The sequence below is a fragment of the Benincasa hispida genome, chromosome 8, assembly GCF_009727055.1.
Source record: "Benincasa hispida cultivar B227 chromosome 8, ASM972705v1, whole genome shotgun sequence".
NCBI classification, from domain to species: Eukaryota; Viridiplantae; Streptophyta; class Magnoliopsida; order Cucurbitales; family Cucurbitaceae; genus Benincasa; species Benincasa hispida.
In genome coordinates this window covers 39,579,134-39,651,222 of record NC_052356.1, presented here as the reverse complement: position 1 = coordinate 39,651,222, position 72,089 = coordinate 39,579,134, and the positions used below count along the sequence as shown (strand labels likewise).

General features: G+C 35.3%; 4 protein-coding genes and 1 non-coding gene across 8 annotated transcripts; 3 read left to right on the top strand and 2 right to left on the bottom strand.

Annotated features, from left to right (window-relative positions):
• Positions 1-28,117: 28,117 nt before the first annotated feature.
• LOC120083333 (protection of telomeres protein 1b) lies at positions 28,118-35,051 on the top strand. 2 transcript variants are annotated; one of them, XM_039039049.1, is made up of 10 exons: positions 28,118-28,385; positions 29,457-29,593; positions 30,184-30,373; positions 30,674-30,738; positions 30,987-31,075; positions 32,336-32,611; positions 32,716-32,792; positions 32,935-32,993; positions 33,559-33,711; positions 34,523-35,051. In XM_039039049.1, the coding sequence occupies exons 1-10, from the start codon at positions 28,262-28,264 to the stop codon at positions 34,733-34,735; spliced, it is 1,383 nt and encodes a 460-aa protein (XP_038894977.1). In that variant the 5' UTR covers positions 28,118-28,261; the 3' UTR covers positions 34,736-35,051. The 2 variants fall into 2 exon arrangements, with proteins under 2 accessions (XP_038894977.1, XP_038894978.1); XM_039039050.1 differs by lacking the exon at positions 28,118-28,385 and having other exon boundaries at positions 29,472-29,593; positions 30,144-30,373.
• On the top strand, positions 28,570-28,666 carry LOC120084308. The gene has a single exon (XR_005483671.1). It is a non-coding gene; the product is annotated as a small nucleolar RNA snoR113 (small nucleolar RNA).
• Positions 35,052-35,847: 796 nt separating the features above from the next.
• LOC120083346 (ERAD-associated E3 ubiquitin-protein ligase component HRD3A) lies at positions 35,848-40,150 on the bottom strand. Of its 2 annotated transcripts, none has more exons than XM_039039069.1 (6): positions 39,506-40,150; positions 38,803-39,291; positions 37,850-38,065; positions 37,021-37,344; positions 36,682-36,924; positions 35,848-36,334 (listed from the first exon to the last, which is right to left on the bottom strand). In XM_039039069.1, exons 1-6 carry the CDS (start codon positions 40,040-40,042, stop codon positions 36,101-36,103), a joined length of 2,043 nt encoding a protein of 680 aa, XP_038894997.1. In that variant the 5' UTR covers positions 40,043-40,150; the 3' UTR covers positions 35,848-36,100. The 2 variants fall into 2 exon arrangements, with proteins under 2 accessions (XP_038894997.1, XP_038894998.1); XM_039039070.1 differs by having other exon boundaries at positions 36,227-36,368.
• Positions 40,151-45,904: 5,754 nt separating this feature from the next.
• Positions 45,905-46,453, bottom strand: LOC120084046. The gene has a single exon (XM_039039946.1). The coding sequence runs from the start codon at positions 46,451-46,453 to the stop codon at positions 45,905-45,907; it is 549 nt and encodes a 182-aa protein (XP_038895874.1).
• A 3,763-nt stretch (positions 46,454-50,216) lies between these two features.
• Positions 50,217-53,549, top strand: LOC120083868 (vacuolar protein sorting-associated protein 26C). Of its 2 annotated transcripts, none has more exons than XM_039039769.1 (11): positions 50,217-50,373; positions 50,453-50,545; positions 50,715-50,779; positions 51,129-51,183; positions 51,489-51,575; positions 51,737-51,821; positions 51,902-51,997; positions 52,192-52,376; positions 52,470-52,558; positions 53,014-53,113; positions 53,190-53,549. In XM_039039769.1, exons 1-11 carry the CDS (start codon positions 50,323-50,325, stop codon positions 53,241-53,243), a joined length of 960 nt encoding a protein of 319 aa, XP_038895697.1. In that variant the 5' UTR covers positions 50,217-50,322; the 3' UTR covers positions 53,244-53,549. The 2 variants fall into 2 exon arrangements, with proteins under 2 accessions (XP_038895697.1, XP_038895698.1); XM_039039770.1 differs by having other exon boundaries at positions 50,326-50,373; positions 50,635-50,779.
• Positions 53,550-72,089: the final 18,540 nt, after the last annotated feature.

Below are 72,089 nucleotides of genomic sequence, written 5' to 3'. Positions count from 1 at the left end.
TACATCAAGTAATCGAGTACCATCGAGTATGACGTCGAGTAACATCGAGAATCGAGTATTACACAAAATACCATCGAGTATGCCATCAAGCATCGAGTATATGGTAGTGGCTGAAAATCCAATCTCTGTAGCTTAACCTTCTTCACTCATTTCTTCAATTACATCCTAATTTCAACTCTAATAACTTCAATCGAATTACAGACACTTAATCATACATTAAGGTCCATCAATCAAGAGCCAATTACAAGAAGTACAACATAATTGAAGAGATTACAATGCCAAAACTCATAAAAACCATATCAGTTCACAATTTTCATACAACTTATGAAAGACACCCACCAAACTCAAATTAATGAAAATTGAGTGCTTAAATCATGCTCTGATACTAATTGATAGAGTAAATTAACATGCAGCGGGAAAAAACAGAATCAATAAGCACTCTAGTTACATTTAATTTCAGTTTAAATCATGCTTTTGAAATATAACTTCACAAGAGGGTTTGTTGAACACAATACCTATGATGAACCCTCTTTAATTCCAGCTGAATTCCACAAATTTTTTATGCTTCAATCTTGCTATAAACCACCACAGAGGTTTTCTCTACTAATCTCTTGTAACGATTGTGTGGTGGAAACACTGAATTGAGTTGGTTTTGACAAGATTGAAGAGCGTTTAGATGAAGAACAAATTCTGCAAAATTTCTGGAGTTATTGAACTTGCATCAAAACTGAAATTGAAGCTCAAATCTTCAATTTATGCATGAATATCATGAAAGAGGTCAGCATGCCTGATGTCATTTTAATTTCCATTGAAATTGAAATGGCATGAGGTGTTAATCTAAGTGGGAAAATCCAATTCAAATTCTATCTAATTTATAAATTTTGATTAATTCAATTTAATTAAAATTTGATTTTCTAAAAATAAAATCTTAATTTAATTTTATAAATTTGAATTTCGATAAATTCAAATTTAATTAACCAAAATTTCTAATTTTGAACAATTTCAAAACTTGAATTTAAAAATGGATAATTAATTAAACTTATTTAATCAATTAAATTTAATATTAAATATTAAATATTATATTACACATCTTCTAATATTTAAATCAATACTTAAATCTTTTGAATCCTCCAATTTCATTTAATTTCGAGAAAATTAAACTTTTCAATTGTATCGAATACAATTAATAGAAACCTTAATCGAATTTGAACATTTCAAATTCTAAACCCTAATTTCAAATCTTATCAAATTTACTCAATTTACTAATCCAATTTACGAGCTAGTAGAGGGACCTCATGGACATACAAATCACGAGCTCCAACGATTTGCAATTAATTGGTCAAACTCTTTAAACTGAAGTAATCACTATTCGTTAACTACCAAGACATATCACTGTAGCTTGATAGTTGCACTCTTCTCACTATAGATATATTTTTTTCCATTTTAACCATAATCGGTAAGTCAATCCTACACAGGTCGTTCGTATTTATAGCTAGGTCAAAATAACCGTTTTACCCCTGGAAATACATCTTGCTCCTTAAACTCCCATTGATCCTCCATTGAACAATTTATTTATAGTCCAACTTATAAATCATAACCCTCTCAATCATGAGAGGGCAAGGCCCCGTTGTTCAAGATTAGGCATCAGCTCTTAAGAGAACAACCTATCTGCTAAACTTAAGTCGGGTAGGAGTGAATTCCATCTTTCAAAACTATGTCCCCAACTATCTATCTGATTTTATCCCCAAAATGGGAGGCTTATTGAACAGTGTTGTTGGACTACTCTCAACTATGCAGATCAAAGGATAGTCTCAAATAAACAGGAATTCATAGTTAGCTCAGGATTAAGATCAAGTTACCCTAGGTCATTGAATTCGAAATAGTCAGTTTTAATAGTAAACAGCTGTTATAAAGAAAAGTGACTATTTCGATGTCTGTTCTTATGCAAACTCATTTGCCCCCACTCACATGTCTCTTCGTGAATGATTTTTCAGATCACATCATTTGTATCAGTATACAAAGTGGGCAGCATCCAATAGTGTCACTATGATGAGGTACCCAATCTCATTCATATACTTATAGACCATTTTGGCTATATACTAAAACTTGATACTCTTTTATGTTGCCACATAAAGTTAAAGTATTCATATTATAGCCATGGATTTGTTTATTGAATTTTCATAAAAGAATGTAACATCAACAACAATTTATTGAATAAAATACCCAATAATACTTTTATTGATAAATAAAATATGTTAACAATATTTATGAATTGCGAGTTTATGACATTCCCAACACCTTGTGTTTACAAGAGAATCATCAACAGTTCAGTAACTTTTTTTGTACTATGTATAGACGATATCCTATTCATTGGGAATGATGTAGGTCTACTGACTGAAACTAAAAGTTGGCTAGCAACCCAATTCCAAAAAGTTGGGAGAGGCATAGTTTGTTATAGGCATTCAAATCTTTAGAGATCGAAAGAACAAAATGTTCACCCTGTCTCAAGCATCGTACATTAACAAAATGCTTGCCAAACTTTCGCTGCAAAACTCCAAGAGAGGCTTGCTTCCTTTCAGGCATGGAGTTATTTTGTCTAAGAAACAGTGTCCTAAGACACCTCAAGAGGTTAAAGAAATGAGAAGAATCCTTTATGCATCGGTTGTTGGTAGCCTGATATATGTGATGTTATGTACTAAACCTAACATCTGCTCTGCAGTTGGGATAGTCAATAGATATCAGTCTAATCCAATATTTGATCACTAGACCGTTGTCAAGAACATCCTTAAATATCTTTGAAGAATGAGGGACTATATGCTCGTGTATGGTTTTAAGGATTGGTCCTTACAGGATATGTAGACTGATAAGGATCTTAGGAAATTCACATCAGGATCAGTGTTCACGCTTAACGGAGGGGCAGTAGTCTGAAGAAGCATCAAGCAAGGGTGCATTGTTGACTCCACTATGGAGGCTGAGTATGTAACAGCTTGTAAAGTTGCTAAGGAAGCTGTGTGGCTCAGGAAGTTCCTGATTGATCTGGAAATAGTTCCAGACATGTCTAAGCCCATCACCCTTTATTGTGTTAATAGTGGTGTTGTGGCTAATTTCCGAGAGCCTAAGAGTCACAAATGTGGGAAGCACATAGAGCGGAAGTATCATTTCATTCGAAAGATTGTGCATCGAAGGGACATGATAGATACGGAGATAGCTTCGACGCACAACGATGCTAATCCATTTACAAAGGCCCTCATGGCTAAGGTGTTTGAGGGTCACCTATAGAGTATGGGTCTACGAGACATGCCACATCTAGTTTAAGGCAAGTGGGAGATTTTGTACTGGGTGCATTTTATGCCCTAGTTTCTTATTTTGTGTACTTTTGTATTAGTATGATTTTTATAATGTATACCCCACTAGCTTTAGGACAAGTGGGGGATTGTTGAGGTTGATGTCTTAAATCTCATGAGTTCTGTAATTTGTAATTATAAAGTACAAACAATTTATTTATTTAATAAAATCTGAGGTATTTTATTTGACATTTAGTAGCATTAACTGGAAAAACCAATCAAGGTTATCTTTTGTAGCTTAAACATATATGTAGAGACATACAGATGGATCATGTTTAAGTAATAACCTAAAAGGTCTGTAGTAGATGGAAAAGGCTAGGTACCTTATCCTGGTGTCACTACGAATACGACCCGCTTTGTAAATGTTACAATTGTTGTAAAGTTCAACAAATGATATGATCCTGATCATTCATGTAGATACATATGAGCGGGAGTGTTCTATATAAACGAGTTTATATAAGACCGAACCACGAAATGAATAGTCTCATTATATGATGCCATTAATAATAGATATTTACATTTCACCAGGATGTCCATAAGTGACATGACCTGAATCCTAAGTGAGTTGTGAACTCCTGCCTAAAGGTGGTCATTTGATTTGCGTGAGAGTGGCCAGATTGCCAACTCAATATGCCTACCATTTCGAGGATTCGTCTAATTGGGGAGCTGGGAACACAACTACACAAGACGAAATTTACTCTTTCCCTAATCTCAGTAAGTAGATAACTTGATCTTTTAAGGGTTGATTTCGGGACTTGAACAATGTGACGTTATACATGTTATTGGGGTATAGAGTATGCCCTAGTTTATTATATTTTGTACTATTTTGTATTGTACATTAGTCTCCCGAAGCTTTAGGACAAATGGGAGATTGTTGGGAATGGTGTCCTAAATCTCCTGGTAGTCTCGTAGTTTGTAAACATATTGTTATTAATAAAATAAGTGTTATTTTATAAGCATTTACTCAATCCAATAAACTAAAATTCGAGATTATTTTATGTAACTTAAGCATGTATGTGGAGACATACATGTGGATCATGCCTTAAGTTGAAGGAACTCTAAATAGAGAACCAGTGAGTGGAAGCGGATCGTTCCAATTCCCATTGTGAAAAAACATGAACATTTACAATCTAATAGAACAGATTATGAATAATGAGTAAATTACAGCATGCTTATTTAAAGAACAAACAAGGGATCAAGTATAATACCTTTGAAGAACTCTTTCTTCACGTATCCTTCGATCGTTCAGCAACCATCCAACAACACAAACTTGAACGCAACGATCAGAACTCGATCTCAACGAACGACTGGATGAAATTTAAAAACACCACCACAAGAATTACCTTGGTATTCTCAGTGTGAGAATCCAGGAGTTGTGGGCTCTGTATGACTTTGGATAGAGGAATGGAGGAAGTGAACGATCGAGTAGATAATCGAGTATGTGACAGAAGAAGGAAGTTTATAGAATAGACTTGATACTCGATCGTGTAGAAGAAGAAGCCTATCATATAGACTTGCTACTCGATCATGTAGCAATGAGTAACTATCGCATAGTATACTCGATACTTGATCGTTTAGGTTGTGAGATACTATTGTTTGGTAAAACTCATTTACTCGATAGTTTGTCTTTTGTGAGACAATACAACAATGAATCATTTGATTTGGAAAACCATTTTCTTTTTTATCTCACAGTTACCATAAACCGCAAATAACCTCCCACTCAAGTCGGTTATTAAGAAAAAGAATAATTAATTATCACATAATTAATATATTATAAATAAATATAATAACTAACTTATTATATTATATTTATAACCTATAGTTTTAATATACATCATATGCAACATATAAACTATAACTCTTTTTCTATTTTATGGTATTTAATATAAATCATATTTATATTAATTCATCCAATCAAATAATATATCAAATATATCATATCAATTATATCATATATAATTGAATCAATTTAATTATTTCATATATAATCAAATTTTCTTTTGTTAATTTGAACACTTCAAACTAATCTAAAATCTGATTCTCAACTTGAACCCATTGAGTTACCAAGGGGGCCTTATGGACCTGTAGCATGAAGCTCCAATGTTACGTGAATAACTGACTAAACCCTTTAATCATGATATCCATCATCCGTTAATTGTAGATCATATTAAAAACACTAAACAGAAATATTAACGAGTTGCTGAAAAGAAAAAGACATTGACCTACGCTAGGTTTTAAGTAAATGCTCGTTGTAAAACAAAACAACATCCAATAAGATTTTAGCAAAACTAATATGAACCCTATGTGACATCTAGTTTCGCAATGACGCTTCAAAGGTTTAGGACAAAAACCACTGAAGGGAGGTCAATTATCCCTCCTCTGAATTGAGAAGTTCTCAACCAGTCATTAACTAGAACAACTCTTGCTCCTATAACTACTAGCCATCATTTATTTGGCCAAGAGATCATTAACTTACTTAACAATCTCCCGTAAGTGTAACCCACTATTTTAGGCCCTAGATATCTGCCCCAAAAGCCAATCCGAAGGAAAAAAACCCGATTGGGGAAAAACCTAAAGCGACCCTATCCATTTCTGGAGTTCACTTTGATCTTGACCAACTGCACAAAACCCATTCGAAGAGGGATGCTCCCAGGGCGCCATGAGGGAGTACAAAATGATCTCACCATGTGAACCAATGACAGAGACCATAGGATATGTTGACACACACCCTTCACCCACTTACTTTAAACACTCTCTCTATCCACCTTGATATTGACTCATGCAAACATCATCCGAAGGGGGATGCTCCCAGGGCATTATGAGGCCAAGCATGAATCTCACGGTGTGAACATATAAGAAGAACGTGAGTAGAATCATAGACATATCAGATACATCTTTTCCTCACACTGAGTATTTTATAACCTAGGGTTTAGTTTACTTAGAAAAAAGACAGCTAAGGATTTTAACTAAGTGACTTTTAGGTTTCCCCAAGAGTAACTTTTACCTTGGATAGTTAAACAACTTTTGAGCATCATCCATTAAACTCTTTAACGGAGTCTTTGACCAAAATATCGCATGCTTGTTGAAAATCTATCTAATTCACCTTTCCAGGTAGGTTCCCAGGTAAGAGTGTTATGTTTTCGTCAACTTAAGAACCCCAGCCTAGCCAGAACTCGCCTTAGACAAAAGGTCCCTTATAGATAGATTTAAAACAAATTTAATCTTTTATGCCAACCACTTTAATCCTATTAAACCGATTTTAAAAGATTAATCTAGGTGACTAAACTCTTTAGAACCACTTGAACTTAGGTCTATCTCAATCCAATTTTTAAACCCTTTTTAAAAAACTTGAGTTCACCCTAAGTTCGCATGCCACTATTTCTTATTGATTTTAGGTTTAATTGCCTTTATAACACTTATAAATGGAAACCAACACCACAATGCTAAGCTAACACATGCAAGGCATTCATAACGATTATAAACAGCCTAAGTGTCATGCTCAATGCATTGTCCATTCATTGCTACTTCTTTTATATAACACTTATACAAAATAGCAATGAAACAAGCAAAACATGCTTTTATTCACTCTTAGACTATAACACTTATAATAAAAGGATAATGCATGATAATGCTCACTGCATGTAGAATATAACTCTTATATTTCATGATGCATGCGCATGCTTTCAAGTAATTTCTTCATTCTAGATTATAACATTTATAATGCATGATGCATGAATAATTGCACAACCTAAGGTGGGTTTTAAACTACATGTCAAACACTTTGGCATATAAGCACCATATATATAATAAATAAATGTTGATGAACCGGATAAAATTTCCTTAAAAACACAAAATTAAAGCTAACTATTACAAAAACAAGGAGTCTCCGATTCAAACAAGCGAATCGATTCTTGAACCGCTCGGATGAAGCATCGTGTCTCCAACCATCATGTACTAAACTCCCCGCGATCGTCTACACGATAAAACAAACGCTTCGTTCTATCACTTACCAACGCTCCCAGAGCTAAACGATCGTTTAGCAAATACTATATGATCGTGTACCTTTTACTAAGCGATGAAGCCTGAGGTACGCGATTGCTTAGTGCGCTCTGCATAATGCACGCCTTCCGTGATCGTCTAAATAACTACGATACGAAAAAGCACCATAGCCAAAACGATCGCTTAGCTAACGCCTACGTATCGCATATGCGCGATCATGTAGGTAGTAACTAAGCGATGAGGCTTGTTAACTACACAATCGTCTAACGTGTGCCTTTTACTAAACGATGAGCATTACATGCTCCCACTATGATCGTCTACCTCCAGCGCCTATTCGATCGGAGAACCAATGCTACATGATAGAGAAAATGATTTACCCCATCGCTTAACATTGGTTAAACGATCGTTTAGTAAATACTACACGATCGCTTAGTTAAATCCCCACAATCGTTTACCTTAGGCTACACGATACAATCAACGTTTGGTCTTTTACTTCATTAAGAACCGCATCTTCATGCTTCGAAACTTCATTAGGAATGACTCGACTAACTCAAACTCTTTAAATTACAGACTTGATTGCAAGTTAATTACGCCCAAAAACACAGGGGCCTTTACAAATTAACACTTTGTAATTGAAGAAAGATTTAACTAAAGGAAACTAAACCCGAAACATGCATCAACTTCATCCATAAATGCACTTAACAATTAAATACAAATGCAAAAACCCACTGAGACTGTAAAATGAAGTTCAAAATAGACTTGTAATTTGGAATATCAGAACAACCTAGCTCTGATACCAATTGAAGGAAATTGAACATGAGGATTTCCATGAGCAACGGAAAGATCATTCCAAATTACAATTATATATGAACTTTACAAATTACATTCATAAACACAGACAAACGGTTATGTATTCATTACAAAAATTACAGCATGATAATACAAATTATCAAGAAGAAACTGGTACACACATTTGTAGACTCATTGCCAAGGTCCTTGATCACGAACGCTGGAACACAGCAACCTCGAACGCTTGTCCAACACGACTGCTACATTGCACGAATACCGTGCACTCGAACTCAGCAATTGCCTCAGTCACGAACACCTCAACAGCATAAACAACTTCCACAAAACCTCGACGACATCGAGTTGAGTATGACACAACCAAGAAGGCTACCTTGGTATTCTCGGTGTGAAAATCCAGAGGGTAGGCTCTCTATGGACTTGGTTTAAGCAGAAGATGGAGGAAATAACAATCGTGTAAACGATTGAGCAAGTGGGAGATGACTAAACCTATCGTATAGGTCGATGCCCAATCGTTTAACAAAAGCTAAGTGATCATCTAGCAAAAACTAAGCGATCATTTAGCTTATCGCTTAGCTGTGTGTCTGCCGCTTACAAACACTACACGATCGTTTAGCTCGCTCCAAGTTGTCGCTTAGTAAATCCTATTTACTTGACAACTTCCGTGAGATTCTTTTCCGAAAGAGAAAATCTGAAATTCAATTTTTTTCAACATTTCAACATCACTAAAATTAGGAAAACAATTTTCCTTTTATCTCACTGTTACCATGAAACCATCAATAACCTCCTACTCAATTGGTTATTAGAGAAAAAGATTTAATTATCCAATAATCAATATTATTATAAATATAATGATAACCAACTTATCATAATATATTTATAAGCTATAGTTTTAATATTGCATCTCACGAAACATATAAACCATAGCTCTTTTTCTATTCTATGGTACTTAATATAAATCTCATTTACATTAATCTTCCACTAGATGTATCTCATACATCATACCAATCATATCATACAATTTGAACATTTCAAATCAACACCAAGAACTGATCCTCAACTAAATCCATTGAGCTACCAAGGGACCTTATGAACCTGTAGCTCGAAGCTCCAACGGTACGTGAATAACTGACTAAATTCTTTAGTCACAGGATCCACCATCCATTAACTGTCAGGCACTCCATTAAAGATCGACAGTTGAATTCTCCTTACCACAGATATATTATGTGTCCATCTTAACCAATCAGTAATGTGACAACCCTTCACAGATCGCTCGTAAGTATAGCTCGGCCAATAACCATTATGCCCCTGTAGTTACATCTAACTCCTTAAGTACCACTGATCCCTCTAATGAACATAAGTAATAGTCCTACTATGACTGATCACCCATACTAATCAAAGGACCACCATCAAAGGTAGGAGTTCCCAACACACCCAGGATTGAGATGTGTAACCTATAGTCGTTTAGGTGAGATGTAAGTCTCTAGTATCAACGGTGTTATATACAGAGTTTAGTCATCTCGTGGTCCAATCTTATACAAACTCTTTATATAGGACACCCCCGCTCACGCTATCCATATGAATGGTCAGGATCTACCATTTGTAGTAGTTTACAACACTTGCAAACCTTTACAAAGTGGATTGTATTCGTAGTGTCACCAAGATCAAGTATCCAACCTTAATCCTTATACTACATACCTATTTAGGTTATCACTTAAGGCATGATCCACTTGTATACCACATATACATGCTTAAGTTCACATAAGATAACAATGGAGCTTTGTTTATTCGATATGAGTAAATGCCAGAATGATAAAGGGCAAATGTCATTTGAAGATCTCCCATTGTTTATTCCACTAAGCACGTCTCAATGACAAGTAAATCATATTTACTTTGTCGTTCTACTTTCGTATCCTCATCTATGAAGTTCAAAAATATTTTATTTGAAGATGAGTTGGGAGATAAAGGGCATTCCTCTATTAAAACAATCTTCAAATCATCATCTGCTAGTATATTTGATTTCCTTGTTGAATTATCATTAATTAAACTGGAAGCGTATAATTTTGAAGAATTTGACATGCTAAAATTTTAAATAAATTCTAATTAGTAAATTGATTTTAAATCCTATTTAATTTTGGCAAAAGTAATAATGTACCTAAATTTCATTATTTATTTGCAACGATACTATAGTGAGTCAGAATAAGTGCTATCGAGGGGCAGTCAAACACTCCTTCACTAAAGCAAGACATTCTTGACTATATACTATATTCAGAATAACTCTTATTCCTATAGTTATTTAGTTACCGTTTTCGGTCAAGAACTTACTAACACTTAGTAATTCTGTAAGTGTAACTCTCCATTTTTAGACTTTAGAGGTCGGCCCCAACAATGCTATCGAATTGGAGAGTTGAGGTTAGAAATGGACCTAAGAAATCGTATCCATCTATGGAGTTTGAATTATTCTGAATCCCATGTTACAACCCTCCAAGGGGATAGCGTGGTTAACAACTAGCTAATGCTGCCTAAAACGACAGCAGGCGCAATATAGGAATCTCACGGTCCAAACTAATGGAAGAGACTGCAGGACAAGTTGGCACATATCCTTCACTCACTTACTATGAACTACTTCCCCCATTAACCGTGCTATTGACTCATGCTAACACTTCCCAATGGAGGTCACTCCCAAGGTGATATGGAACCAAGCATGAATCTCACGGTGTGAACTCTTAGAGACGTAAGAGCTAAGATCAATATATCGTATATATTTAATCGTACCATGAACTACTTCCCCGATTCACCTTGTTATTGATCTATGCAAACACTTTCCGAATGGAGGTCACTCCTAGGGACGTGAGAGCTAAGAACAACATATCGTATATGTCATTAATCTCCCACTAAAGTGTTCTAACGCATATCATTTATGTTATTCATTTCCCACTAAAGTGTTCTACTTGTTTGGGTATACTTTTACTTAGGTTTATTCTGACTAAATAAACAACCTAAGTCTATGTGGTTTATCCAAGTATAATGTTTATAATTGAATTTAACCTATGATGTTTAGGTAATAAACCAATTTTAAAACCTTACACCGCTCACGCATGCTCATAAAACCGGTTAACAACGCTCAATTATTTGGCCATAATCCCCAGGTAGAAGGTGTTCCTGATCATCAACTTAAGAACCCCCAGCCTTAGATAAGATTATATACCGGTTGAGCTTGTAACCATAGTTTTATAAGATAATGACCTATTTTAACTATTAAAACAAGTGTTTAACCTACATGAGCATGCAACTTATATTTGTTATAGATTTTAATGTTTAATCCAATTTTATAATAACTTATAAAAAAAATAGGCATTCTTTGCATCCATAACATACATCAAAGGCATTCATATTTTAATATAATACCTATATTAAACTATAGAAACCCTAAACATGCATACTATATATTATAACATCTTATAATATATTTTCAATGCATGTAACATGCTTCCTATGGTGGGATTTTAGATCTATATATTATGTACATACATGTTTCAATTTAAATATATCATACATCACATGCATAAATATTTAAACAACACTAGTATGGTTTCAACTTTGGCATCCTAAGCAAGCATTAATAACTAAATCATTACAAAACTACTCAGAAACAACTCCAAAATGGTTATGGACTGCCCGATCCAAACCGAACCATACCTAAACCGGCTCTCCAAGGCTCCAGATGGGGCTAAACCGGACCAGAAACTAAGCTCATCAACCAAGAACCAATTACAAATTAAATTTCATAATCAAAGAGAAATCTATTATCAAAGTTCAATTTCAACCATATCAGTCAGCCAAACATGCATCCATAGAAATTCACCCACCAAACTCAAATTAACGTTAATTGAGTTCTTAAATCATGCTTTGATACCAATTGTTGGAAAGTATAAACACACAGCGGAAGCAATCATAATCAATAAGCACTCTACTTTTCTCCAACTTGAATTTGAGTGGTGGAACTCTTGATTGAGCTTAATTAAGAGAGGGAGGAGAGGGTTTTTTAGAGAGAGGAACAAAGTTTCTGCAAAATTTCATAAATTCAGCTGCCTTTTCCCTCTCCCTCCAAAATTGGAAGCTTTTTATGTATCATATACATGGAAGCACTATATGTGGTAGCCATACGACACTTCAAATGGCACTCACATAAAAAGCTAGGTGTTGATTTTGTGCTTAATCCACCAAGCAACCAAAAGGCTTGAAATTTTCCACTATCTCAATTTCATTTTCAACTTTTATTGATTAAATTTCAGAATTTAATCAAATACAAATTCAATTTCTCAAATTAAATTTGATAATAAAAAATTAATTTAATTTTTAAACAATTAATTAAACATATTTAATTAATTAATTAAAAAATAATTTAATATCAAATATTAAATTAATCAAACATCTAATTCGTACATGAATCCTATTCATGTAATTAATAATTAAATCAACATTTAAATATTTTAAACTCTCCAATTTTGTTTAATTTCAATAAATTAAACGTTAATTATATCGAATATAATTATTCAAACCCTAATTTGAAATTGAACAATTCAAATTCAAATCCTAATTTAAAATTTGAACATTTCAAATTGAATTCCCAAAATGAATTTGAACGTTTCAAATTCACTCAATATACTAATCCAAGATTTACAAGCTAGTAGAGGGACCTTATGGACCTACAGATCATGAGCTCACACGATTTGAGATTAATCGGCTAAATTATTTAAATTGAATTAATCAATATTCGTTAACTACCGAGACACACCACTATAGCTCAGTAGTTGCACTTTTCTCAATGCAAATATATTTTTATCCACTTGATTTAACCATAATCAGTAAGTCGACCCTTCACATGTTGTTCGTAATAATGGTTGGGTCAAATATTGTTTTACCCCCAAAATTACATCTTGTTTCTTAAGTTCCACGATCCTTTAATGAACAATTGGTTTGTGATCCAATCACTAAACCGAGTCTCTCTCAGGGCAATGAGAGGGTGAGACCCCTTGTTCCAAGACCTGGATTCAGTAATTAGAGAAACAACCTTTCTACTATCCCTAAAATCGGGTAGGTGAAAATTTCGTCTTGCACCCTATTGTACCCAGGTATCTACCTAGTCTTACCCCTGAAATGAGAAGGTTTATTGAGCCGGCGTTGTTGAGCTAACCCTCACCTATGCAAATCTAGGATAATCCTGAATAAATAGGAGTTCGTAGTTAGCATAGGATTAAGGTCGAGTTATCTAGGTCATCGATCTGAAACAGTCAGTCTTAAACGGTAAACAAACGTTATTAAAGTAGAGTGGACTTATTTCTTGATCCAATCTTATGCAAACTCATTGCATAAAGATGCCCCCGCTCCTCATGTCAATACATGAATGAATCAGATCACTTCGTTGTAGCACTTTACAACAAATTGTAACAACTACAGAGTGGGTTGCATCTTGATAGTTGTTACCAGAATAATTACCAGCTTTATTTGTATACTATAGACTGTTTTGGCTATTTACTGAACTTGATCCATTCTTATGTCTCCACATAAAGTTCAAGTATTCATATAATAGTCATGGATCTTTAGTTTATTGGATTTAGTCTTACAAGTGTAATTTACATATTCAACAACAGTTTTATTGAATAAACGCCAATAACATCTTTATTGATGATAGAAAATGTTAAAACATTACAAACTGCAAGTTTCAGGACATACAACCCAAACAAATATAAAGTTTATTTTGAGAGGAATTAAATATTTGAATATGATTCAAATATTAATGTATGAATTAGAATTCATATAATTAAATTTAATATAGATTTGATTTATATTAAATACCATGATTGATTGAGAAAGTTCAAACTATAGATTATATTGTATTTGATATAATATAAAAAACTATTAGGTAATGTGTTAGATCTGATATAACATATAGTTTAATATATAATATATGATAAGTTGGTTATTATATAAATATATATTTATATATATATATATATATATTAATTATTATTTATTAACTTATTTGAATTTAATAAATAACTTAATTAAGGAAGGAGTTATAACTCTACCTACCCCCTCCCCCATTTTCTCTCATTCAATTGTGTAGAGTGTGGAGAAGTTACAGGTTGATTTTTCTTCTTCCTGACTTTTTACGCAAAAAGATCTCAGTGTTATTCTTGCCCTAAATCTTGTAGGGTTCTTTAGTTTGTAAACACTTGTATGAACAAACATTTTGTGATTTATCATATATGATATTTTATTCATTTTAGTCTATGAAATATGAGATATTTTAGTTGCATTAATCACAAACCAATAAACTAAGATCCATGGTTATCGTTATAACTTAAACATGTATGTGGAGATGGTTATCGAGTTGAGAATCAATTTTTGGGTTAGTTTGAAATGTTCAAATTAACAAGATGGGGTTTGATTATATATGATATAATTCAATTAATTCAATTATATATTGTATAATTGATATGATGTATTTGATACATTATTATTTGATCGAGGAATTAATATAAATATGATTTATATCAAATGTCATAAAATAGAAAAAGAACTATGGTTTATATGTTGCATATGATGCAATATTAAAACTATAGGTTATAAATATAACATGATAAGTTAGTTATTGTATTTATTTATAATTTATTAATTATGAGATAATTAAATTTCTTTTTCTCCAATAATCATCCTTAGTGGGTGGTTAGATGGTTCTATGGCTAAATGGGATAAAGAAGAAAAATGGTTTTTCTAATCATTCAACGAAAAAGAGTTATCTTTTTACCATCAAAGATTGACTATCAAGTTTACTATACGATATTAGTCTTTACTAAACAATCGAGCGTCGAGTCTATGTGATAGACCTTCATCTTCTACACGATTATATCATCATTTACTCGATCATATCCTCCTCCTCCAAATTAGCCAGAGCCCCACAACTCCTGGATTCTCACACCGAGAATACCAAGGTAATCTTGTGGTGGTGTCTAGTTCTGTTCAAGGATCGAGTTTTACTCGTTGGTGTTCAAGGAAGTTCGAGTTTGATCGAGGGAAATACGTCAAGAAAAAGTTCTTCAAAGGTATTGTTTTCTCGATCCCTTGTATTTATTTTAAGAAGCATGCTATAATTTATCTTTAATGCATAATTGTTTCTGTATGATTGTAAATGTTTATGTTCTTTCATAATAGAGTTTGGAACGATCTGCTTCCACTCACAAGTCCTCTATAACTAGAGTTCCTTCAATTGGTATTAGAGTCAGGTTGTTCTGATTTCCAAATTCCATTGCTGTATTGAATTTTATTTACAGTCTTTGTGGGTTTTATGAATTCTGCAATGCGTTTAAGAGCTAAGTGTGGTTGTGGATGTTGTTGGGATAATTGCCTCTGTTTAAAGTACATTTACAAAAGTTAATTTGTAAGGGCCCCTATGTTTTTGGGCATAATTAACTTGCAATCGAGTCTGTATTCGTATTTTGTTTGTTTGAGTCGTTCATGATGAAGCTTCAGATGCAAGGAGTTGTTGTTTGCTTCGAGGGAGAAGATGAATAGTTAGTCTCATCGTGTAGCCCAAGCTAAACGATCGTTTAGATTTGGTTATGCGATCATGTAGAAAAGTAGTATTTGCTAAACGATCACATAGATAATGCTATGCGATCGAGTAAAAAGTTTACTCGATCGTGTTGCGTTGGCTACTCGATCGCATAGACGCTTGGGGTAAACGATCGCAAAGTATATGATACTCGACGCATGGCATGCACGCTAAACGATTGTGTAGGCTAGCATGCTCATCGCATAGTTACTAGCTACACGATCACTCGATATACGATACTTGATGATTGCTACTCAATCATGTAGATAATCATGCTCATTGCATAGTCGTTGGTTGCACGATCGCATGGCATGCGTTACTCGATGTGCGCTGCATGATTGCATGGACTTTCATGCTCATCGCATAATCCTTAGCCACGCGATCAATGCTACATGATCATTTTACTCGATGAGCGTTACTCGACAATTTGAAGGAGATGCTACACGATCAAGTGACGAGGCTTCGCCCAGGAGGTTCAAGACCCAGTTCTTCTGTTTGTACCAGTTGACTCGATTCTTTTGTAATAATTAGCTTTTAATTTCCTATTTTAAGGCATATTATCCCGGTCCATCAATTTTTATTAAATGTACATGTGATGTATGTTTAATTATATGCCATAATGTATATCATATAGTTTTAAAACCCACTGTAGGTTATGTATTTTATTCATGCATCATCTTTATATTGTAAGTGTTATAATATAGTAGTTTGCATGATTAAATTACTTAAAGCATGCTCATGCATCATATAATGTAAGAGTCATAATATATGCATACATCATCTTTATTATAATTGTTATAATATAAGGATGTATATTGGCATGTATGCTTAGTTCACTACTTGTTATATAAAAGTTATATATTAGAAATGAATGAACATTACATGAAGTATGACACTTAGGTTAATTTATAAAAGTTATAAATACCTTGTGGATGTCTAGCTTAGCAATGTGGTTGGTTTTAGTTGTTTCATTTTTTTATAAGTGTTATAATTAATGAAATTAGAATTAAAATCAATAAGAAAGAGTTGCATGCAAACTTAGGCTTTAATCATGTTTTAAAAGAGTTTTAAAATTTGATTGAGATAGACCTAAGATCACAATTCTAATGAGATTAGATACCTAAGTTTAATCTTTTAATTCGGTTTAATAGGATTAATTTGACCAACAAAATATTAAATATGTACCAAATCTATCTATAAGGGACCTTTTGGCTAAGGCTGGGGTACTTAAGTCGATGAAAACGACGCACCCCTACCTGAGAGCCTATCTAGAAAGGTGAATTAGATAGATTTGTTACATGCATGCAAATTTGATGATAGTCTGTTAAAGTGTTTAATAAGACTTGAATCAAACTTGTTTAATCATCAAACGCAAGTGTTGTTTTTTAGAAAATTAAACATCCACTTAAATAAAATTAGTAGCTCTAAGTTAATAAATCCCTAGGTAGAACATTCAGTGGGAGGTAATTGGGGTATATGATACTTTACTTTACCTCTACATGTTTCTTCCTAAATAGTTCACACCGTTAAATCTATCCTCGGCCTTGAGGTACCCTGGGAGTGTCCCCCTAAAGGATGACATTTGGGTAGGTCAATACTAAGGTGAGTGGAGAGAATGTTCATAGTAAGTGGGAATGGGATGTGTGACAACAAATCCCTCGGTCTCTCTCATTAGGTTGGATAAAGTTTTCGTGCATCACCTCGAGGCACCCTGGGAGTGTCCCCCTAAAAGATGGTTGTATTTGCACAACTCTTTATCTGATCTCCAGAAATGGATAGGGTTGCTTTAGTCTCTTGTCCTAATATGCTTTTTCCCTACGATGGGCACATTAGGGCAGGACTTTATGGCCTAAAATGAGGGGTTACACTTACACAGAACTGTTAAGGATGTTAACAAATTCTGGACCGAACAATGGTGACTGTTATATTCAATTACAAGGAGTTGTTTCTATCTAATGGTTGAGATTTTCTCATTCCAATGAAGGGGCACTTGATCACCCCGACGGTGACTTTTGTCCTGCCTCACTCTGGCATCATTGCAAAATAGATGTCACTTAAGGTATAATAGAACTTTTTGCTAAAACTTAATTGGTGTTAAATGTGGTAATGCAAGTAGACTCATTAAGGTTTTTCTTTTTTTAGTAACTTTTAATGGCTACGACTACTCTTGCTTTATTAGCTGGCGATAAACTGATTGGCGAGAACACAATTAACACGATACTTATCATCGATAACTTAAGGTTTGTCCTTATGGAGGATTGTCCTCTTATTCCACCTCCCAACGCCACTCGAAATGTTTGAGAGGCGTACGAGCTAGACACGGGTGAAGAGAAGGCCCGAGCATATATCTTGGCCAGCCTTAACGATGTTTTGGCCAAGAAGCATGAGTCAATGATCATTACATGCGGGATCATAGAGTCCCTGTGGGAATGTTCGGATAACCGTTCACACAGCTCAGGCATGACACTCTTAAGTTCATCTTCAACTCTAAGATGAAGGAGGATACATCTGTTCGTGAACATGTTCTGAACATGATGGTCCACTTTAACGTGGCAGAGATGAACAGGTCGAGCATTGATGAGGCCAGCCAAGTTAGCATAATTCTGGAGTCGTTACTAGAAAACTTCCTTCACTTTGTTAGCAATGATGTTCTGAACAATGTTGTCTTACAACTCTACTGAATGAGTTGCAGACTTTCCAATCTTTGTTGAAAAGCAAGGAAAATAAGGTTGGTGAGGTAAATGTTGCTTCATCATCCAAAAAGTTCCACCGAGGTTTGACCTTTGGAACTAAGTTTGCATTTTCTTCCGATACTAGTAAGTGGAAGAAGAAGAAGGGTCGTAAAGGGAAGGCGCCTGCTAACCCACAACCTGTCGCTCCGCGGGGTAGGCAACCAGTGTGGGTTGAAAAGGAAAACGTTTCAATTGCAACTAGGATGGACACTGGAAGCAGACTTACCCACGTTATTTGGCTGAGAAGAAAAAGGCCAAACAAGGTAAATACAATTCACTGGTTTTGGAGACTTGTTTAGTGGAGAATGATGATTCTACCTGGATTATAGACTCTAGAGCCACTAACCATGTTTGTAGGAAATTAGTCCCTGGCAGCATCTTGGTGTTGGTGAGATGGCGATGCGAGTTGGAACCGACACGTCATCTTAGTTGTGGCAGTGGGAGATCTCCGGTTGACTTTACATAATAGGTTTATCATTTTGAATCATGTGTATGTAGTTCCCGAGTTAAAAAAGAATTGAATTTATGTAAATTTGTTGCTTGAATGTAATTATTCAATATATTTTTCTGTTAATAAAGTGTTTATTATAAAATATGGTGTTGATATATGTTCGGCTCAACTAGAAAATAATTTGTATGTGTTAAGGTCGTTAGCAACAAATTTCCTTCATAACATAGAGATGTTTAAAAATACCGTAACTAAAAAAAATGACTTAAAGTTTCTCCTCAAGAAAATGCCCAACTTTGGCACCTACGTTTAGGGCACATTAATCTCAATAGGATTGAGAAGTTGGTAAAGAACGGACTTCTAAACGAGTTAGAAGAAAATTCATTACTTGTGTGCGAGTCATGCCTTGAAGGAAAAATGACTAAAAGACCTTTTACTGGAAAATGTTATAGGGCCAAAGAGCCTCTAGAGTTAGTGCATTCAAACCTTTGTGGTTCAATAAATGGCGAGCTAGGGGAGGCTATGAATACTTCATCACTTTTACTTATGATTATTTGAGGTATGGGTATGTTTATTTAATACAACATAAGTCTGAATCCTTTGAAAAGTTCAAAGAGTTCAAGGCTGAAGTTGAAAATGCATTAAGTAAAACGATTAAAATGCTTCGATTTGATCGAGGTAGAGAGTTTTTGGATTCAACATTCCATAACAATTTGATAGAACATAAAATCATTTCCCAACTCTCAGTACCTTGTACACCATAACAAAATGGTGTATCGAAGAGGAGAAATCGAAACCCAGTTGGACATGGTTCGGTCGATGATGAGTTTCGTTTCCTTACCGGACTCGTTTTGGGGTTTTGCAATAGAGATCGCAACTTACATTCTAATACATTCCCTCCAAAAGTGTTGCCAGAACACCTTTGGAGTTGTGGAATGGGCGTAAAGCTAGTTTATGTCATTTTCACATCTGGGGTTGCTCGAGACATGTGCTTGAGGCTAATCCTAAGAAATTAGAATACGTTCGAGGCTGTGCCTATTTGTAGGCTAACCCAAATGGACATGGGGGGATTGTTTTTATGATCCTAAGGAAAACAAAGTGTTTGTATCGACAAACGCTACTTTTCTTTGGTGGATCATATAAGGGAGCACAGTCCTAGAAGCAAAATCATGTTGAATGAGCTTTTCAAAGAAACTACTGAGTCTTCAACAAGAGTTGTTGAAGAGCCTACTACCTCAATAAGAGTTGTTGACGTAGGTTCATCTAGTAGGTTAAATCCGTCTCAAGAGTTAAGGGAACCTCGACATAATGGGAGGGTTGTGAACCCACCTATTTACTATATGGGTTTAACTAAAATCCTAGCTATGGTAGCTGATGGCGAGGTTGAGGATCCGTTGTCTTACAACAAGGCAATGGAGGATGTTGACAAAAATGAATGGGTCAAAGCCATGGATCTCGAGATGGAGTCTATGTACTTCAACTCAATTTGGGATCTTGTAGATCAACTTGATGAGGTTAAACCTATAGGTTGTAAATGGATCTACAAGAGGAAACGAGGTGTCTATGGGAAAGTGCAAACCTTCTAGGATAGACTGGTGGTAGAGAGTTATACCCAGGTAGAGGGAGTCGACTATGAGGATACTTTCTTACTTGTTGCCATGCTTAAGTCTATCCGCATCCTCCTATCCATTGCCTCATATTATGACTATGAGATATGGCAAATGGATGTCAAGACTGCTTTTCTGAATGGCAATCTTGAAGAGACCATTTATATGGTGCAACCTGAGGGATTCATATCCCAAGATCAAGAGCAAAAGGTTTGCAAGCTAAATCGGTCCATTTATGGACTGAAACAGGCATCTCGATCTTGAAACATAAGGTTTGATACTGTGATCAAATCTAATGGATTTGATCAAAACATTGATGATCCTCGTGTCTACAAGAAAATCATCAGCAGTTCAGTAATTTTTCTAGTGTTGTATGTAGACAATATCTTACTCATTGCAATGATGTAGGCTTACTGATTCGTTGTGAATATGATGAAATAATGATGTGTATTGTGATGGTGGTGTATGCGTTTCACATGCAAGTTTTCCTAGTAAAATCCAAGTATAAATCCTATTAGGTTGCCTGGTAAGCCCAGGGTCGAACACAGAGACTATGGAGACAGTATGCGACGGTAAATTCTGATTCCCTTGCGGTGACAAACAAAACAATAAGTTGGACAGTATGTTTGTTTAAAGTATAAATTCTATGTGGCGGAATTGAGAAAAGAGTCAATAACAGCGAAAGTTACAATGAGTATGCGGGGAACGGGTTGAGAAAGGATTTAGCTAACACTTCCTATGATTGCGTTCAAGTTATGCGATCATGCTACACACATACAACAGCTGGTCATCTCTCAATGCAAATGCTATAGCTCTTAATTTTAGGACGCATTCGATGTATACGATGATGTCTATAGGACTTATGTCTAAGCCTCTATTCTTGTCTATGTGATGATGAATGACACACACATACACAAGGCGACCGCATACTATCATATCCTATTTCTAGGGTGCATGTGATGCATGTTAGCAAACAGAACTTATCTCTAAGTTTCTATCTCTTGCTTATACGGTTCTAATCTGACTTTCTCAAGCCTAGATTCTAACCTAGCTCTCTCAAGTCTAGGTTCTTTCTTTAGACTCTCCCTCAAGTATCTTTAAAGGGGTGATAGACGCATACATAAGACAAGATGATCGCATAAAATGAAGATCTTAGGTCATGCTAGCTAAGCTTCTCAACCCATTCGCAAGTTTAGGTACTCATGCATAATGTAAAGAGAGTGAACAAATGTAGAGATGCAAATTCCATTTAATAAATAAAATCAGAATACAGAATGATAATGGAAAGTAGGGATAATGAGCCTGGTAGCAATGTCTTGCTTCTCGAGGCTTTTACACTGTGTTTTTCTCTACTCTGCCCAAAAGAATGTTATTGCTTTCGCAAGAGTCAGCCCTCTCTCTATTCTCAATGCTTCCCAGCACTCTCTCGAGCTAACCAGGAACGATTTTCCGGTGCCGTCCCTCTTCGCTCGCCTCTGCCTTCTAAGTACAAAAAATTACAGATTACGTCTATTATCTCTATGTATATGGTGAACGAGAACTCCAAAATTCTAAATTGCTGAACTGGAACCCCTTTAACAAAGGTGGCTTTTGGTATTTATAGAGCTTCAGGGTGAAAAGCTTTTTTCTCAAATGATTGTACTGATGGGATGTCATTAAATCTCTATCCGATGCGCCAATTAATTGTCACCGAAAAGTTGAGCGTACTTGCTACAGTGTGTCGTTAATGGCTTGTCAACTAAATTTGGATTCGACCGTCATCAACTTTCTGTCCCATCGTGATTTATTAAGCTTTCACTTTGATCGCCGTCTCTATGCAACCACCTTCTTAAGAAGATCTTCGCGAACGCATACGATCGCATAGCTTTGCAGTCACAATCTTTTAATGCGCTTGGACGCTGAATTCCTTGGATAGCAATTTTGCCTTGTGCCAATGCATTTTCTTGCATAAAATACGTAAATTAGCTGCTTTAATGCGATGGGCACATGCGATCGCAATGTTTTCAACTTAATNCTTGCATAAAATACGTAAATTAGCTGCTTTAATGCGATGGGCACATGCGATCGCAATGTTTTCAACTTAATGCTTCACGATTTTTCATATTTTTACCGTCGCAATCCTACATTGTTTTATATCTTTGTGTTGTAATAACGTGCATTTCTGCCCGTTATCACTTACTGACTTCAGTTAAGAATTGGCTAGCGACCCAATTCCAAATGAAAGATTTGGGAGAGGTTCAGTTTGTTCTTGGGATTCAAATCTTTTGGGATCAAAAGAACAAAATGCTAGCACTGTCTTAGGCATTGTACATTGACAAGATGTTGATCAAGTACTCGATGCAGAACTTCAAGAGCGGCCTATTGCCTTTTCGGCATGGAGTTACATTATCTAAGGAACAACATCCTAAGACACCTCAAGAGGTTGAGGAAATGAGAGGGTCCCCTATGCATCTGTTGTAGGCAGTTTGATGTATGCGATGTTATGTACCAGACCTGACATCTGCTATGCTGTGAGGGTAGTCAGTAGATATTAGTCTAATCCAGGACAGGTCATTGGACAGCCGTCAAGAACATCCTCAAGTATCCATGGAGAACGAGGGACTACATGCTTGTGTATGGTTCTAAGGATTTGATCCTTAAAGGATACATAGACTCTGATTTTCAGACTAATAAGGATTCCCTGAAATCCACTTTAGGATCAGTATTCACTCTCAACAGAGGGGTTGTAGTTTGGCGAAGCACCAAGCAGGGGTGTATCGCTGACTCCACCATGGAGGCCGAGTATTTATCTGGAAGCTGTTCCAGACATGTCTCGGCCCATCACCCTTTATTGTGATAATAGTGGTGCTGTGGCGAATTCCCGTGAGCCTCGGAGTCATAAGCGCAACAAGCACATTGAGCGGAAATACCATCTCATTCGAGAGATTGTGCATCAAGGGGACGTGATTTTCACAAAGATAGCTTTGGAGCACAACGTTGCTGACCCATTTATGAAGGCCCTCACAACTACGGTGTTTGAAGGTCACCTGCAAAGTATGGGTCTATGGGACAAACCACGGTTGGACTAGGGCAAATGGAAGATCTTGTACTGGGCGTTTGTGCCCTAGTTTATTGTTTTGTGTACTTGTAATTAGATTATCTTGTACACCCCACTAGCTTTAGAACAAGTGGGAGATTGTTGGGGTTGATGCCCTAAATCTCATAGGGTTCTGTAGTTTGTAAACACTTGTATGAACAAACATTTCGTGATTTATCATATATGATATTTTATTCACTTCAATCTATGCAATATGAGATATTTTAATTGTATTAACCACAAACCAATAAACTAAGATCCATAGTTATCATTGTAAATTAAACATGTATGTGGAGACATACAAGTGGATCATATTCTAAGTGATAACCTAAATGGTCTGTATTATATGGATAAGGAAGGATACCTTATCCTGGTGACACTACGAGTATGACCCGCTTTGTAGGTGTTACAAATGTTGTAAAGTGCTACAAATGATCTGATCCTAATCATTCATGTATTAAACATGCGAGCGGGGATATTCTATACAAAAGAGTTTGTATAAGACCAGACCACAAAATGTTTAGTCTCGTTATATAACACCGTTCATAATTAAGACTTTCATTTCACTAGAATGACCATAGGTAACATGACCTTAATTCTAAATAAGTTGTGAACTCCTGCCTATGAAGGCGGTCTTTTGATTTGTATGGGTGAAAGTGGCTAGATCATCGACTCAATAAACCTACCACTTTGGGGATTCGTCTAATTGGGGAGCTGGGAACTCAGCTACACAAGATGAAATTTACTCTTTCCCCGATGCAGGGGTAAGTAGATAAATTGCTCCTTTAAGAGTTGATTCCGGGGCTTGAACAATGTGGCGCCCCATCTTCTCTTAGCCCGAAAAAGGGTTTAGTCATAATGAGACTATGATCTATTGTTCATTAGAGGAGTCAATGGTACTTAAGGAGTTAGATGTAACTACAGGGGCAAAATGGTAATTTGGCTTAGCTGTACTTACGAGCAATTTGCAAAGGTCCATCGTACTGTTGATTGGTTATATCCAATGGTCACAAAAATATATATGTAATGTGAAAAGTGCAACTGTCGGTATTTAATGGAGTGTCCGGCAATTAACGGATGTTGGATAATGTGATTAAAGAGTTTAGTCAGTTATTCATGTACAGTTGGAGCTTCAAGTTATAGGTCAGGTCCCCTTGGTAGCTCAATGGATTCAAGTTGAGAATCAGTTTTTGGGTTAATTTGAAATGTTCAAATTAACAAGAGGAAATTTGATTATATATGATATAATTAAATTAATTTAATTATATATGATATAATTGATATGATGTATTTGATACATTATTATTTAATTAGAGGAATTAGTATAAATATGATTTATATTAAATGCCATAAAATAGAAAATGAACTATGGTTTATATGTTACATATGATGTAATATTAAAACTATAGGTTATAAATATAATATGATAAGTTAGTTATTGTATTTATTTATAATTTATTAATTATGAGATAATTAAATTTCTTTTTCTCTAGTAACCACCCTTAGTAGGTGGTTAGACGGTTCTATGGCTAAATGGGATAAAGAAGAAAAATTATTTTTCTAATCATTCAATGAAAAAAAGTTATCTTTTTCGCCATCAAATGACTACATGATTGACTATCGAGTTTACTATATGATGGTAGTCTTTACCAAACGATCAAGCGTCAAGTCTATGCAATAGACCTTCATCTTCTACACGATTGTATCATCGTTTACTCGATCGTCTCCTCCTCCTCCATTCCTCATTCCCTCTATCCAGAATTAGCCAGAGCCCACAACTTCAAGATTTTCACACCGAGAATACAAGGTAATCTTGTGGTGGTGTCTAGTTCTGTTCAAGGATTGAGTTTTACTCGATTGTGTTCGAGGAAGTTCGAGTTGATCATTGCTTTCGAGTTTGATCGAGAGAAATACGTGAAGAAAGAGTTCTTCAAATATATTTTTTTCTTGATCCCCTGTATTTATTTCAAGAAACATACTGTAATTTATCTTTAATGCATAATCGTTTCTGTATGATTGTAAATACTTATGTTCTTTCACAATAGAGTTTGGAACGATCCGCTTCCACTCACAGATCCTCTATAATTAGAGTTCCTTCAATTCTCAGTAAGAACATATATTTCTTCTAATCAAGTTCTCTCTCTCCCAAAAAAAAAAAAAAAAAGCAAAGCCCACACATCTTACTAATTCTCAACCCGTAAGAAAAATATAGAGGATTACCTCTTGGTGGTGGCCATTTTGGATTATTATACTTATTTGTAATCAAGAGGAGATTTCATGGCTGTTCGATGAGGATTATCGTGAAAAATCAGTTCTTCAACGGTAAGTATATTTCTAACCTTAATCCTCCTTTAGAAGCATGCTGCAAAATATTCTCTGTAATTTGTATAATTTGAGATCTCTGTATTTTTAATTTTATGAGATTTGAGAATTAAGACCGACCTCGCTTCCGCTATCGATCTCCAGTCCTTCAGGGACTCATTGTTCGAGACCCGGAGTCAACACTTAAAAGAACAACCTATATACTATCCCTATAATTGGGTAGGAGTGAATTCCATCTTGTAGGACTATGTCCCCAACTATCTACCCGGTCTTATCTCTAAAATGTGAGGCTTATTGAGTCGACAAACTCGGACCACTCTCACCCGAGCAGATTAAAGGATAATCTCGAATAAGTAGAAGTTATAGTTAGCTCATGATTAAGATCGAGTTACCTAGGTCATCCCATTGAAATAGTCTGTTGTAACAGTAAATGACATCATAAAGTAAAAGTGTCTATTTCGCGATCTGATCTTATGCAAACTCATTGCATAAGATGCCTCCACTCGCATATCTTCACATGAACAATTTAGGATCACACGTTTGTATCAGATACAAAGTAGGCCGCATCCATAGTGTCCCCAAGACAAGGTACCTAGCCTTATGCTTGTACTATAGACTATTTTGGCTATTTACTCGAACTTGATCCACTTTTATGTCTCCACATATAGTTCAAGTATTCATGTAATAGCCAATTATTCTTAGTTTATTGAATTGAGTTTTTCAAGTGTAATTCACATATTCAATAACATCTTCACTGAGTAAACCTCAATAATAATTTTATTGAAAAAAATAGAATATGTTTATTGTTTATAAACCACGAGTTTTAGGACATAAAATCCAACATTTACAAGTGTTATAACAATTACAAAGTGGGTCGCAACCACAGTGTCACCGACATAAGACACAAAACCTTATCCATATCTACAAACTATTTAGGTTATTACTTAAACAAGATCAGTTACACAATAACCTCAAATCTTTCTTTAGTGGATTATTGCATAAAATAACCAACCATTATTTCAGATAACATATTAATTACGAGATTTTAGGACATACATCCCAATAGAGACTATCTCTTTCTTAAACTTAGGCTCCCCTTAAGTATGTGAATATCGGTGTTGAAATACTTAGGCACCCTTTAAATATGTGAGACTCATTCTCACTTGATGATATCTTTTTTTCTACTTGTGAACTCTCTTCACACGAGAAATTAGGCTTTCCCTAAGTTTTAAGATCTTCTTTCTCAGATGAAAGACACCTTAGGCTCCCCATAAGACTGAAAAATCCTTCTCGTTAAACAAAGTTTTAAGCTCCCCCTAAGACCAATCAAACTTTTGTAAATGCAACAGAAACTAATGAAGAATACACCGCCACAAATAATTTAAAGAACTTATTATGTAAGAATTTAATCTCTACACAATGGTCTTACAAACAATAGATGCAGCAATCGTAGCACAAGAACAACGACATGATGGAAAATATTCCCACATAAAATCGTTAGCTACAAAAAAGGAAAACATTTCAAACAAAATAATTTACAGAATAAGTTAAACAAAGAAAGAAATAATATGCAGGTTTGACAATTAGAAGAACAACATCTGAGACAAGGTCCACCAGATATAAAAACAGAGACAACTCCTAAAAACCCAAGAAATTAATGCCAAGAACTTAAAAAAATATATTTAGCCAATGTCATATTTATAACACTTGTGATTGGTGATGTTAGTTTAAGTATTGGTTTAAATACTACTTTGGTCATTGTACTTTTAATTTTAGTTCATTTTAGTATTTGTACTTTCAAAATATTCATTTTGGTTACCACATTTTCAACTTTAATTCATTTTGGTCCTTATATAAAAAGTGATCATTTTGGTCTCTTATTTTTCACTTTTATTCCTTGTTTTAAAAGATTAAAATGGTCATTTTTTAAAAATTTAAAGATCAGAATGAATCAAAGTTGAAAGTATAAGGACCACGATGAATATTTTGAAAAATAGGAATCAAAATGGAAAAAAATTGAAAATATAATGGCTAAAATGGACACTTTCAAAGTAGGAGACTAAAACAAATTAATCCAAAAATATAGAATCCAAAATAATATTTAAACATTTATCTGTTTTGTCGTGTGGCTTGTGTTGTACTCAAAAAGGAAAAAAAAAAAAAAAAAAAACCACAGTGGTCGCTAAAGCAAAGCGGGAAAATACAGCGGGAAAAATATGGATGGGCGTAGTGTAGCATAAAACCCTAAACCGGAAGGTTTGTGAGGGTTTAGGGAATTGCTCGCAAGGTCCGAAACTTGGGGCTCACAGAGATGGGGAGCAGCGACGACTATAAATTCATGGAGATTAGAGATGCTATTGCCTCCATAAACCAGAAGGTTAACCTTATTGGCGTTATCATCGAGTTTGGTTTCCCCAGGCGAACTAAGGGCACTGGTATTTTTTTCTCTCTTTCCTCTATTCCATGCCGTATAGATAGGTTTTGTTTCTGCGATTCACTCCTTTGAAATTGTTAGCAGTTTCATTTCTTATTCTGAAGCATGTTTTTTTTTAAAAGTAAAATCTGAGCATCTCGTATTTTGATATCATCGATCTCATGGTTTTGCGTGTAATAAGTTACTGGCAATGATGAATCAAAGGCCGGACTTACGGCTGCTTCCGTTTGGACGGTAGTAGATTGACGATATGTCTGCAGTAAGGTGTTTTTCCTGAGCCAGTTCTTGTAAATTTCTCTTGAATAGCAGATGTATTGTGGCGGAAGTAGGAGTGTTCTTACATTGTTGTCTAGTTGATCTCAAGTGCATGCTTTGTCATAATCTACTGTCACTTTGGTTTATTTTATCTTTGTCTTATCAAGTACTGGTGATCTATTTATTGGGTACTATTATCGGTCTTCAAGTAAAATTTTAAGATTGAAAATGAGGAAGATTAAAGTTCACCCTAATGGGAAGATATGGACCACTGTAATGACTTCTATGTTGAACTCTTCCAGCTTGTAGTTTAATATGTACCAGGACATCACATTGACCTATTTGATCTATATTTTCTCTGTTCAGTAGATTATCTTGTGTATTTGTGTTTGATGGTTTCTGTTAGAAACTTAGAATGGTGGAATTTTGTTTGTTTGCCATATACGAAGGTTCCCAGTAGTTTCCATAGATATACTGGTAGGACTAGCATGTTGAGTCACTTATACGTAGTTAGATTTTGACTTGACCAGCTGACCCATATATGGGAGCTCAAGAAATATGCCAAGGCTTGACTATCCAAATACTGTGTGATGAATACATGCTTTAGACTCTGGATTTTTTTTCCCACTTGAAAGTCAAACTAATCTATACATGGCACATCATGTAACTCGGTCAATTAAATTCATTTTTGAATACTGGGTCATGTAAATCACACTTTTCATCATTTTGTATCTGTCTTGTAATTTCTTAAGTTTTGAGCCACAATTTGTTTCCTTAAGGTTCTGCCTACTTTGAGATCATTTATATACTTTTGCAGATTGCTTTTGCGCTGTAAAAATTGTTGACCAATCTCATAAAAGACCTGGAATTACTGCAAATATTTTTGCTGAAAGTTTGGAAAAGCTTCCCCATGTTGCTTCAGCAGGAGATATCATTGAACTTTCGCATGTTACGGTACTCAACAATTCTAATTCTTAGGAATATTTTATTTTAATGTTTTTTCTTGCATGTTTTGTTTATTTTTCTCTTTCAGTCTCTTGTTCAAACATATCTTTTTGTTTTCAAGTATCATTTATTTCTTTTAAGAAACTCTTGTTATCCTAACAACTTTGTGAAATTGCAATGAATGGAAAAAAATTGCAAAACAGAACGTGAATGGATGACCGTAGTTAGTTCACGCCAAAATCTATTGACTTGAGATTATTGACTATTCTAGAGGACATATTTTTTACAAGAATATTTTTGTGGATGGTATATACATAATTTTTCTGAAATATACATTTTCTACCCCTTATGTTGGCTTGACTCCTTATCCTCTTGTCATTTTGTCTTGTCAATTATGGTTGTTTCTACTGCCCAACAAATGAATAAAGGTACAAACTAGTTTTCTTGAAACATTTACCGGAAATGTTTGGTATTGGACGATTAAATGAATCTTCTTTTCTCCTTGAGCAGTTGAGCAATGTTATAGTTTTCTTTTCATTCCTATGGATCCAAATGATAGGTGGTCAATGACTATCTCAGAAATCAAGTGATAATTGCAGATGAAAACTCATCAGGGGGAAATATATGCTGTCTTCAATAAGAAGTTTTCTTCATTTGCTTTGTATGAAGGAAAAGATGGATTGGACTTTCTACCATATGATGTATCGCCAAAATTTCGATGCAGAGATCTCGATAAAAAGTTCATTTCGAGTCTGAGGGATTGGCTGGTTGGTTTTGAACTTGATGAAGGTCTGTCAATGAAGTGTTCAGTTTATAAACAACCAATTTAGCTTGCTGGCTTTCTTTTATTGTTCTTCATCCTAAGGAGTTACTTATAGTTCTTTCTCACAATAAATACAAAGAATATTAACTTAGAGATCAGAAATATAAAAAAATTGGTCAACAACAGCATCCCTCTGTTTAAGGGCACATGTTGGATGTATGTGTTTAAGGACACATGTTTATTAGCCAGTGTATATAAATCTTGAATATCAAACAGTTCGTGCATGACTTACTGAAAAACTTTTGAATTGTCCCCGAATTTTGTAGGATCAACCAACTTTTCATTTCTGAGAGATTTAAAGGAAAGCGAACATGTAAATTTGATCTGCAAGGTGAGGAATTATCTACGCATGATAATGTTTTTCAAGAATTCCACGGTATCCCTTTTTCTATCTGTTTTATCCATAGAGAAAAACTATTAACTTTTTTTTAACTCTTCCCTTCTGCTTTGTTAAGTAAGGTAACTGATTCTCTTAACAATATCCTTAAAAGTGATATGACACGCATCCTATTCTAGCTCAGTTAGTCTAACTCCCTCTCTCTCTCTCTCTCTCTCACTCTTTCTCTCACACACACAAAGATTGTCTACATGTGTGAGGATGCTAATAATGGGACTCTGGCTTTTGTTTGGGATGGAACTGATGCTCCACCGATTAGCATTGACACAAAGTGAGTTCATCAAACTAATTTGTTTATAAAAGCATATCATGTCAGTTGGTTATAAAAGCATATCATGTCAGTTGGTTATACAACTATTGATAACTGCTGTAATTCATTTCCTGTGATGATGATGGTGGTAAGCGATTTCACATTAACAGTAAAGTGGTACTGTGTTGTTGCCTCTGTATAACATTTCCAAGGAAACAAAGAACCATATTTCCAAATCTTTGCAAAATAGTCTGGTTTTATACTATATTTTTCTGTACAATTTTAAATGTACCTGCCATACTAGAAGATAACATACAATAAAGGCTAAGAACATTTTTGGATGATCCTGAAGGATGTGGTTCTAGAAATCATTGCTACGCTGTAAACAATAGTCTCTTACAGAATCTTTATGGAGACAATTTTCAAACTCTACATTGGAAGGAGAGTCAACTTTGGGAAGTCTGGAATAGGTAGGGAGAAATCACACAAAGATTGTTTTTCTCGACTTGTTAACCTGTCAAATCTCGGAAGTACAGGCGTGAAAATGATTGGGATGGCTTTTATGTGAGTTATAATTTGGGGGTTTAAAGGAGCCTTTATGCTTTGAAGGTTGAATAATGGGTTCACCTCATCCTTTTAATTGAAGAGCACTGATCTGTTAAATACCAGGGCTGGTTTTGGAGAGTTGTCACTTCTGGAACCTCTACTCTCTCTTTGTTCCATCATATTATGGATGCTCCTTGGGCACGTCCTAAAGGCAAGGCTAAGTTTACTTGGAGTTGTAACGTCCCCAAAAAAGTTAGATTTCTAAATTTCATCCTTCTTCCTCTTTGTGTGTCCTTTGTCACAAAAGAGGAAGGAGTGAGCCTTTGTTGCCTGTTCCTTTGTAATGCTTGTTTGAAACAATTTTCTTCAAGTTGCCAATTTGGTGTACCAAACAGTTATTGCCGAGCAATAGAAGATTCTTTATACAAAGATCTGATTAGGGTACATCTTATATTTCAACCTCGAACTCAACAATTGTTTGTTCCATCAATTCCTCAAACAAAGAACTGATAAACCATCTTTATTTATGAATGCAAATAAAACTATAGTTGTACTTTCACGTGATCTTTACTCTTGAAGTCAAGATGTTTTATGATATTTATATGTATGTATGTATTCTCTTTCTCCCTTGTTCTTTCTTTGGCCGTGGGGAGGATATTAATTCTCATTACGTGAACTTACCTTTCATTGAAGTTGTATTATGTTGAACTTTGTTAATAATTAGGCATGACCCAGGTTGGCAATTGAAATTGATTATGTACATCACTCGGGACCATTGGTTTTGCCAAGAGATATATTATGTACATTACCTCCTGTTGGCTCTATCTTGAGGTTGATCTTTGACAAAGGAATTGAGAAGCAGAGTTTATCCATTCTCAATAATGGTAAATGGATGAAATTTACGAATGTCTTCTGTGAAATGCAAGTTGGATCTTTCCAAATTGTGGTGACAACATTTTCAAAGCTTCGTTATACATCGAATGAAGATAATGCCATACAGTTGCGCCAAAGGTTAACTTTCCATTATCTCATCTCAGATAAATAAAATACACGTTAGACTCTTGCTTCAATCTTTTACCCAATGGTTTTGATACATTATCATATCTAATTATTAGATCATACGAAGAGCGTTTAGCATCAATTTTGGGGAGAATTCCTTTTTGGAGCTTTCCTTCGCCTTCACCCATTACAGGTTTGGAGTTATATTTTCATGAAATTTTATTTTATTGCAATGGTTACTTTGATTTTGAGTTTTAACTGTTTCTGATTGATTAAAGTTCACTTGGAATTTTTTTTCTGGTGGCAATTTTCTGATTATCTCGTTCCTTTAACAGAGGTTGATTACAATAATGAACCGTTTGCCACATTGATGGATGTTTTGACATATTCAAAGGTACTGCATCTCTCTATTGCGTGGTGGTTGTTTGTTGGGAAGTTTCTGTTTCTTGATGGTTTATGTACTTTACGAAATTTTATATGTAGTGTCCTTGCATTTTTCAATGCAAGTCAATAATCCTCGGCACAATTTATCATGTGCTTGCTTGTTTTACATAATGGTGATACACTTGAATGGATGTTGAAGGTTTCATGAATGGTCTTTAGAATGAACGTGTGCTTACATATCTAGGTCTTATGTACTCTTTCAATTGCTTTAATGATCTATGTTCCTCCTCTGAGTTGGGCTGTTTACTGGGGCAGGTTTAAGTTTACATCTCATTTTAATATATTGTTTCTGTTGTGGCAATTTCCGATTCCATAATTAGATTAAATGGATGTATTCGAGAGAAAACTTGTTCTATCTCACATATTTAAAAATCCTTATTTATTTTTCTTGGTTATGCATTGGTTTTCCACACTAGTCACTTCCAGTGCATGCTATGTCCTCAGTCATCCTTGTTGCACCCGTTTTGCAAACTGCTTGACCTTATTTCTTGATCGATGAAGTTTTCTCTTGACAGGTGACTGCAAAATTCAAATGTATAGTTCGAGTGATAGCAATATATCCATTACAGGCCAAGGACTTCCGCTCTCCTGAAGGGATTTACCGGGTTAGGCTGTGCCTAGAAGATCCAACTGCAAGAATTCATGCCCTATTATATGCTGAAGATGGAGTAAGATTCCTTTTACCATTTAATACTACATACGTTCTGGGAATGTTTATTTTTCATTCACAAAGTATTTAGAAGAAAGGAAAGTGATGATCTGGTTCCTTATTATTCGCTTTTACTTTGTAATTTCCATTCTTAAAGAACTTAGAAGTAAATTGTGCAGCTGATTCCTTATTAGTGTTATTTACTGGCAAGGGACTCTTATATGAAATTTACTGCAATCTCTCCCAAGAATCCACCCCTAAATTCTTTACGAGAAGCACGGGAAGGCCTGTCTTATATGAAGTTTACTGGAATCTAACATAACTATAGCTAAGCCCTGTCAACTAAGCATGAGTTGATACAGATCAGTGTAACTTACTTTAGTGAACCATTATCCTAAAACTTCCACATACAGTAGTTTGTGGCACATTTCCCCTTTAAGCTATGTTATATTAAGACTCCGTTTTTCACTTTCAAGATGTGTTATAGTGAGACTCTGCTTGATCTATCAGAAAATGCACCCATCACTTGTGAAAAATCAAACTCACTCTTTTCTATTGTTTCCGACTTTTTCTTGGGTGAAGGATGGAAGAAATTGTATTTGTGGCACTAGACACTTAACAAACTTTCCATTGGAATATTTTATGACTAGCAATACATTTCTTGCATTGGTTGCAATGTAGTAGATGTTGTGCATTTCTTTCCCTTGGTTCGTGAAGATAATAATTCCCCAGAACATTGTGTTCATGCCTCCGTAGGGCTGTAGTAATGCGTTGTACTTATTGGTCCTCTTCTGATTGTGTTTTTCATGTTTGTCTTAATCTGGCTCAAGTACAAATTCTTTGGCGGCCATCCATCGATCGATGCTTTAACGAGGAAACGAAACAAGTTACTTGGGGTTTCAGCAAGTGAGAAAAATGAGGCCAGTACAAGAAATCCTCCATGGGTGCAGTGCTGCTTAAAATCTTATTACCTTAATAAACAAGATGCATGGGGAAGTAGACAGTACAGAATATTTGGCACTCGGCTGGTAGCAGAAGATTAATAGATGAAAAGTAGCTTGAGTTTGTGCATTTCAGATATCTATTGATAGCAAACAAGTGGAAGATAATGGTTCTATTTTGTTGAAAATGATGACAAGTGGCCGTACTGGGATAATTAACTTGCTTTTGGGACTTTTAGTTGTAATTATATGTTTACCATCAGAAAATGTATACATATTAGTTGTCACTACTTCAGCGACTATCTTTTTGCTTCTTTTATGGCCAAGGCAGTTACACAAGTTGACCATGTAATGTAATATTAAGATTCCTCATGATCCAGTTGAAATTATATTATATATACTGTATACATAATGGACATATGTACACTCATCGGTCTTAAATATAGCAGTCTTGCAGAGTTAAATAAACTAAGACTTGGTTTGAAATTGTAGTTGTTTTTGAAAAGATTGATGATACTTGTGTTTTAAGAAAAATCAATGGTAAAAAAAAGGTAAAATAATGTTTAGTAAATTTTAATTCGTGATTGGGAAAAACTAATTACCATATTTAATTTTATTATTTTTATTTTAATATTTAAATTGTAATTTATTATGATATTATTTTTTAAAAATCTATATGATCAGAATTGCAACTTTTTTTGTTTAGTCTAAATTGTTTGATAAAAGTATTTTAAACAATAATTGTTACAAGAAATTGAATCAATTCTTTAATTTGGAATGAGAAGTTAAGATGGGTAAACAAAAAGTGCTGAGTATTTGGAAAAAGATATAATAACGCTTTCCAAGCGGACTGAAGAAGACCCGCCTACTCTATTTCCTAACACAGTCTCTTTCGATGGGGAGCTGGAAAAGTTAAAATCTAATAACTTTTGTTCTAAACAAATATAAAAGTGATTTAGATATGACAAAGAAATTTTAGATATATAATCATTTTTTAAGCTTGCAATTACAATTCCAAACAGAACCCAGAAGTTGAGCGTTTGTAGCAATTAAGTCCTAAGAAAAAGCCAATTTGATCCGAAAGGTCAGAGGCCAACCCTACAAGTTGAAATTGCATAAAAATTTAACACCTTATGGAATTTCCATGTAAACAAGTTTAATTAGTAGTATCAGCAAAGGACAAAAGAGCTAGCTCATACAAATCTACAATGGAATTGCCACGTCAATAAATCACAAAAAAAAAATAAAAAAAATCTTTGTTTTCTATAATCGAGGTGATAAACATTTTGAAATCCTTCCTCTACTCTGTGTTGTAAAAGTCACAAGAACGCAAAAGCTCTTTCCTCTCTACGCAGTTGAGTTCTAATTTCCTGTACATAACGTTGCAGAAAAGATTCTCATACCTCATTGAAAAGTAAAAGATAAAAAAGAGCAGTGATCAATTCAATCAAAAGTACAGGTAATGATTTAATTTTGTGGAGGGACATGGTCATTTGGATGGAGTGGCACAGCCTCAGCAGCGGCAGCAGCTGCAGCCGCCCGAACAGCTGCATGCCTCCGTTGTCGCTCTCTAAGATATAGAACAGTGAGTAGGCAAGCAAATAGAGTTAAAATTGTTGCATTTCCTTCCTCCAACAGTACATCCTCTACCCATGCATCAATTTTTGGATACACTTCTGGCAACGAATCAATCACATGGACCTAATTACCATAAACACCCCCATTTGATCAGCATCTGGGTCGTTTATAATAAAGTAGTAAGAAAGTAAGAAATATAACAAAGTGATTTTGAAATTGTGAAAACTACTTTTATCATGTTTAAATCTCCCTGACCCACGCCTTTAGTCACTCAAAATCATTTTAATATTTAGTTTCACACTTCCAATCGCATTTTTTGTACTATAGAAATTTATTTTGAATGATTAAAAGTATTTTCGGAATGATTTTAACCATTTTGAAATTACTCCCAACATGCTAAAAATCTAATGTGTCTAGGAGCTAATGTACTCTTGCAGGAAAAGCAGTAAAAAGAGCAGTTTTGAACCCACCAGAAAACTGTCAGCATGATTCTTCCTTAACCACAAGCTTACTAGGGCCAGCTTGACAGGCAACCTGGCAGCTGGATCAAGTTCCAGAGCTTGGTCATAGTAACGCTTGGCTAGGTGAAGATCAAATGGAAGCCCCAGACCATGTTCATGCATGTAACCAAGGTTGAACATGGCTTGTGCATTTAGTTGGGATTTGGCATGCATGTATGCTTCCGCAGCACGATCATAATCTACGTCGGTTCCCTGAGCGGAAATGGAAATGTAGAAAGATGAAAATCTCAAAACATATGATTTTGAAACATTTGTGATTTAATAGAATCATGTACACTTAGCACATACCCGACCATAGTAATATGCGTCCCCAATCAGTAAAGCAGCATGTTCGTTGCCCTGCTCGGAAGCTTGCCACCATAGAGAATGAGCTCTCTGATGTCTTTCTGCATCCGTGCAAAAGCCAGATTCTCCCAGACACATGCTTTGTTCTCCATATTTGTCAAGTATCCATGCTGCATTGCTTTGTGCCACCTCATATCCTAGCTCAGCCATTCTTGCGTACAATAAGAATGCCTTGCCAATATCACTTTTCAGATATGATTCCAATGCCCATCTAGACAATGAACTCCAAGGCCCTCGTTCAGCAACTAATTTGTATAATGCACTAGCCTGAAACCGTTGAAACTTCAATTATTTACAGTATCTGTAGTCTGTCATGATTCCTGATAATAAGTTCAGATTTCTTTTGCTAAAACGTTTGCACCAGAAATACCAATTTAACCCAGGGTCACATAAGGAAATATAGAAGCAAGACATTTCACAATGCTTTCATTGTATATGAATAAGTTGAGAAACTTCTCAATAATTAGATCCCGAAATAAAACTTGAAACAATCAATTTGATAGTGAAAATAAGCTGCAAAGAAGTTCTCGAGAAAATATTCCTCAGAAATAGACAATAATGCAGACCAAACAAAAAGTCAAACCACGAGATTCAAAAGCCTCCTATGGGGGTCGGGTTCACAAGCCTCAAATGAAACCAACATGTTAAACATCCAAAGGTCAAAACAAAGTCAAAAGCCAATAGACAGGACAAATTCCTTTTTCATCGGGGTGGGGGAGACCTAAACATGAGCACAGTGAAAATGCTTTGTAATGTAGTTGAGTGAATTTACCATAGGAATATTCCTCTTGAGCCCAACACCAGTATGAAACATCTTTGCCAGCTGGTAGAATGCCTTTGGTTGTCCAGCATTTGCAGCCATTATAAAATGAGTACATGCCTTCTTCACATCTCTCTTTACTCCAATGCCTTTAAGATACATAACTCCTAGATTATAATGACCACCAGACTCCTCGTTTTCGGCAGCTTTCTCAAAGTACTCCTTGGCCTGTGTTAAAGAACGGCATGCAATGAAGACACATTATAAGCGATGTAGGTGGAATGAATTGAAGAGGAAAAAAAACGAAACAAGCAGTAATTCAGGTGCCATATCATCATATATCATATAAATCGACATTTAGAACATGAAAATATAAAGAAAAGGATAGCCATTCAAAAGATGCATTAAGAACTACCAAATCTAGCAACAACTGAGGGCAATATCTATCAGAGATTCAGAAGTGCAGTACTGCAAAAGAAAAGTAACAGTATGACGAAATACAGTTAAAACAATCCAAGTCTCTAAGATAAGAATGAAACTTCTGAGAATTTAGTATACTACTTTGAAAAGTCAATAGAGCAAGAGACTACCAGTTAAATTACACACCAGAAATACACACGTTTAAGGTAGGGTGACAACAATTGATAGGTAAGTGCAATGTGCAATTCAACTAATAGAAAAGAAAAATGAAAATAAGCTACCAGATTTATATGGGCACAAATGAACTTTAAAAACAATACAAAATCTTTCCAAAACAGTTCAACTTGCCGGTACGAATCAAATACACCAGTAAATCAACTAGTCCCTAATTCACTTAGGATGCAGGGAAAATATATCACCTGAGTTCTAGTGGGTTAAGTTAATGGTATCTAATTAAGACAGCTCCGTGGAAAAATTACAACAACATATGGAGACAGAAATTCAAAGTTTTAGTATTTGCAACAGAAACTAATGGGGAACCTTACCTTGGTATAGTTTTTCTCCACTCCATAACCCTTAACGTATAAATATCCCATGCCATTATAAGCAGTAAATGACGGCTGCTTGGATGCACGAGTCAGCCATTGAAGTGCCTTAGTATAATCCCTTTCGACTCCGGCCCCCCTTGCATATATCTCTCCAAGTAGTTCCATAGACTTCGGTTCACCTTTCTCCACGGCCTTGGAAAACCAGGACAATGCTTTAGCATGATCACGCCTCAACCCTCTAAGTCCAAAGTAGTAAAATAGTCCAATTCTATACATAGCTCCAGCATTACCCTTCTGCGCCTGATATTCCAAAATTTGGAAGTCCTCGTCCTCCTCTCCTCGAGACTTTCTCAAGGCCTGCTTGTTCTCTTCAGCACCATTATGGATCCTCACAGGTTCAATTACTGGAGAATCCTTGGAAACTAATAGACTATTAATGGCTACCTCTGCTAATTCAGCATAAAGCTTGACTGCTTTCTCATACATCTGCAACCAAGCAAGAATTACATAAAGAAAAGAATTTGGATGCATTCAAACTTCTGGAACAATAAATTTTTCATCAAGAATTCTTTTTTGTGAATTGTCCATTCGAACAAAACATATTCATATATGCCAACCAACAGATAAGACAACAAAATTCTTCAGTAACTAAACAGAATTCAATAACTAAAGTGCTCGGAGGGGCGGAGGTCGGACTTACTTCTTGCCTGAAGTAAATATAAGCAAGAGCCATCTTAGATTGTTTATTCCCTTCAGCGGCAAAATGGTGATACATAAACGCTTTAGCCTTATTAGTCTCCTTCATTATCCCCATTCCATACAATAACCCTAGAACCGATTGCGCGTGCGGATCCCCACTCTCCGCAGCAGCTTGATCAATATCCGCTACAGCATCCTCCATCAACCTCAGGTCACCGGAGCTAACCGCGGACATCATTTTCCCTAAAGCAGTGTAGTACAGATCGTCGGGCGCGTCGGAGGCGGGGGAATCCGGTTCAAAAATGGGGCGCCAAGAACCGGGGTCAAGCTCGAGGGCGGAGTTTTGAGATTCGGGTTCGCCGAACTCGTCCCACTCGGCGGAGTCGGAGTTGGCGGAATCGGAGGAGTCGTCCGGCGGGGCACCATCCTTGAGGTCATCTTGAGAGATGACGATGAGAAAGGGACGAGCGTTGATGAAGATAGAACATAGACATAAAATTAGGAAAATTAACTGAAGTCTACGAGTTTGCAGTTGCATTCTAATCTGAATTGGGATTGAGTTTTTGAAGAAGAAGAAGAAGAAGAAGAAGAAGAAGAAGGGCCTGTGGAATTACGAGAAAGATCCTGATGACCTGAGAATACATTCGACCCTTTGATGCAAAACTAGACGACGACGACGACATCCAGCGCTTACACGTCAGATACCATCATTGGTCCAATAAAACCTCGCCACGTAAGCTCAACTGTCCGGAAAATAGGTCCTCTACTAAGTTAAAACCTTTTTAAAATAGTTTTTTCTTCTTAATTATAAATTTGGTTCTTCTTCTAAAATGGTTAGAACTCGTCTTAGAATATGATAAAATCCAATAAATAGTCTTTTAGATTTGTTACAATTAAGCTTTGAATTTTTTTAATTTCATCGTTGGGTCATTATTTAATTTTTTTTAGTCTTTTTACTTTAAACAAAAAGTTATCAAACAAAACCTTCATTATTAATATAATTTACTCTTGAATTTTTAATTTGATTAATTACGTTGGTTGATATTATTATAATAACACTTTTAATTTATTAAAATTTTACATTTTTCTAAAATTTCGAATTAAATAATAATTTCAAAACATTTAGAAATTAAGGGTTTAATTTTACATTCGTATTCATGAGTTCCAAGTATATTTTTATTTCTTTTAATTGAAGTGACATTTAGAATTTATAATTTCAAAAGAAAAATGGGAAAATGAATTGATGTCGATACCAATATTAAAATTTTAATTTTACAAATATATCAATATCAATATAGGAGATTAATTGCAACCAATAACAAACTATCTTAATTAATTTACCAAATTAAAAGTTTAGAGTGTAATTATCACAAACCACACATTAAAAGATGATTGATCAAATTAAAAAATTTAGCAGTATAATTACAACATACTCCATATTTTAGGGATGATTTTGTAGGATCGGTATGACAATGTAGAGGAGTGAGTAGAGTTAATTTAAAACTAATTAGAAAAATTTCCTATCGTGGACCCAATTAAATAAATTAACAAACTTTTTACTAATAAGTAATTAAATAATAAATTTATACAAATAATTTCACTTTGAATTAAACAAAAAAGTAACCATCACACTTTAAAGCACAATTTTTAAATCATTGGTAAAGCATATATAAATTTAGGAACTATCAATCAAAATAAACATATATGAGCAATTCAATTTAAGAACAAAAATTACAAATAATTTCAAGCAATAAAATTTAATAATAAATTAATTGCAAAACTAAATAGTTGAGGGATATAAAAATTGACATCGAGAATTTTATAGTAGTTCGGCACAACCGGCCTACATCCACTTCCCAAGCTCCTTTGGGGTTTGTCACTCAAACTTGACTCTTTCCACAGCTTAGAGTCGAACCATTACAACGTTCTTTTTTTCAGGTGCAAGAACAAACCCGATCATTTCCACGGTTGAGGATCAAATCGTTACAATACTTTTGTTGTGGGTTCAAGAGTAACCCTTTAAAATAGATTTAGAAATGAACAATATGAGAAAAACTCTCTAAAAGAGTGGATCTATAAATTGTATCACTCAACAAATTAATCCTCACAATACAATAAACCTCTCAAGAATAAGATGAAAAGAAAAAAAATGAGAGCCTTGAGAGAATAACAATTTCGGCTTTGAGGATTGTAAAAATATGTAATTGTTATTATGATTGGGAGAAGAAGATGCGTTTAAATAAAGAGGAAAAATGATTGGAAATCACATTTTATTTGGATCATTGGATATTGGAAAAGAAAATTGAATGGTGGAGATTTAAAGCAACTAGTTGTTAGATACAACATAATATAATATATATTTTTTTAAATCATTTTCTTTTAAAACACAACAAAAAGTAAAAGTTCATCATATGCTCAATTAGTCGTTAGATACAAACATAAAATATTATAATATTCATTTTGTTTTTAAATTCATTTTTATTTTAAACCAATCCAAAAATCAAAATACCACCATCTGTCATTCCTCCCATACTCCAAGTGGCACCTTTTAATTGGTCTACTTTGATGAAAAAATATATGTCACATCACCAGCTCGAGATTTTTCCATTAAGCTGGTTTCGCCTATATCTTCTTCGTTTAAGCTCCGATTTAGGCAATTCAAATTGCATTAGAAATGTTGTTTCGAGGTCTACGCAATAAGCACTTCAAAACACTTAAATGGTCAATAAATAAAAACAGGTTTGTTATCATCAAAATATTAATTAATTAATTTGAGATTAAAGACCAAAAAGCTCACAGATTTGTGCATTCCTTTGATAAAACTCTTATAAATATGATCTAATATATAAAGACAAATGATATTTTAACAACTAAGAACCACTCTAGACAAGGCAAGTTCCCATTTAATGGTTAAATACAAGGGTTGAAATACGAATTTGGTTCTCTAAGTTTAAGCTTAGTTTAACATTATCTCTATATTTAAAAAGTTTTAAGTGATAAAAAAGAATGGAGAGAACTAATAAAAGAGAGGAAGTGATATAAAACTCCAGTACTTGAATTTCATTCCAATAAGCCTTTATATAGGCTCAAAGTACACCATAAATAACAAACTAACCACCCAAAACAAATAGCACAAGACTAGCACAAAGAATAGCAACCCTAAAGACTAGAAACAAGAAACTAAATATAATCAATTCTATTTTTAACACCCTCCCTTAAACTAAAACTATGCAATTTAGTATTTAGTTTAAAGTAGTAGAGGAAACCACCCCAAGTAAGCTTCGAAGCTTCACAAATGTTGCTAATTTGAGAGACTTGGTTAAAATATCTGTTACTTGATCTTCACTTTTACAGTAGCTTAGATTGATAATTCCATCATTTGTAAGATCCCTCAAGTAATGGTATCTTACATCAATGTGTTTGCTTCATCCATGCAAGATAGAATTCCTTGAGAGCTTGATTGTTGATGTGTTCACAATGAATGATAGATGCTTCTTCTTGCTTATAATGCAAATTCTTAAGAATGTTCCTCAACCAAATGGCTTGACATGCACATGATGTTGCTGCTACAAGTTTAGCTTCAATGGTAGATAATGTGACAATTGGCTGTTTCTTGGAAGACCATGAGATAGCTCCTGAACCAAGCATGAAAACATACCCTAAATTACTCTTTCTATCATTTAAATCTCCTGCATAATCACTATCGCTAAAACCAATAAGGTTTAGTTTTTCTCCTTTTTGATAAAGTATGCCAAGACCAGGAGTCCTTTTTAAGTAACGTAAGATTCTTTTGGCAGCAAGGAGATGAAGCTCAGTTGGAGATTCCATAAACCTACTAATTAAACTTACAACATACATAATATCAGGCCTTGTAGCTGTTAAGTACATCAAGCTTCCAACCATTTTCTTATAGAGAGTACTATTGATTTTCTTTCCTTCATGGTCCTTTGTGAGCTTCAAATTGGGTTCAACTGGAGTTGTGGCTGAGTTGCAATTCTCCATTTGAAACATGTCCAAGATCTCTAGTGCATATTTCTTCTGATTGATGAAAATTCTTGCTACTGATTGTATTACCTCAATGCCGAGAAAATAATGCATCATCCCTAGATCTGTCATTTCAAACTCTGCCATCATAGATTGCTTGAATTCTTCAGTCATTTCCTGTGTAAATCAATTCATCTACATACAAATATATTATCAAAATCTTGTTTGGATGTTAGAATTTAATAAAGAGAGTATGTTCATATGGACATTTTTCAAATCCAACTTTAATAAAATAAGCCTCAATTCGACTGTACCAAGCCCTAGGAGCTTGCTTCAATCCATACAAAGCCTTCTTCAAGCGATATACCTTTCTTGCATTACTCTGTTGAACATATCCAGGGGGTTGATCTATGTAAACTTCTTCATTCAAGTTGCCATGCAGAAAGGTTGATTTCATGTCCATTTGAAGAATTTTCCAATTGCTTTGTGCTGCCAATGCTAACACCATTCGAATCATATCATGTCTTGCAACCGGAGTGAAAACTTCATTGTAGTCAATGCCAATTTGTTGCTTGTACCCCTTTGCAATAAAACGAGCCTTGTATTTCTCTACTTGGCCATCTTTATCAGCTTCTCTTGTAAATCCATTTAACACCAATGGATTTTTACTCTCTAGGAAGTTCTGATAGCTCCCAAGTGTTGTTTTTCTCAATCGACTTAATCTTTTCATCCATGGCCTGCTTCCATTTTATATCTTTGACAGCTTCTTCAAAAATTAATGGATCACATTTTGATAATAAAGCATAATGGGCAAATGCCTCATCAGAAAGATCACCACTAACCTCATAATCTTCCATCCATGTTGGTCTCCTTCTAATTCGTTGTGATCTTGAAGAACTTGCACATCCTGTTTGAGACTTAGTAGCCTCAAGCTCAACTGATTGTTGTACTGAATTTTCAAGTTGAAGTGTTAAAGATTTATCACTGTCTTCAAAATTCACAGGTAATGTTTGTTGCTCTGGAGTATCTTCTGTCCAATTCCAAGTGTTTAGTTCATCAAATATAACATCTTGGCTAATTACAATTTTACCTGTGATTGGATTGAACAGTTTGTAAGCCTTTGATTGCTCACTAATGCCAAGAAAGACACTTTTTTTTTACCTTTGTCATCTAGCTTCCTCCTCTTATCGTCAGGAATGTGTGCATATGCAATGCACCCGAACACTTTAAAGTGATCAACTGATGGTTTAGCCCATCCCAAGCTTCTTGAGGAGTCATGTTTTTCACTGAAAAAGTCGGACTTCGATTCAAAACATAAACACCCCAATTTACTGCTTCTGGCCAGAATTTCTTTGGAACTCTCCCATTTGCATCATACTTTGAACCATGTTGAGGATAGTACAGTTTTTTCTTTCGGCAACATCATTTTGTTGAGGTGTGTAGGTTGCTGTTAACTGGTGTCGAATTCCATGCTGAGCACAAAAATTTACAAATTCTTGTGACATGTATTCTTCTCCACGACCCGTTCGAAGGGTTTTGATTTTTCTCCCAATTTCATTTTCAACAACCGCTTTAAAGCTCTTGAAAATTGAGAATGCTTTAGACTTTTCCTGCAAGAAATAAACCCAAGTTTTTCTGGAAAAATCATCAATGAAATAAATAAAATATTTTTTCTTGCCATTTGATACTGGGTTTAATGGGCCACATATGTCAAAATGAATCAACTCTAGGGATTTACGTGCTCTCCATGCTTTGCCTTTTGGAAATCTCTCACGATGTTGTTTGCCAATAACACAATCTTCACATACTTTTGTAGGAGGAAAAATTTGGGGAAGGCTAACCACCATTTTCTTTTGAGAAAGGACTTGCAAACCTTTAAAATTCAAGTGGGCATATTGCAAATGCCAAAGCCATGTGGGGTCTTAATCTACATTAGTCTTGAAACATAACTCCAAACCTTATAGTTTGAGTGGGAACAACCTGTTCGAGGCCATTTCAACACGAGTTATCAATCATCTTCTTGGATCATATATCTCACAGGCGCATTCTTTGATAGTTGTGACATAACCCTTCTCTTGTAGCTGTCCAATACTCAGTAAATTACTTCTCAAATCAGGAATATAAAACACATTTGATATGGTTTCAACATTGCCTTTTTTTGTCTTAATTGAATATTTCCTTTACCCACAATATTTACTTTAGAATTATCACCAAATGTCACAGTAGAATGATAACTTTCATCCAAATGAGAGAAGAGAGACTTGTTACTACACATATGATTGTTGCAACTAGTGTTTATATACCATATGTTAATTCCAAGCTCCTCGTTGTAGTGGCACGTCATCAATAGAGTTTCTAGCTCCTTTTCCTCTATAAAATTGGTTTGCTCTCCTTTTTTATTGTTGAAGTTAGTTGTTCATTTAGACTTGTAATGACCAAACTTATGGCAACGATAACATAGAATGTTGGACCTATCAAGTCTCAAGTTGTTGTTGGATGTTTGCTTGTGTGGATCATGTCCACCACCTCGTCCTCTTTCTTTCCACCTTCCACGACCTCGACCACGTCTTCTATTTGATCCTCTCCCTGCAGAGTTTTCACCATGAGTTGAAGTTTTCAGAGCTTGTTCTTCGGTTGGACTTATATTTGACGTCATTCTTTGCTCATGCACAAGTAAAGAACTTTGTAATTCATCAATTGATAATGTATCAATATCTTTTGATTCCTCAATTGAACAAACCACATATGAAAATTTAGAATCCATCGACCGAAGAATCTTCTCAACCACAGCTACATCTTCAATCTTTTCTCCATGGATATGCATCTTGTTTGCTATAGCCAAGGTCCGTGAGAAATACTCATCCACGGACTCACCTTGCTCCATTTTAAGAATCTCGAACTCTTTGCGAAGATCTTGGAGCTGCTGTCTTTTCACCCTCGTTGTGCCTTGATACTTTTTCTTCATGGAGTCCCAAATTTGCTTGCATGTATCCTTTTGCAAAATGGTTTCCAATATGGCACGATCAATGGCTTGGAATAAATAATTCTTTGCCTTGAGATCCTTCAATATTCACTCTTGCTTCAATAATGGTCCAAAGTAGAAATTCTCCATCAACATACTCTAATGATCATAATGACCGAGTACCGTAAGAAGAGTTAGTTTAATGACTAAGAAAAAAGATGTCACAATCGGGCTCTGATACCATTGATAGGGACAACAACCCTCAAACTATCTCCATAATGGTATAATAATCCATTTTAGGCATAAACCCTCATACTTTGTTTTTGGTTTCACCCCAAAAGGCCTCATACCAATGGAGATAGTCATCCTCACTTATATACCCATGATCCTCCTCTTATCTAACCAATGTGGGACTTTGGTCACATTTTCAATAATCCTCCCTTCGAATAAAGGACCACCAAGCCTCCCCTAAAACAATCATCCATCTGTCTAACTCATATCTAGGCTAACTCCTTTTCATCCGAGCATACAACCTATCCAATAGAGTTTAACCACGGATCACATCATGACTATTTCCAAGGCTCCACTATACATCTTTGTTCAGCACCAAGGATTCTACCGAGCATGGTTAATTCAGGAGCATGGCTCTGATACCACTGATAGAAAAGAATGGAGAGAACTAATAAAAGAGAGGAAGTGATATAAAACTCCAGTACTTGAATTTCATTCCAATTAGACCTTATATAGGCTCAAAGTACACCATAAATAACAAACTAACCACCTAAAACAAATAACACAAGATTAGCACAAAGAATAGCAACCCTAAAGACTAGCAACAAGAAACTAAATATAATCAATTCTATTTTTAACATTAAGTTCCTTCTAAATTTTACTCGTTCTAAGTTATAATTTTACTCAACCCATAAGGTTAGACAAAAATTAAAACATCAACTCCTTGACATGCACAAAAAAGAATGTCAATTTGTTATCGATGAAGATAATTGATGAGGTTTGCCTAAATTGAATTATTGGGAATGTGAACAAAATCCTACATTGATTAGAGAAGAGAATGCCCAAGGATATATAAGACAATTATCTCTAAGGGTTTCGACATAAAAGGCAGGATTATATTACATTAATGTCTTGAACATTTCATTTTTTACAAAAAAAAATGCCTATTGGATTTTGGTTTTTCACTAATGTCAGTGACTTTTTACAATTATATATATATGTATATAATTGTGATTCTCTCGTCTCCATGCATAGGCTATATATATATAATCATGATTCTCTCACCTCCATGCACAGGCTAAGTGCTTCACACCAATTATTTTTTTTTTTAAAAAAGAAAAATCATTGACTTCTCCACTTCCTATTTCTTCCCCCCCTCTCTTTTCTCCTTATGGCGATTTTATACCCCTCCACTACCGTCATTCACCCGTTGGATTCATCCGGCTGTCATCGTCACCATTCACCAGTCTGCCGTTCGCCCATCGGATTCAACCATCGTCGTTGGTTGTCGTTTGCCAGTCCGTCGTACACCGTTCGTCCTTATTCATCAGTTATTCACTTGTCGGAATTGGCCATTCTCCTCATTCATCAACAGTTTTCCATCATCATCAACTTCCGGTTGTCGATCGCTGGTCGCCAGGTGAGCCACTAGTTGTCTTCTTGTTGATTCTCTCTCCCATTCGCGGTTTGCTCCCTTCGTTTGTGTTGCGCACCAAGATCTAGCCGCCTATACATATCCGTGGTGGCTATGGCTAAAGAAGAACGAGAGATGGAGATGGAGGTTTATGTGTTATAAACCCCCATATGAAGATGGAGAAATTAAAATGGACTTTGTTTGTGCCACCTATATAGATTTATCGCACCACAATCGAGGAGAATTTTTTTTTATCCCTAAATATATATGTTATAAACCCCCAAGGGAATATGCATTCCTTTACTTGATATATGTGAATTATATACTATTTTATTACCGTTGTTTATTTGGTATATACTGTGATTTATGCTGAATATTAAGTCAATATGTGATATATATACTGTGCGATAACTGATAAAAAAATTCGATTAAACAATATTTACTCTTAATTTTGTACAATGTAATATCTATCGATCTTAATTTTGTATATGTTCTAAGGTATATTGACAATGTTTCAAAGCATTTGTTAGAATATAAAAAATAATTGAGAGTTTTTTTTTTTTTTATTATTTAGATTTTATGTGTATTGTGATATATACAAATTTTGATGTGTTGAGATTTCTAATTACTTAAATGGATATATATACTGTAAATAAAATTTATGATATATACTACGATTTATGTTGAATATTAAGCCAATATTATTTAAATATCATGATATATTTTATATATTAGATTATACGGTGATTTATGTCAAACATTGAATCAATCTCTAATTTATATACTATGTTCTATTTCATATATTGGTTAGAATATTTTCAAATACCTAAAAATGTTATGAGGTATATTTTAAAGGAAATTGTAATGGATATCAAATTAAATATACGATTTAGCAACCATGTCATCAAAATTTCAAATTTTCCAATATGGCAATATTGAGAATTAAAATCACGTTAGAGGGAGGTTTGATTTTAAATTTTTATCTTGGAGCCCTCAATTAAACATATGTCTACTTCTTTGATTTTTGCATCTTCGATTTTTGTAGATAGCATTTGATTTTTTATTATATTCCTCTCTTACTTGACTTTTCTTTATCCATTTTAAACTCTATTACTTTCCTTTTAGGTTATGAACTTATATTTTTACCAAATAAAGAAAACAAATAAGGTGTTTTCTATGTACAATAATCAGATAACAGTCAATATTATTGATAAATTGATAACCATTATCATATAACAATCTGTATCATTGACAACCAGTATTAGATGGTAATTAGACAATAATCAGATAGCAATTGGTATCGTTGACAATAAAAAACATTCAATATCAAATAGTAATCAAACAACCATTAGATAACAAATCAGTATAAGATATCAATTAGATAACAATCAATAACAAATAACAATCAAACAGTAATCAGACAACAATCAATATTATTGACAATCAGTATATCATATAGTAATCAAATAACAAACATATAACAATAAATATCAAATGAAAATCAGATAACAATCAGATAACAATCAAATTTCAGATGAAAGTTAGTGAATCATGGTTGTATGGGTGAGATTTGCCATGTTTGCAAAAAACCATAAACCAGGGACATACACCAAAATTTCATTTCATTTATTTATTTTTATTAAAGTTGCAATTGCCCCTATTTTAAATAGCCATGAATCCGAAAAAAAAATGAAGCCAACAAAAAAAATTCATTAAATACATTTTATCTCTCCAATTAAATTAAATAAAGAGAAAATCTCAACAAATAAATGCATTTTCTCTTTCCATTTGAAAATATGAAAAAATCATATTAAATACATCTTTGTCTATAATAAGTACAATTTCTCTCTCCATCATTAAATAAGTTTCAAAAATAGGTAAATATATATAAAAATCAAGAATAAAAATATTAGAAAATGATAAATTTGTCCAAAAATAATACTAAAGCTTTTATTGAAAAAAATTCAAATTTAAAAATATTTTTTTTTTGTTAAATATATGGCCTAAATAAGATATTTTATCTAAAAATCTAGATGTTGTTTTTTTTTGAGTGGTTTCAAAAGCAACCCTCTTAGGGCCATCTTGCAAATTCATTATTATTATAAATGGAGGGTCATCTAGCTAATTGACGTTAAGTAAAAGGGTCATCTTGCAAACCCATATAATATTTTTTCCCTTATGCGATCGTCTTCACTTCGTGTTGCCCGTATTAGCTTTTGCAGTTGCAATGCCGGTGGAGCTCAAGCTTTCTCGAACTAATCGTATCTACCGGCCTTCTGTAAGCCTTCTCTTTCAACCTTCAAATCTCTTTATCATCATTCAATTAATCCATTATTATCGCTCTTTGCAAAGTTCAGGAACATCTTCAAGGCCATATCATCGTCAATTCTCGTTCCTCGATTTCCCATAGTGGAATTCGCCTCGCTCTCAATGGATCCGTCAATTTGCAGGTATAATCATCTTGTGGTTTCTTTCATTTCTCGAAAAGGATTTTCGTATCAAGTATCTTCTGAGCTATCAAACACCTGTTGAGTGACAGAGTCATAGAGGATTATTGCTTTTCTTGTAATCGTAACTCTATTCTCCTTCATCTGTTGGATGCATTTTATGGGGAAAAAGGTTCGTGGAGGATCTGCGGGAGTCATTGAGTCGGTTTACGGGGTCATCAAGCCTATTGCAATAGTGTGAGTTGGCTTTCTTTACGATTTTAAAGTGAAATTTGGATTCTGTAGGTGTACTATTATGTGCAGGTCATATAATATTTGAATTTGATTGCAAATTCGTTTCCAACTGTTGGAGATGATAGTAATCTCTGTATAGATTACATAATTGCGGATGACACTATCAGGAATACAATATGAAATCATCTAGGATATGGTTAGGGATTAAGGAATTTAGTGCTTCCACTAGTGCTCCTACCTGAAATTTATATTGGAAATGGTTATCGCATCATTTTATTCTTTTATTTATCGAACGGTTATACTTTATTTTTCTCTTCAATTGATTTTGTTCCCTTCGCCCTCATAATAATAGGAATAGGATCGTTGAGGTAAGACCATCTGGAAAGCTTGCTTCAGGTACTACCGAGGTAAATTAGCCGTAGAAAGCTATGGAATCTTTAAATTTTTACATGAATAAATGTTTTCTAGATGTTTGTTCACTTAGATTTTTGAATTCAATTTGGTCAAATATTAATCTATGTTACATAATTGGATGTTTTGTTTATTGGTATCATGTATGGTTGTACTTGTACCCTCACGGCGTATCTTCTCGACCCTGGATTACAGACTCTTACAAATGGTCCATACTGTGCCAAATAGTTTTTCGCTTATATGTTGCCTGCACTTTCAGTTTCAGAAGATTAACTGAAAAATTCTCTCAAAATCTTGCCAGATTCCATTTTCCGTAATCCTGAGACAGCCAAATGAAATCTTGGGAAAATTTTACGAGACTTTTCATGGAACTGACATAAACATTCAGGTGATTGTTGCGAATCTTTCTACTTTGCTTTTGACTCTTCAAACTATGAGTAAATGCCTAATGGCATGGTTTTCACTATTATTCACCTACCCACTCCAAAAAGAAATGAGATTTCTCGTAACACGAACCTGATATTTGTCAATTACTGAATAATATGATAGTATTTAGTAACTGTAGATATAAGCAGAGGGTACCTACACAAGTCATTATCTGCCACGATCGAGTTTATAGTTGAAAGTGATACAGGTATGCTTTAGTTGACCCTTCTACATTATGAATTTAACTCAAGTATATGAAAATAAATTTTCCTTTTGTTCTGTTCCTAGCTGATTTTGTTGAGCGGCCGCTGTCCTCTGAGATGGTTATCTTTTACATCACTCAGGATACACAAAGGCATCCACTACTTCCTGAATTAAAATCAGGTTTTTTCATCATTATTGTTCCATTTCTTCCATGCTTTATCTTATTCAGGTGTGATTTTAGTTTATTTCATTTTCATTTAGGAATATCTGCATATAAGCCAATAGAAGAAGTATTGCTTGGTTTTTTATATTCTATTTTAGTTTTTTGTATTTCAGTATGTATCCTTTTGCTGATGGGAGGCACTTCTTAATAGGTGGTTTTCGGGTTACTGGGAAAATGTCAACTCTGTGCTCTCTTTCAGATCCCATCACCGGTGAATTAATAGTTGAAACATCTGCAGTCCCCATTAATTCAATTGACATTCACTTGTGTCGTGTGGAATCTGTTATTCTTGGAGAGAGAATCATAACTGAAACCTCTGTGATCCAAACTACCCAAGTATATGCCATCTCATCTTCTCAGCATGTATTAGTTTTTGCCTGAACAAAATTTCGTATAAAATTTTGATTTTATTTTTTATTTTATCACTAGATAGCAGATGGAGATGTCTGTCGCAAGATTACTCTACCTATTTATGTTATACTCCCCCGCCTTTTGACCTGCCCAACAGTCTTTGCTGGGTGAGTTGCAAATGCTATAACTCTTCTACCTTTTCTTTTGTTTGTTTTTTTAACAATAAATTCAGGGTAGATTTGAACCTCTGACTTATAAAGGAGTAGATGTATCTCTTCATGATGGCTTCAACAGGTGGACGGGGATATTTAAAGCATTGGTATTATATGCGGAGTTTAGTTCAGCATTTTCACTTCTCCATTTGATTATAATGAATGCTAATATTGTGTCGAATAAATTAATTTCATTGATGATTGGAAACAACTTGTTCCCCCTCAAAGTTCTCTCTATGATATCAGTTCTTGTTGTAGTGCGGTCTTTCGGTCGGATGCGTGTCCATTCGTTTCTTTTCTGTCGTTCTTATTTTTGATTTAGCATTACGCATTCGTTTCTTTTCTGTCGTTCTTATTTTTGATTTAGCATTTGTATTCCGCTATTCACTTGTCCTAATTGTTTATGACAGTCCATTTTCAATTGAATTCAAAGTTTACATCGTTATAACATTTGAGTCAGAGCTATCAAAGTTGCATCCTAAGACTGATCCAAGAACTCCAAGACTATGGGTGAGCATCTCTCTGGGATTGCTTGGACTTTATCTTATTTAACTAATCTAACATGTTCTTTTGTTCTCTACTCTAGCTTGCAATTGAAAATCTACCCCTTGAGCTTCTTCGATGTCGATTAGACGATTAGTTCAGCTGATCCATATTCTTAATTTTCCTTCATGTCCTCTGGTGGATGATGTAAAATTTGAAAAGCATTTGGTACCTTCGTCTTATGGATTTCTGTTCTGTTTTTTCTTCGGAGGGGTGAAATGTCTGACATTTGTACTATAAGAGAAGATTTCTAGCACTAAAGTAGTACCATACTCTCTTTGTTTACATTAGAAATTTGTCTTATTTTTACTTAGTGGACTCTACACTAATGTCAATAAATCCCACTCTATTGTTAAAAATATGTATTTTTAAAAGTATGTTAACGTGTTAAACAATTGATGGAGGTAGCATTTGAAATTTTCTTGTGTTAGATTGATTTTTTCTCCTTCAAATATGCAAATGTTTGTGGATGTTTTGTCTCACTCAATGTCAATCAATTGATGGATTAGGACTGTTGATCTATGAATTTATTTCATTCTACTGCTTTGACATCCTCTCTTGGTGATTTTTTTGTTTGTAAAGAAAATCTTTTAAATTATACTCTCTCTTTCATTAATAAGACATTTACTCTTTTTCATAAGATTCAAAGTTCAAGCCAACAAGAGCGTAGCTCAACTGACATAGTGCTTGTATTATCGACCTCGTTGTTTGAGGTTTGATTTCCCATCTCCACACTCTAATTACAATACCTTCCAAAAAAAAAAAAAAAATTCAAAGTTCAAATTACCTTAAAAAAAAAAAAAAAAAATCAATTTCTCACTCTTCTGAGTCTTATTGGCTGCATGACAAAAGAAGGGAAGAATTTCAAACCTGTTTGGTTAGCTTTATTTATTAGTTTTGAATTGTACCGAGTGTTTTTATTGGGTACATAATTTGATTTTACTCGGTTAAGTTGTTTGAATTTGGGACTAAATTTTTCACCAAATTAAACTCTCAATTAAGATTCTAAAGCAAGTCAAATTTATTTATTGACGTAGTTTGATAATGGTCCTTCATTTCCTTGATTCCTTCCCTATGAATGTGGACAAAAGAATGAAAAAAGGGAAAATTTAAAGAGGTAGCTTACTTCAAAGCCAATATTTCACAAATGACATAAGTTTCAATTAATTCACATATACAGAATTCTCAATTTGTCTCAAAATTATAGGGTTTTTTTTTTTTTTATTTTTTTATTTTTTATTTTTTATAATTGATTATTAATAAAAAAAAGTGTCCGATTTTAATAGGTAACTAATTTTTATTTTTTAGTATTAAATACTCTATATATTGTAATTGATGGTTGAGTTTTCATTTAATGTTTTATATTGTATCCTTCTATTAAGATAAATTTAGGAATGTTTGTTTAGGTAATTAGGTTTAGGGATTTGTTTAATTTGCCGATTGTGTTGCAGTCTTCACCCATTTTATTCCATTAAAGAATCCGTCATTTGCCATTTTTCTCCCGCCTTCGTTCGCCGTTGGTGTGTGTCGTCCGGTTGTTGACTTCATTCCCATCTCCAATTTTTCTTCGTACGCTGTTGGTGTGGTTCACTCGGTTGTTGGCTCCATTTCCATCTCCAATTTTTCTTGGTTCGAGTTTTTGATGGGTATGTAGGTTCGATATAGGTTCTATATATTATAGTATTTCACCATACTAATAACAAATGTAACTGGTTTTGTATGTTAATGTGATGCTTTAATATTTTCTAATGTAGTTTTTTCAATATACACGGTATTATTTTACTTGTTCAGTAGTGTACCATGATGTGTACTGTGTTTTTTCGTATATAATGTGTTTTTTTCCCAATAATTTCATATGTAACTAGTTTTTTGATAGTATATTTTCCAAATGTAACTACTTTTGTTATCATATATTTCACATATACCATTATATATTTCCTATTATATCAATTGACATAAGCATTTAATTCGGGTAAGATACTTGTATATAGTATATACATAATATAACTTGATTTTTAAAATACGTGATGTTTGTCTTTTCAATATATATTGTGGTATATTGTGATAACTTTTATATATATTGTGTTATAATTTGTTTTAATATATACCGTGTTCTAATTGTTTTAATATATACTGTATTATATTCGCGATAACTTTTTATTTCATGGATAGTAGGACGTATTTTCTGTTACATTCATACGACAATAACGTGATATGTTGTTAAGAAATGTATATGTATTATATTACAATGTATATTATAGCTGATATTTGTGTTCCATTATATACCCTGCTTTATTTGACATATAAAAGGTTTTCTTCATTAATCTACTACAAGTATATTTGCGATAACTTTTATATATAATGTGTTATAATTTGGTTCAATATATATTGTGTTATAATTTGTTTCAATATATACTGTGTTATAATTTTTTTTTTCAATATATACTATGTTATATTCACGATAACTTTTAAGTTTCATGCATAGTAGGACATATTTTCGGTTGTATTCACAAGGCAGCAACGTGGTTTGTTGTTAAGAAATGTATATGTATTATATTACAATGTATATTATAGCTGGTATTTGTGTTCCGTTATTGTAACCACCCGAGTTTACGAGGGGTACATGAATGAACTGGTATCACATCCGAATGAGAGAGATCCTAAGGACATGAAAGTATGATTAAGAAAGGCTTATAAGAATTGAAAGTTACTACCTATACAAACAAGGTGCACCTTCCTTTTCGATGACTTAATCATAAGAAGCTGGGGCTATCAGGTGCCGAATCCGGATTCCGAATCCTGGGCCTGGGGCGTTACAGTTATATATCCTACTTTATTTGACATATAATAGATTTTCTTCATTATTTGAGTGTCCTTATTTATTTTGATGGTTATTTCAACGGATTGGGTAACTATGTTAGTTATAGAGTATCAAATATTGTTATCTACTCTCAAATGTCATTTGAAGAATTACAATGTGTTGTAATCTCCAACTTACAAAATACTTTGAATTCAGAGAAAGTAGAGATATTTGTTTGCATGGGATCCAAAGAATGTTTGAAGAAGGATTTGGTTCTAAAAAATGACAATAATGTCAAATGGGCTTATCACATAATATTTTCCAATATTGAACAATACATTTCTCTTATTGTTCCTACAGTTGGCAGATTGACCATGATATTGGATAGTAGATCTCCCATTGTTTCTAATACAAACATCCTTGATGGTGGAGGTAATTTTTTTTCCAAAATGTTGACTTGTGGGGACAACTTTCACTTCTAAAAACAGTCAAGTCAAGGGAGGATGACGTAACTAGGTCGTAGGGGAATGTCGGGGCTATCAGGTGCCGAATCCGGATTCCGAATCCTGGGCCTGGGGCATTACAGTTATATATCCTACTTTATTTGATATATGATAGATTTTCTTCATTATTTGAGTGTCCCTATTTATTTTGATGGTTATTTCAACGAATTGGGTAACTGTGTTAGTTATAGAGTATCAAATGTTGTTATCTACTCTCAAATGTCATTTGAAGAATTACAATATGCTGTAATCTCCAACTTACAAAATACTTTGAATTCAGAGAAAGTAGAGATATTTGTTTGCATAGGTTTCAAAGAATGTTTGAAGAAGGATTCGGTTCTAAAAAATGACAATAATGTCAAATGGGCTTATCACCCAATATTTGCCGATATTGAACAATACATTTCTCTTATTATTCCTACAATTGGTGGATTGCCCATGATATTGGATAGTAGATCTCCCATTGTTTCTAATACAAACATCCTTGATGTTGGGGGCAATTTTTTTTTTTCCAAGATGTTGGTTTGTGGGGACAACTTTCACTTCTAAAAAGCAGTCAAGTCAAGGGAGGATGACGTAGCCAGGTCACAGAGGAATGTCGGGGCTATCAGGTGCCGAATCCGAATTCTGAATCTTGGGCCTGGAGCGTTACAGTTATATATCCTACTTTATTTGACATATAATAGATTTTCTTCATTATTTGAGTGTCCCTATTTATTTTGATGGTTATTTCAACGAATTAGGTAACTATGTTACTTATAGAATATCAAATGTTGTTATCTACTCTCAAATGTCATTTGAAGAATTACAGTATGTTGTAATTTCCAACTTACAAAATATTTTGAATTCAGAGAAAGTAGAGATATTTATTTGCATAGGTTCCAAAGAATGTTTGAAGAAGGATTTGGTTCTAAAAAATGACAATAATGTCAAACGGGCTTATCACCTAATATTTGCCAATATTGAACAATACATTTCTCTTATTGTTCCTACAGTTGGTAGATTGCCCATGATATTGGGTAGTAGATCTCCCATTGTTTTTAATACAAACATCTTTGATGGTGGGGGTAATTTTTTTCCAAGATGTTGATTTCTCCAAGATTTCCTCTAATTTTGAAGTTATGATGCATGACATGTTTGCCAATAAGGACGTGTTGCAAAACTTGCGAGCCATTGCCATTAGAGATAATTTTCAATATAAGACAATTAAATCGAACAAACAAGTATTGATCCTAGAGTGTATAACTAAATTTTGTTTATGGTCGGTACATGCGTCATGTTGTGGTGATGATGGGATATTTGTGCGAATCATTACTAGGTTTGATCGAGAGCATACTTGCTCCTTAGATGTTTCTTTGATGGATCATAAGCAAGCAACATTTGTTGTTATTAAGAATCTAATAAAGAAAAAAATTACTATTGTTGGTACGAAATTGATCACCCCAAACGATATAGTGCATTATATTTGTTCTGAGCACAAATTGGGCATTAGTTATCAAAAAGCTTGATATGCACGTGAAGTCACCTTCGATGAAGTAAGGGGATCTCTTGAAGACTCGTATAAGATGATACTGTCGTTTGCCTACATGTTGAATTTGAAGAATCTAAGTTAGTTTATTTACAATTTTTGAATATTTAATACATAATATAGTATACATTGTATATGTTACAGTTGATTTTATATATATGCATGTAAAGAATCTTATTAATATAGTCTCATATACGTAGGTTCGATTATTGAATATAAGGTTGATGGTGAAGGTAGATTTTTAATTTTGGGTTGACTCCATTATTGTCCTGTTATTTCTATTGATGCTACCAGTATGAAAAATAAGTTTGTTGGGATTTTATTAACTTCTTGCATTCTAGATGCTAATGACCAGATATTCCCTTTGGCATTTTATGTTGTTGATTCTGAAAATGATTCTTCATGGTCTTAATTCAGCAATCAATTGAAGAGAACTATTAATGAGTTATAATATCTGATAGACATAAGAACATTTGTAAAGCCGTAGACTTAGTATTCCCTAATGTGTTCCATTACATGTACATGGTTCATTTGTTAAGAAACCTAAAGAAAACATATAAGAAAACTGTTGGTAATACATTTTATGCATGTACCATAACTTACAATGTTGTAGACTTTGAGTATCAAATGCGTCAGTTGGAATCTAATGCACCAGATATATGTGAGGGGTTCGAATCCATTGGTTTTTGTGTTGGTCTCGTGCTTACTCAACTCGCAGGAGATATATGATGATGTCAACAAATATGTCTGAGAGTCTAAATACTGCCATACTCAAAGCTAGGGAATTACCTATTGCATTTATGCTTGAGGTATTGAGAATGATGTTGCAACAATGGTTTTATGATTGAAGAAATGAAGTAGAATACCAGGTTACGAAGTTCAGGAAATCCACCGAGCAACATTTAAGGGAGCAAATAGAAATTGGTTGCTCAATGAAGGTTTGTTTCATACACTACAAGAAATTTGACCTTTTGCGACTAAAAATATTCGTCGTTAAAAACAAAAATTCGTTGCAAAAACGTTTTAGCGACTAAATTTAATCCTCACATGCATTAGTCACTAAAAGCCAGTTGTTGAATGTGTTTTGCGACTATTTGTAAGAAAACATCGCAAGATACGACGATGCTATAAAATTGTCGCATAATGTGACGCTGGTTAGGAAGTCGCACGATGCGACGTTTATAAGAAGTCGCATGATGCGATGTTTAGAAAAGGTCGTATCATGCGACTTTTACAGAAAGTTGCATTGTGCAACGTTTTTGGAAAGTCGTATTATGCTACGTTCACTAAAAGCCGCAATATGAGACGTTTTCTGACTACTACAAAGTTCCTATGTTCCTAAGGAGCTAGACGTAACTATAGGGATAAAAGGATAATTTGATCCAACTGTAGTTACGAGCAATTTGTGAAGGGTCAACTTACTGTTGATTAGTTATATCTGTGGACATAGAAATCTATCTACAATGCGAAGAGTGTAGTTGGACATCTTTAATGGAGTAACTGCCCGTTAATGAATGTTGATTAATTTAATTAAAAGGTTTAATTGATTAATCTCGTATCATTGGAGCTTCTAATCTATAGGTCCATAAGGTCTCTTTATTAGCTCACTACGGATAAAACAAGGAATAATTATTTTTAGAATAATTTGAACAGTACAAATTATTTAGAGGTCTTAAAGGTTTTAGTTATATTAGTATGATTAATTTAATGTATATGGATACATTATAGTATATAGTTAATTATAAATATGATTATAATTAAAACTATATAATATATGAAAGACAAATATTCGAATAAGATTTAAATATTATTTACATGAATGAGATTCATATAAATACTATAGATTAAAATTAATATGAATGAGATTCATATCAAAACTATAGGTTATGAAGAGAGATGTGTATTTTAATGTGATTAAAATGCATATCATATGATTGATCAACTAAGAGTTAGTTAATTAATCATATGGTTGTATATTATATTATTTATGATATATTATTATTATTATTTAACTCCCAATTATAGGGTAGTTGCTGTTTTTCATGTGAATGGGGAGTTATAGTAACTCACCTCTCTCCTATGCATATTATTTTATCTTCTTCATAGACAACATAATTTGATAGAACGTGAAAAAAATTCTCTCTGGAAAAATAAAACTCTCTAAAGATCATTCTGCCAAGTTTACTTTTCTCTTTCAAAGACTATAAAGGAGACCACACTTCTTCTTCCTTGCTGGAGAATAATGAGGTTATTGAGTGGTTGTGTCCTATTTGATGGAAGATAAGTTGGCATGTTCGTGTGTTGAGTTCGTGATCTTGGAGAAGTTTTTTCACGTAGAAGAGTAATTCTACAAGGGTAAGCACTTCTTTTTCCATTCCTCTCGGTAAAACAACATGCATGTAAGACTTGTATGATTATCCTGCAATACGCTTTCTGTATATTCTTTCTCTATATTTTATGTTGTTCAAAATTGAACTTCAAATGCATGCCGGTAACACGGTTCTACGAGGAATTCCATTCCTCTAGTCAGTCCATCTGAACTAGTCAATTGCATTGTGCATGAATCTAGATTTAATTCTAATGTTGATGTTGAAGTGAATGTGTCTGCTATTAAACCTAGTGATCCTTCTGTGCTGCTGTCTATGCCTAAAAAGCAAAATGTTGTTGAAACTTCCGTTGAAATTGAATCTATTCATAATGCTACTTGTGGCTCTGATAAAAATGAAGAATTAAATGAACAAACAATTAAAGAATTTGTTGATAAGTTATCTATGGTTGAAAATGTTGAAAAGGTGACTGGAGAAAATGTTGAACTAGATAGAGTAAATGTTGACTTTAGTCAAATAGAAACTGCCGAGTGTTCTGCAAGACTGTCTAATGATCCTCTCAAGTCCGAGGATTCTTCTCAAGATGATGTACCTTTGAGTCAAATGTTGACCAGTATAAAAGGTATTGTAGAGAATGCTAGTACAAGTTCTGAGACTTCAACAGAAAATCCTGATGAAGATGAGAAATTGTCCGAGTCTTCTAGAGATTAGGCTCTGAAAAGTAGTTATAATAAAGAAACTAATCAACTTCAAGATCTTGTAACTAGAGCATCTACTCAGACTCAAAAGAAATACTTTAGATGTAGTTTCCTCTATGCCTCTTGATAGTGTATCATTTCACTCTGAAGAAAGTGCCTTCTTTAAGAAATTTGTGATTAAGAGGAAGATTTTTTGCTGAGAACGAATTGTATGATAGAGCTTAGGAATGTCTTGACATCATGAAAATCATTGTTAAAGTTGATCTTGTTGGGGTTGATGCCCTAAAATATCGTGTCTTGTAGTTTGTAAACAGTATGTATGAACACTTGTGATGTTAATATATGATATTTACTTTACATCTTGTTTTTTGCTCGGTTATTTGTTTTATTTGCTTTACCATAAACCAATAAACACAAAATCCCTACTTATCTGTATGTGACTCAAGAATGTATGTGGTGACATACAAGTGGATCATGTCTTGAGTGATAATCAAAATGGTCTGTAGTAAATGGATAAAGGAGGGAAACCTTATCTTGATAATGCTATGGATGCAGCCCACTTTGTGGAATGGTCACAAGTGTTGTGACATGTCACAAATGGTCTGGTTCTGATCATTCGTGTTGGGGACATGCGAGTGGGGGCGTTCTATACAAAGAGTTTGTATAAGACCTGACCATGAAGTGTTAATGTGTCGTTATATAACACAATTCATGACAAAGACTTCACTTCACTAGGATGACTATAGGTAACATGACCTCAATCCTGAGTGAGTTGGGAACTTCTGCCATTGAGTGTGCGGTCCTTTGATTTGTATGGGTACGAGTGGCTAGGTTGCCGATTCAAACCTACCATTTTAGGGAGTCTGATTTGGGAGCTGGGAACTCAGCTACACAAGATGGAATTCACTCTTTCCCCGAGGCAGGGGTAGGTAGATAGATGGCTCCCTTAAGGGTTGATTTCAGGGCTTGAACGAGTGTGGCGTCAAACACCTCACTTGGTCTGAAAGGTTGTTACATATAGTCGGGACTATGTTGTATTGTTCATTAGAGGAATCAGTGTGACTAAAGAGTGAGATTGTAACTACAGGGGAAAAAAACGATAAATTGGCCCAGCGTGTACTTACGAGCATCTGTGAAGGTCATTGTATTCATGATTGGTTATATCCGATGGACACAGAAATATATCTGTGGTAAGAAGAGTTCAGCTGTTGGTCTTTAGTGGAATCACTGATAGTTTAACGGATGGTAGATCTCGTGGCTAAAGAGTTTAGTCAGCTATTCACGTACCATTGGAGCTTCGAGCCACAGGTCCATTAGGTCACCTGGGTAGCTTGTTATAAAGTCGAGAACCAGTGTTTGCGTTAATTTGAAATGTTTTAAATTGACAAGAGGAAGTTCAATTATATATGATTAATTGGCTAAATGTATGAGATACATTATTTTGAGGAAATTAGATTAAATATGATTTATATCAAGTAGAGGAGAATAATACTATAATAGATATATGATATCAAACTATAGGATATAAATATAATATGATTATATTTATTAATTAAATTAATTGATTAATTATTTGATAATTAACGGATTTATCCACGTTCGGACGTGGGAAGTGGGGTTGCGATGGTTATGGTAACCGGCGGATTAAAACAATGAAAATCGTTTTCATTTTGATCGTTCGTGCATTCGTATTATCGCGCGCCCAAAAGAATTCGTGAAAGCGATCGTGAGAGCCTATACGATAGAAGCTCATCCGTCTAAAAGATCGTCTGCCTCATGTTTTCTCTAAACGATCGTACACGTTTTTCCTAAACGATCGTTCAGTTTTTCCTACACGATTGTGTAGCTCTACCATACTATAAGCATTTCCGCTATACGATAGCAGAGTTTCATTTCCCACTTGTTTATCGTCTATACGACGCCTTCTCCTCCGTCCTCTACCAAACTCACCAAAGCCCACTCTTTGGGTTTTTGACGCCGAGGATACCTGGGTTTCTCTTGTGGTGGTGTCGTCCCCGCTGCAGTGTTCGTGTGGTTGCAGTCGACATACGCGCCGGGTGCTGGTAGATATGTTGGAGGTTTCCGCTGCTTAGGGTTCAGACGTTCGAAGAGTGTCTTCATCTGGTATGAACCCTTTCCATGATTTTTACTGTATTATGAGCATGCCGATAATTAGATTATATGCATAACTGTATGTGTTGAATGTATGTCGTTTGTGTTTCGGTCACTGTGAAATCGGAGTGATCTAAACCCACTCATGGAACTCTCGGTATGAGATCCTTCAATTGGTATCAGAGCTAGGTTTCTGATACTCCGATTTCATTTGTTGCAATGAAATAACGTATACATTCATGGTGGGTGCATTTTTATGCTATTTTAAATGTTAATTTTGCTGTGGATGTGCCGGATTAATGGATGTTTTTGGGATGAATTACCACGATTTATTTAATTCCTTTTACATTTGTGGTTGTTTGTAAAGGCCCCTGCGTTTTTTGGGCATAAATAATCGTAATCAAGTCTGTATTCAAAATGTTTGAAGTTTTGAGTCGTTCGTTGAAGTTTTGGGCAATGGTTGTGGCTTTTCGAGGAAGGAGATGATCTAGGGTTGATCGCATCGTGCAGAAGAGGTTCTATGCGATCATTGCCCATCGCATCGTGAAGATGAAGGAGTATGCGATCGCGGTTGAATGCATCGGTTAAACGATGGGGTATGCGATCAAGAGTTGGTCGTATCGGTTTGATGATCGAGCACGCGATGCTGAGTATCGTTTAATGCACGTGCGCACTAGACGATCGTTTAGGTCAGCAAGCTTCATCGCTTAGTAACTGACTAAACGATCGTTTAGCATCGCAAGCTACATCGTTTAGCAAGTTGCATGCATCGGTTAGACGATGAGATGCTCGCGTATCATTTAAAGCATGCTAGACGATCGTTTAGGTCAACATGCTTCATCGCTTAGTAACTGACTAAATGATCGCTTAGTAACTCAAGATAAATTATTTACCTATTGTCGCGCTACACGATCGTTTGAACGATTAGGCTTCGCATCCTCGTCGTTGTCTACACAATCTTTGCTATTGTTCCTATCGTCTAGTACGCGCTGAACGATCGTTTACCTGCTGGAGTTTGCTACACGATGAAGACTTCCTGACAGTTAAAGACCTGGTTCGCCTGTGAACCGGTTTGCTCGATGAAAAATGTAATAGATAGGGTTTGTCATTCCAGTTTGTTGGTTTAAAGGCTCATCCCGGTCCACTAATCTCTTAGTTTAATACATGCGATGTATGTTTTATGTCATATGGTATGCACATATAGTAAATCCCACCTTAGGTTATGCATTGATCATGCATCATCTCTTTATTGTAATTGTTATAATTTAGAGAAGCATGATTTTAATTATGTAAGAGCATGCTCATGCATTATATAATATAAAAGTTATATTTATGCATGCATAAAAAGCATTGACATGCATCATCTTTATATTATAATTGTTATAGTATAAGGGTGAATGACAGCATGTTTGCTTGGTTATTACGCGTTATATAAAAGCTATATAGTAATGACCGGACATTGCATGAAGCATGACACATAGGTTACTTTATAAATGTTATAAACACCTCGTTATGCGCAATATTTTTTAGTTGTTTCTTTTTAAGAGTTAAAGAGAAATTAGAACTAAAAGAAATAAGAAAGACATGCATGCTCACTTAGTTTTAATTTATGGTTTTAAAATGTTTAAAACTTGGATCACATAGACTTAAGATCACGGTTCTAATATGATTAGCAATCCTAAGGCTTTAATCTTTTAATCAGTTTAATAGGATTAAATTTGCTAATAAAAGATTAAAGTGTAGCAAATATATTTATAAGGGACTTTTTGTCTAAGGCGGGTTCTGTCTAGGTTGGGGTATTTAAGTTGACGAAAACGTAACACCCCTACCTGGGAACTTACTTGAAAAGGTGAATTAGATAGATTTGATGCATGCATGCAAGTCAAGGACAATCCATTAAAGTGTTTAAATGTGACTACTTGAACTTGTTTATATTTAATAAACAAACATTGTTTATGAGCAAAGTTAAAAAAGAAGACTTAGACTAAAATTAGTACCCAGATTGTCTAGATTAATGAATCCTTAGGTAGAACATTTAGTGGGAGTGAGATGGTTCACTTAAACCTTTCACTTTTCTCCTAAATAGCCCACACCGTGAGATCTATCCTCGGCCTCGCGACACCTTTGACGTATTCCCCCAACGGATGGTGTTTGGATAGGTCAATATCAAGGTGGATGGAGAGAATGTTCATAGTAAGTGGGAGCGGGAAGTGTGACAGCATATCCTTCGATCTCCCTCGTTAGGTTGAATAAAGTTACTGCGCATCGCCTCGAGGCACCCTGGGAGTGTCCCCCTAAAGGATGACAATTTTGCGCGTTTCTTTATTTGATCTTCTGTACGAGGATAAGGTAACTTAGTCTCTTGTCCTAATATGTATTTTCCCTACGGTAAGCGCATTAGGGCGGGACTCTGGCACCGAAAATGAGGGGTTACGCTTACACGGAATAGTTAAAGGTTAACGATTCTGGACCAAAAAATGGTGGCTGTCAGGTTCAGTTTCAAGAGTTGGTTCTGTCTAATGGTTGAGAATGTCTCATCCCAGTGAAGGGGTAATTGATCACCCCACCGGTGGCGTTTGTTCTGACTCACTGGGGCATCATTGCAAGATAGAAGTCTATAACTTAGGGTACTTGAAACTTTTTTGCAAAAACAAATTGGTTTAAACGTAGTTTAATAAAATCTAATAAAGATTTGTTTGTTTTTTCAGTAACTTTTTCAAATGGCTATAGCCACCTTATCGTTGTTAAGCGTCGAAAAATTAACTGGCGACAATTTTTCAACATGGAAACACATGATCACGACGATCCTAATCATTGAGGATCTCATGTTCGCTCTCATGGAGGCTTGTCCTCCTATTCTATCTCCAAATTCCGCTCGAAATGTTCGAGAGGCATACGAGTGATGGACAAGGGCGAATGAGAAGGCCCGAGCCTATATCTCGACAAGTCTTTCTGATGTCTTGACCAAAAAGCATGAGCCTATGGTCTCAGCCCGTGAGATCATGGAGTCCCTGTGAGGGATGTTTAGACAACCGTCTGAATAGCTTATGCATGAAGCTCTTAAATACATATTCAACTCCAAAATGAAAGAAGGAACCTCTGTTCGTGAACATGTGCTAAACATGATGGTCCACTTTAATGTGGCAGAGTTGAATGGGTCTACCATCGATGAGGGCAGCCAGGTTAGCATAATCCTGCATTCTTTGCCAGAGAGCTTCCTGCATTTTATTAGCAATGTGATTCTTAACAAAATGAAGTATAACCTTATAACTCTCTTCAACGAGTTGCAGACATAACAATCCTTATTGAAAAGTAAGGAGAGGCAGAAGGGTGAGGAAAATGTTGCTTCATCCTCAAGGACGTTCCATAGAGGTTCGACCTCAGGAATGAAGTCTGCACCTTATACTTCTAACTCTGCAAAGGGGAAGAAGAAGAAAGGTGATAAAGGAAAAGGGAAGGCACCTGCTAACCCACCGCCTGTCGCCCCGAGGAGGCGTCCACCAGTTGCTAAGGGAAAGTGTTTTCACTGCAACCAAGATGGACATTGGAAGAGGAACTATCCTCAATATCTGAAGGAGAAGAAAGCAGCCAAGGCTAAGGCCAAGGCAGATAAAGGTAAATGTGATTTACTTGTGCTCGAAACTTGTTTAGTGAAGAATGATGATTCTGCCTAGATAATTGATTTAGGCGCTACTAACCATGTTTGATCTTCTTTTCAGGGGATTAGATCTTGGCGACAGCTGGAGGCTGGTGAGATAACGATGGGAGTAGGCACTGGGCATGTCGTCTCAACTGTGGCAGTGGGAGGACTCCAGTTAGCTTTACAGAATAGGTTTCTAATTTTAAATGATGTATATATTGTTCCTGAACTAAAAAGGAACCTTATTTCTGTAAAGTGCTTATTGCAATGTAAATACATTGTTTCTTTTAATTTGAGTAAAGTGTTTATTCATAAAGATGGTGTTTTTATTTGCACAGAAAATCTGGAATTGAATTTATATGTGCTAAGGCCGTTAGCCATTAATTCTCCCCATAATACTGAAATGTTCAGAACTGCCGTAACTCAATCAAAACGTCGACGAATTTCTCCAGAAGAAAATGCCCAACTTTGGTATCTACGTTTAGGGCACATCAATCTCAATAGGATTGAGAGATTGGTGAAGAATGGACTTCTAATTGTGTTAGAGGAAAATTCTTTGCCAGTGTGCGAATCTTGCCTTGAGGGTAAGATGACTAAACGTCCTTTTACTGGAAAAGGTTCTAGAGCCAAGGAGCCTCTTGAGTTAGTACATTCTGACCTTTGTGGTCCTATGAATGTGCGAGCCCGAGGTGGCAATGATATTTTATCAGTTTTACTGATGATTACTCCAGGTACGGGTATGTTTATCTTTTGCAATGGAAGTTTGAATCCTTTGAAAAGTTCAAAGAGTTCAAGGTTGAAGTTGAAAACGCATTAGATAGATGGATTAAAACACTTCGATTAGATCGAGGTGGAGAGTTTTTGGACTCCGTATTCTAGGACTATTTGATAGAACATGGAATCGTTTCCCAACTCTCAGCGTCGGGTACACCTCAGTAGAATGGTGTAGTGGAGAGGAGAAATAGGACCGTGTTAGACATGGTTCATTTGATGATGAGTTACGCTTCCTTACCAGACTCGTTTTGGGGTTTCACAGTGGAGACTGCAGTGTACATACTCAATTGTGTTCCTTTCAAGAGTGTTGCATGAACACCTCTGGAGTTGTGGAACGGGCGTAAAGCTAGTTTACTTCATTTCCACATTTAGGGTTGCCCTGCACATGTGCTTGAGGTTAATCCCAAGAAGTTGGAACCACGGTCGAGGTTATGCCTCTTTGTAGGCTACCCCAAAGGTACATGAGGGGGTTATTTTTATGATCCAACGAAAAATAGGGTGTTTGTTTCAACAAACGCTACTTTCTTGGAGGAGGATCATATAAGGGAGCATAGTCCATGGAGCAAAGTCGTGTTGCGTGAGCTTTCCAATGAAACTACTAAAACTTCAACAAGAGTTATTGAAGAGTCTGCTACATCAACAAGAGTTGTTGATGAGAGTTCATCCAGTAGGTCGGTTCCACCTCAAAAATTGAGGGAACCTCGATGTAGTGGGAGGGTTGCGAACCCACCCGTTCGCTATCTGGGTTTCACGGAAATCCTTGCTATGGTAGTTGATGGCGACGTTGAGGATCCGTTGTCTTATAAGAAGGAAATGGAGGATGTTAACCGGGATGAATGGGTCAAGGCCATGGACCTCGAGATGGAGTTGATGTACTTCAACTTAGTATGAGATCTTGTAGATCAGCCTGATGAGGTTCGGGCCATAGGTTGTAAATGGATCTACAAGCACAAACAGGGTGCTGATGGGAAGGTACAGACCTTCAAGGCTCGAGTTGTGGCAAAGGGTTATATCCAGGTAGAGAGAGTCAACTATGAGGAGACTTTCTCGCCTGTTGCCAAGTTAAAGTCGATCTGCATCCTTCTGTCTATTGCAGCTTATTTTAATTATGAGATCTGGCAAATGGACGTCAAGACGGCCTTTCTGAATGGCAATCTTGAGGAGACAATTTATGTGGTGCAGTCCGAGGGATTCATAACCCAAGTCAAGAGAAAAAGGTTTGCAAACTGAATCGGTCCATTTATGGACTGAAATAGGCGTCTCGATCTTGGAACATTCGATTTGATGCTGCGATCAAGTCGTATGGCTTTGACCAAAATGTTGATGAACTTTGTGTCTACAAGAAGATCATCAACACTTCAGTAGTCTTCTTAGTGTTGTATATAGACGATATCCTATTCATTGGGAATGATGTAGGTCTACTGACTGCAGTTAAGAACTGGCTAGCGACCCAATTCTAAATGAAAGATTTGGTAGAGGCTCAGTTTGTTCTAGGTATACAGATCTTTAGGGATCGCAAGAATAAAGTGCTAGCACTGTCTCAGGCATCGTACATTGACAAGATGTTGCTCAAGTACTCGATGCAGGACTCCAAGAGGAGCCTACTACCGTTCAGGCATGAAGTCACTTTGTCTAAGGAAATGTGTCCTAAGACGCCTCAAGAGGTTGAGGAGATTAGAAGGGTCCCATATGTATCTGCCATTGGCAGTTTGATGTATGCGCTGCTCTATACTCGTCCAGACATCTGCTACGCTGTGAGCATAGTCAGTATGTATCAGTCTAACCCAGGCCAGGGTCACTGGACCGCAGTGAAGAACATTCTCAAGTATCTTCGGAGAACGAGGGACTATATGCTCATATATGATTTGAGGGATTTGATCCTTACAGGATACATGGATTCTGACTTTTAGATAAGGACTCTCGTAAGTCCACATCAAGGCTAGTCTTTACTCTTAACGGAGGTGCTGTAGTGTGGCGAAGCACTAAGCAGGGGTGCATTGCCAACTCCACTATGGAGGCAGAGTACGTAGCGGCTTTCTTATACACATCTAGATGTGTATAAGAGACAGATCCTCAAGTAGGGGTGCATCACCAACTCCACTATGGAGGCAGAGTACGTAGCGGCTTGTGAAGTTGCTAAGAAGCCCGTCTGGCTCAAGAAGTTCTTGACAGACCTGAAAGTTGTTCCAGATATGTTTAGGCCCATTACCCTCTATTGTGATAATAGTGGGGCAGTGGCAAGCTCCAAAGAGCCAAGGAGTCACCGACGCAGAAAACACATAGAGCGAAAGTATCATTTGATCCACGAGATAGTGCATCGAGGGGACGTGATCGTCACGTAGATCGCTTCGGAGCACAATGTTTCTGGCCCATTTACGAAGGCTCTCATAGCTATAGTGTTTGGGGTCACCTACAGAGCATGGGTCTACAGGATCGCCCGCGGCTAGACTAGGGCAAGTGGTAGATTTTTTTGTACTGGGCTTTTATGTGCCTTAGTTTATTGTTTTGTACTAAGTTTTTTGTATACCCCACTTTGCTTTAGGACAGGTGGAAGATTGTTGGGGTTGATGCCCTAAAATCTCGTGTCCTGTAGTTTGTAAACAATATGTATGAACACTTGTGATGTTAATATATGATATTTACTTCACATCTTATTTTTTGCTCAGTTATTTGTTTTATTTGTTTTACCACAAACCAATAAACATTAAATCCCTGGTTATCTATATGTGACTCAAGCATGTATGTGGTGACATACAAGTGGATCATGTCTTGAGTGATAACCAAAATGGTCTATGGTAAATGGATAAAGTAGGGAAACCTTATCCTCGTAACGCTACGGATGCAGCCCGCTTTGTGAAATGGTTACAAGTGTTGTGACTTGTCACAAATGGTCTGGTCCTGATCATTCGTGTTGGGGATATGTGAGTAAGGGTGTCCTATACAAAGAGTTTGTATAAGACCTGACCACAAAGTGTTAATGTCTCGTTATATAACACCGTTCATGATAGAGACTTCACTTCACTAAGATGACCATAGGTAACATGACCTCAATCCTGAGTGAGTTGGGAACTCCTGCCATTGAGGGTGGTCTTTTGATTTGTATGGGTGTGAGTGGCTAGGTCGCTGATTCAAACATACCATTTTGGGGATTCGTCTGATTTGGGAGCTGGGAACTCAGCTATACAAAATGGAATTTGCTTCTTCCCTGAGGCAGAGGTAAGTAGATAGATGTATCCCTTAAGGGCTAATTCTGGGGCTTAAACGATGTGGTGCCACACATCTTCTCTTGACCCGAGAGGTGTTCACACATAGTTGGACTATGTTGTATTGTTCATTAGAGGAATTAGTGGTACTTAAGAAGTGAGATGTAACTATAGGGGCAAAACAGTAAATTGGTCCAGTTGTACTTACGAGCATCTATGAAGGGTCATTGTACTTATGATTGGTTATATCCGATGGACACAGAAATATATCTGTGGTAAGAGTTTAGCTGTTGGTCTTTAGTGGAATCACTGACAGTTAACGGATGGTGGATCTCGTGACTAAAGAGTTTAGTCAGCTATTCACGTACCATTGAAGCTTCGAACCATAGGTCCATGAGGCTGTCTCTTATACACATCTAGATGTGTATAAGAGACAGGTTTTTTTCTTATTGTCTACACGACGCCTTCTCCTCCGTCCTCTACCAAACTCACCAAAGTCCACTCTTTGGGTTTTTTATGCTGAGGATACCTGGGTTTTTCTTGTTGTGGTGTCATCCTCGCTGTAGTGTTCGTGTACGTTCTGATCATGCTGTTTCAGTCGACATACTCGCCGGGTGCTGGTAGATCCGTTGGAGGTTTCTGCTGCTTAGGGTTCAGATGTTCGAAGAGTGTCTTCATCTGGTATGAACCCTTTCCATGATTTTTACTGTATTATGAGCATGCCGATAATTAGAATATATGCATAACTGTATGTGTTGAATGTATATCGTTTGTGTTTCGGTCATTGTGAAATCGGAGTGATCTAAACCCGCTCATGAAACTCTCGGTATGAGATCCTTCAGACCTTATCAAAACTATTTTGAATTTGGGCCCTTACTACCCTAAATTTGTTAGGAAATTTATTGTGAATCACTCTCCTATTTTTTGATGACTCAAATTCTCCTGACTTTTTCAGAGTTCAAATTAGAGGCCACAGTTTTGTTTTCACCACTGCTGTCATTAACAAGTTTCTTGATAGGATTGTTCTTCCTACCACTCATGAGTTTTGACCTTCAATGAAAGAGTTGGTTTCTGAACTGGTTGGGGGATTGAAGACTGCTTGGCCTAAGACTGGATAGCTTGAGTCTGCTGATCTTAGTGCTAAATATGTTGTGTTGTTTCGCATTTGGGATTACAAATTGGTGTCCTTCTTCTTACCATTAAATTCTATCAATTGATCTTGCTACTTTACTAACGCATTTGGGATTCTAAAAAATCCACTTTAGGATCAGTGTTCACTTTTAATGGAGGGGCTGTAGTATGACGAAGAACCAAGCAAGGGTGCATCACGGACTCCACCATGGAGGCCGAGTATGTAG

Excerpts from the sequence above, each read along its gene's own strand:
- LOC120083346 (XM_039039069.1), bottom strand. The coding sequence starts at position 40,042 with ATGCAACTGCAAACTCGTAGACTTCAGTTAATTTTCCTAATTTTATGT. Across the intron at positions 38,066-38,802 it reads TGGAGAAAAACTATACCAAG|GCCAAGGAGTACTTTGAGAA; the intron begins GTAAGGTTCCCC and ends TCTTTAACACAG. Across the intron at positions 36,335-36,681 it reads ATCATGCTGACAGTTTTCTG|GTCCATGTGATTGATTCGTT; the intron begins GTGGGTTCAAAA and ends TATGGTAATTAG.
- LOC120084046 (XM_039039946.1), bottom strand. The coding sequence starts at position 46,453 with ATGAAGAAAAAGTATCAAGGCACAACGAGGGTGAAAAGACAGCAGCTC.
- LOC120083333 (XM_039039049.1), top strand. The coding sequence starts at position 28,262 with ATGGGGAGCAGCGACGACTATAAATTCATGGAGATTAGAGATGCTATT. Across the intron at positions 31,076-32,335 it reads CCGATTAGCATTGACACAAA|GTTGGCAATTGAAATTGATT; the intron begins GTGAGTTCATCA and ends GGCATGACCCAG. Across the intron at positions 32,612-32,715 it reads GCCATACAGTTGCGCCAAAG|ATCATACGAAGAGCGTTTAG; the intron begins GTTAACTTTCCA and ends TCTAATTATTAG.
- LOC120083868 (XM_039039769.1), top strand. The coding sequence starts at position 50,323 with ATGCCGGTGGAGCTCAAGCTTTCTCGAACTAATCGTATCTACCGGCCT. Across the intron at positions 51,184-51,488 it reads TTGCTTCAGGTACTACCGAG|ATTCCATTTTCCGTAATCCT; the intron begins GTAAATTAGCCG and ends AAATCTTGCCAG. Across the intron at positions 51,576-51,736 it reads GAACTGACATAAACATTCAG|TATTTAGTAACTGTAGATAT; the intron begins GTGATTGTTGCG and ends ATAATATGATAG.